The sequence below is a fragment of the Coffea arabica genome, chromosome 8c, assembly GCF_036785885.1.
Source record: "Coffea arabica cultivar ET-39 chromosome 8c, Coffea Arabica ET-39 HiFi, whole genome shotgun sequence".
NCBI classification, from domain to species: Eukaryota; Viridiplantae; Streptophyta; class Magnoliopsida; order Gentianales; family Rubiaceae; genus Coffea; species Coffea arabica.
The window spans coordinates 15,097,835-15,169,923 of record NC_092325.1 but is presented as its reverse complement, the minus strand read 5'-3'; the positions used below and the strand labels follow the sequence as shown (position 1 = coordinate 15,169,923).

Below are 72,089 nucleotides of genomic sequence, written 5' to 3'. Positions count from 1 at the left end.
GAACCCTATTTGTTGTGTGCTGTTTGGGGTAAGTACTTTGTTGTGTACTTTGTTGAGAGATACCATCTATTGAGAGATCGGATATCTCAGGGCTTGGTTCCAACCCGGTTCCAAGGGTAGACGAACTATTCGAGCCAGTCGGGGCTTGGTTGAAGTTAGTTCCATGCTAACCTTGGGATTTAGTTCTTTGTTAAAGCTTTGATGAAAGCTAAGTTTTGTTTCGCTTGAGCTGCTGCGTGCTGTTGACTGGCCAGCGAGGGTTGATAAGCTGAACAGGGAAAGTTAAGTGGAGTCTACGGACCATGAGTACTTTGGTTGACGGAGTGTCAACAGGCGTTCAAACTCGGGGAATTGAACTGGCTTTAGAGCCACCCGTATCCTACCATTGTGATGTTACATTTCTGTGTTGATGTGACATATTTGGATTTATATGTTTATTTGAATGTGCTTTTACATTTAACCCCAATTATTCACTAAGCACATAGCTTACCCCGTTCCATTTGTTTTCCTTAGCAGTGGAGCCGTCACAGGTAGTATCAGAGCATAGGTTTCAGATCTCTGTAGTGTATCCTACGCTTAAAGTTTAGGATGCCAGACTGTGGGATTGGTTTGTAAGTTAAGTGCTCTTTTGGAGCGTAAGTTGTGAATCTTGAAAGTGGTATGCATAAGACATGACTTTGTTGATTTTCGTTTGAGAACGTATGGTCTGAGTCGTGAAGTTTCTTAGTTTGACTTCTTGTAATTGAGTACTCGATACTTTTCCTGAGGAAATGCTCGTGAATTTTAGACGGAACATGATTTAATGTATGATGATATTAATAGAAATTATAATTGAGTTTGAGATAAGTTGTAATGGCACGGGTTAGAGCCCAGAAGATTTTGTCTTATACTCAAGACTTAACTGAATGAGGAGATTGAAATAATGATTTGGACTTGTCCAATAAGTGTTTGGCTTGGGTTTTGATAGATTATGGTGGTGGCCGGAATTATTGAGAAAAATTTTGATTTTGCATCCTTCTTCTAGTCTTCTTGTTTGATTAAGGTTGGCACCACCCGATTTGTAAATGTTGGGATTTGAACTACTTGAACTGCCTAAGACTGACTAGGCTGAGTTCTCTTGAGACTTGAACTTGTTTAGGCGAGTGTGCTCCTACGTACACTTAGTGGATCTGAGTTGATTGAATATATGGTATTTCATTTATGCATGAGCAAGTAGTTTGGTTCGTAAATGACCTATAAGTGGACTTGGATTTTGTGAGTTCTTATTCGTACCTGTGCTCCTTGAACTTAAAGTAATTGGCTCTACTTTTGAACTTATTTGTTTGAACCCTGATTTTGACCCTGCTTTTGAACTTATTCGCACTTGTGTGGTTGTAGACCGGCTACTATTCTTCTGTAGCGGTTGAACTGAACCTCTCTACTGAGGCATCGCCTGTTGTGTTTTTAAGCACCGCCATTCTACTGGTGAGGCATTGCCTGTTGTGTTTTCAAGCACCGCCAGGGATGAACTTCTTGAACTAAGACTCACTGGTGAAGTATAGCCGTTGTGCTAGTTTGTTGTGTTGTCCAGCACCACCAGGGATGATATTTTGAACTAAAACTCTTTGGCAAAGTATAGTTGTTGTGCTAGCTTGTTGTGTTGTCCAGCACTGCCAAGGGTAAAACTTCTGATTTGAGCCTAACCCATGTTGAATTTTCCGAATGTCTGAGGCTTTATTGCCAACTCAGAGCTAGTTGGTTGAACCGAGCCCTTTTGCATGTTCTATTTGGCTACTTGTTTAGCTACCTGGAGGCTCGTTGCTAAGTGATAACTAGGATTGGAGATTCTTAGTACTTGACTACTTTCGACGATTGTTTTGATCTGATTAGTGCAAGTTGGAATGTCGAGGACGGCATTTTTTTAAGGAGGGGAGATTGTGATACCCTAACTTTTAGGATATTATTGTTGTTAGGTTCCAAGAGAATATTACGATCTCTTTATTTAAGACATTGTTTTATTTAAAAAAAATGAGAAAACCCTAAATTCTAGAAACCCTAAAGTCTAAACAAAAACTATAATTTACTTGTGACCAACCGGTTTTCCTAAATCTTTCATTTTGAATCAAAACCCTAATTGTAATCATTGGAATTGTAAAATCCCTCATATTTTCTTAAAATTCCTTTTTATTTGGCATTTATTCCCTTATAATAGATATACTACTCATTTACATCCCCGATGTTTAGAATAAAGAATAAAATTAAGAGTTTTCCCTTTTGCATTCATCGTTAGGGTAAACTAAGATTTTTATGCCTATCCGTAATGTGGCTATCCAGTACGGAAAGTGGATCAAATTTGGTGATTAAGAGTGAGTTTTAGATGATATTAAGTGTGTGTTTGGAAGTGAGAATAATAAGTGAGAGAACTATAAGTGAAAACTCTAGTATGCGCGATTTAAGAAAAATCGGGTTGAACCGACGGGTACCGTTTGTTACCGATTGAGTGCACCACTTGATCACCATTTTCTTACCATAAAATAACCTTGATATTAGTGCAAAATATCAGCCCTTAATCTAGCTTAAGATGGCCAAAAATATTGACCAAGAAAAGGGGAAAAAAAAGGAAAAATTGAGGTTGAATCTTGTGGTGACACTTGGCGGTCATCCACCTAACTTTGACCCAAACCAATTACCATCTTATAAACCTTCTTGAAGCTTCATTTTCTCCTCCATTCCAGCCTCTTGGTAATGATTTTGAGAGAAAAAAAGAGAGGAAGACAAGCTAGCAACTTCACCTTGAATCCAACTTAGTTGAGTGAAAATCCAAAATCGAAACCGATTAAACTTTCATTTTAGTGCTTAGATAGTTGTGTATGGTAAAAGTTTGGGAAGAAAGTGTTTGGTTGCTCACCTACAAGGAGCTTTTGTGAGGTATCATGGCTGCCTATCCCTTTACACTTTATTAATCTTGTTTAAGTTTGGATAGAAGAAACTCATATTCTTGGTCTATGACGGTAAATTTGCTAGTTTGGAATGATATGTGGAATATGGAGCTAGAGTTTACATTTTCAGCCTTGCTTATGGTTATTCATCTAGTAATGGATGTTATAGTGTTATTAATTGTTGGCTTTGATGCTTGAATGCTTACTATATATGAAATTCTAGAGGAAAAGCTCAAATTCCAGGTTTAAGTTTTCATATTCCCCTATTCTGCCCGGTTCTAGTTCACCATACTAGAGACTGAATTAGGCTTAACCTAAAACATAAAAGTTGTATAGAATAATGTTTTATAGTTTCTTACAAAATTTTTAAGCCCAATCAGAGTACTGTAGCTCATAAAAAGACAAAAATACCCCTAAGACTTCCCTAGGTAGAGTCCAACAGACAGTTTTGACACTGCCTCGCGTTGGCTGCATTTTTTCACCTTGATACGTATCAAACCAGTCTTTGGCCAAAACATAAAACTTTTAACCCTATGTCTCAGCTTTCTAACGCCCCAGAGAACGCCTTTATCAAACTTCGGTAGCCTGAGTTATTATCATTTACACATAGTATGGTTAACTAGCCCGAATGTGAGATTCTGGTTCTGTAATTTGAAATTTTGACCTGGATACACTATGAACTGGATTGAGTGGTCTTCATCAAAGTTGTAGGCCATTGTTTTGCTTCGAAACAGTATCTCGTATATCTTAAACTGACAAACATAGCTTCTGTTCTAATTAAAACCGTAAAAGGTGTCAAAACTATGAAATGTCCGTTTGCGCCTTTAGGTGCGGACGTGCGACCGTTTTCATTTTCACGCACAGGTATGTGAATTTCTCAACCGCTTTTGCCATTTTGGACCGTTAGGACTACTTTTCTTATTTTGTTACCATTCCGGCCGTTTCAGCCAATTTCAACATTCTTTTGGCCTTAATGTCGTTTTTGACCATTTTTTATTATTTTTGACCGGTTTCGATCGTTTAACTTATAAACTGCTATTGTATAGCCGTTTCACTTATGTGTGTATATAATCTGTCAATACAGACTATGAGGCTTTTGACAGTGACGGTCAAACTCAGTGAATTGTAGCGTTTTTTGTGCCAAAATTTATCAAGTGAGTAATTGGGTTGTTTATTGATGTGAAATTGTTAAAGTGCTTTGTATATGTTAAATGGGTACTTAGACGAGGGTGTACTTTATCTCACTCGACATAAGCCCATCCTTTGTTTGATTTCATATGTGAGAATACATGCCTTATGTTGCGTATCATCCTTTTGCTGAGTGCTGATGGGGGTGATTACATGACTTGAATTGAACCCCATTTGCTGTGTGCTGTTTGGGGTAAGTACTTTGTTGTGTACTTTGTTGAGAGATATCATCTATTGAGAGATCGGATATCTCAGGGCTTGGTTCTAACCCGATTCCAAGGGTAGACGAACTATTCGAGCTAGTCGGGGCTTGGTTGAAGTTAGTTCCATGCTAACCTTGGGATTTAGTTCTTTGTTAAAACTTTGATGAAAGCTAAGTTTTGTTTCACTCGAACTGCTGTGTGCTGTTGACTGGCCAGCGGGGGTTGATAAGGTGAACGGGGAAAGTTAAGTGGAGTCTACGGACCATAAGTACTTTGGTTGACGGAGTGTCAACAGGCGTTCAAGCTCGAGGAATTGAACTGACTTTGGAGCCACCCATATCCTACCATTATGATGTTACATTTCTGTATTGATGTGAAATATTTGGATTTATATGTTTATTTGAATGTGCTTTTACATTTAATCCCAATTATTCACTAAGCACATAACTTACCCCGTTCCATTTGTTTTCCTTAGCAGTGGAGCCGTCACAAAAATGTCCCCTGAAACCACCACTTTGTGCCTCTCTAACCAAGAGATCACGAATAGATGAATTAGGCACACACAACTTGTCCACGTAGAATAGAAATCCATCATTCAAGAAATACTTTTCATGCGGACTCTTAGTGCAATATGCATATATTTCACCAAAATCAAGATCATGTGCATAGAGTTCTTTGACCATTTCAAAACCTAGCAACTTAGCATCAAGAAAAACAAGCAAACAATGTCTACGAGAAAGTGCATTAGCTACCACATTCGTTTTGCCAGTTTTGTACTTAATGACATAAGAGAAGGTGTCAATGAACCTTACTCATTTGGCATGTCGCTTGCTCAATTTCGGTTGTCCCTTGAGAAACTTCATTGATTCGTGATCAGTGTATATCACGAACTCCCTTGGACGAAGGTAGTGTTGTCAGGTCTTGAAAACTCTCACCAGTGCGTACAACTCCTTGTCATACGTGGGGTAGTTCAAGGCAGCACCTCCCAATTTCCCACTAAAATATGCACAAGGCCTCTTGTCTTGCATGAGAACAGCTCCAATCCCTACACCAGAAGCATCACATTCAATTTCAAAAGTCTTGTTAAAATAAGGTAATGCTAACACAGGTGCATGTATGAGTTTGTCCTTAAGGGTAAAGAACGCTTGTTCTTGGGCTTCTCCCCAATGGAACTTGTCATTTTTCTTTGTCACGGCGGTCAATGGAGCAGCAATATTGCTGAAGTCTTTGACAAAACGCGGTAGAAGCCCGCTAATCCATGGAAACTTCGCATCTCAGGGACGGATTTTGGTGTTGGCCATTGCTTGATGGCCTCAATTTTAGATTTATCTACTTTAATGCCATGTGAACTCACAACATAACCTAAAAATACAAGCTCATTAGTACAAAAACTGCACTTCTTAAGGTTAGCATATAGGCACACCTTTCGAAGTGTATCAAGAACCAATCTCAAATGCTCTATGTGTTCATGCATGTTGCGAATGTAAATCAAAATGTCATCAAAGTAAACAATCACAAACTTCCCAATGAATTGTCTCAAAACATGGTTCATTAGTCTCATGAAAGTACTAGAGGCAATGGTCAGCCCAAAGGCATGACTAACCACTCATAAAGTCCATGTTTTGTTTTGAATGATATTTTCCACTCGTCTTCCTCTTTCATCCTAATTTGATGATAGACACTTCTTAAATCAATTTTACTGAAAATCACAGCACCATCAAGTTTATCAAGCATATCATCTAATCTAGGAATTGGATGACGGTATTTAACAGTTATGGCATTAACAGCTCTACAATCAGTGCACATGTGCCAAATACCATCCTTTTTGGGGACAAGTATCACAGGCACAGCACATGGACTCAAACTTTTCTTTACCCAACCCTTACCTAGTAGGCCATCAACTTGCCTTAGGAGCTTCTTAGTTTCTTCAGGACCCATGCGGTAAGCAAGTTTATTGGGTAGTGGTGCTCTAGGAATCAGGTCTATTTGGTGCTCGATCCCTCGTATGGGTAGTAAGCCATCAGGGACCTCGTCAGGGAACACATCATCGAATTCCTGGAAAAGAGCAACTACACTCGAAGGCAATGCCTTATCGAGCTCATCAACATTTAAGAGCACTTGTTTGCAAATCATGAGTAACACAGACTGATCAAAATTCACAATTTTTCTAACATCCTTAGCCTTAATGATCATGTTTTGCTTCCTAGTGTTGGATTTAATTAATGCATGATCATGTGTGACACTAGGTGTGCTCACTTAACCCTTGGTCGATTGCTGACTTGTAGAAGTGGAGCATTTCCCAGGGTCGGCCGCCTTTTGTTTCCTCTTTTGACGGTCCAAATCACACTCCCTTTGCAATTTAAGTTGGTCCTCATACACTTGTGCAAGTGTGAGCGATGTTAGAACCAGACGTTTACCATTATGCAAAAGAGTGTACTTATTTGCTCTACCATCAAATGTGACATGTTTATCAAATTGCCAAGGTCTTCCTAAGAAGACATGTGTCGCATGTATAGGAACAACATCACACACAATTTCATCAATGTAGTTGCCAATTGAAAAAGGAATACGCACCTGTTTATAGACACGCACCTCACCTTCTTCACTTAGCCATTGGAGGCGGTATGGATGTGGGTGTCTAGTTGTAGGAAGGCCCAAGCTTTCAACCATTAGTAAGCTGACCACATTGGTGCAACTCCCACCATCAATGATGAGGCTACACACCTTATCACTTACTTTACATTGAGTGTAAAATAAGTTCTCCCTTTACAATTGCTCGTCCTCCTTGACCTGGGCGGTTAGCACGTATCGTGCCACCAAACAACCAATTTTCCCTTGAGTAGGAGAGCATTCTTCCTTAGCCGAGTCATTCTCTGAGCAATCACCCTTGATCAATCCAGGCATCTCCTCACAATCGTCGTCATCGGACACAATTTTCCCATTGTGAGTGACTAACATGACCCTTTGGTTTGGACATTGGGACTAAATATGTCCAAACCCTTGGCACTTGAAGCACTTAATTTCTCTACTCCTAGCTTAGGAGTCTCATGAGGGGTCTTAGAAGTGGACCTGGATGCATCAACAAGCTTATTAAGGGTAAAATTGGAATTGCGATTAGAGAAATTACCTGGAGTGCGGCTAGAATGGCTTGGTGTAGCCGCATTGTGAGGACTCGTAAAATTATTATTTTTCGACTCCTATTTTTAGCTCATTTAATTATTTATTTGGATTTTTGCCACGAATAATATTTTCTAGCCTTATTAAACCTAAGTACATGATTTTATAGGTTCTTTATAATTTTAAAGTGTCTCGTTTCAAAAATTATTTTCTTAGAAGCTTGTTTAGTGAAAAAGTGAAAACATGTCTGAAAACTTTAGCCAATTGGGAGTACAATAAGCTCGAAAATTTGGAGTGTAAATTTAGGTTTAAATACTCAAGTGATAGTTAGTGGTACGATCGTTATAAGAATTTCTTGAAGGTTTCACTTTATCGCGCCTAAATTGGAAATACGCGTCTTTACGCGCACGATTAATTGAGGGACTTTGGACCATTATTTTGGGACAATTAAGAGTGAATAATATTTGTATGAATATAAGTGCATTAAAGGTTTAGTGCACTAGTGAAACAAATGCAAGAGGAACCGAGAACAAAACGCGCACGTATGTGCACTATTTGCGGTTGACTTTTGCGCACCTAAACTCTTAGTTCTTAAGCTTTCTTTGTAAGCCAAAAAGTCAGACCAAATATCTCTTTCTCCTAGCTCTCTTGGCCGGCCATCAAGCTGTAAAGAAACAACCAAAGTTCTTCAACTTTTCACTCTAAAATCTTGCTCAAATCACTACCAAATCCTCTCAAATTTTAACACTACTTAGCTTAAGACTTGGAGATCACATCTAGCTAAAAAGGGGGATCTTTTCACCGTTCACTTAGGAGCAAGGAGGGGCCAAAATTTCTGACTTGTTCATCAACCAAAGTAGGTAATGATCCACTCTAAAATTCTTGTCTTGGGGAAGTTAAATTACACTTATGAGCTTGAATTTTCATATGGGTTGTTGTTGTTGTTGGAAAAATTGGAAGGTGAGCTCTATGAACTCTCACCTCTATGTTGATGGCTGATATAATGTTTGATGATGGATTTAATGTTGGATTAGTGTTTAAATTAGTGGTTTATTGGTGGAAAATTGATGGAAACTCATGATGGGTGCAAAGGCCAAATCTGACCATTTTGCCCCTGCTTTGTTCGGCCACTTTAATGCAAAAATTTGAGGATTTAATGGCTTGATTGTGTTGTTTACATGTTGTAGTAGTTGTCTAAAAATTTTCATTGAAAAATACTGAGTTTTGGTTGGTCAAATGAATTTATTTCCCAAAGCTAGCAATCTGGAAACTGTTCCCGTAATGCTCCGACCAGTGTTCGTATTTCGTCCATAACTCTGTACTCCAACGTCAAAATCGAGTACCATCAGTGGCATTTGAAACTAGACATCCACACCTTTCCAACGGTATAAAATGCATGTTTTGGTTCCAAGTGTGTGAGCCAAACCAATCGTTTTAAGAAGGCTGCCCTGTTTCTCTGTTCTGCTGGAACGATTTGATGGTGCTGCAACTTTAGGCTTAATTTCAAGCCAGTTGTATGCTGGATCTTAAAACGATTTCTTCTGTGAAATTATATCCCTATGAATGCGTTTTCCAACACCATAAACCATGCCCAATTCCGAGTTAAATCGAGTGATTTGTGATTGAAATACGGTGACTGCCCTGCTCTTGAAAACCCTGATTCTTGGACAGATTTGATACAAGACTTGGTATAGACTTGTTAACTGAATATTTTGGTGCTAAACACTTACCAAATGTACCATGAATGTTCCTTAGGCTTTGCCTACATTAATGATGTGACACCCCAACTTTTAAGATGCTACTGTTTTACGGTTTCTTTAGTTCATTTTATTTTAAAACATTATTTTGTTTCAAGGAAGATACTAAAGTTATTTCTTTGGGTTTGATTTAAAACTTTATTTTGTTTTAAAAAACTAGAAACGCTAAAATTTTGATCAAAAACCCTAGTTTACCTGTGACTATGTTTAAATCCCTCATATTTGACTCAAAACCCTAATTTTATTCTATGGAATTGTAAAATTCATCACATTTTTCTTAAAATTCCTTTTATTTGAAAATTATTCATTTATTATGGCCCTACTACTCAAGCACCCCACAATAAGTGCAAATGAATCTAGAAAGTAGGGTTTCACTTTTCGTTTCCAAGATTGGAGCAAATTAGGGTTTTTGCTATTTTTTCGCTGAATGATTTTCCGGTATGGAGCGAGGATCAAATTTGGTGCTTAAGAGTGATTTTTAAGTGAGAAATAATATGTGATTAGAAGCAATGATATAAAGTTAGTGAATAGGAAGTAAAAACCCTAGTACATGTGATTTAAGGAAAAACGGTGTGAACCGACATGTACCGTGCACTACCGATTGAACGCACCACTTGATCACCACTTTCTTACCATACAAGCTTATCACTAATTGAGAAAAATATCTTCCCCCTCATGGCTATCTCTTGACCGAAATTTGTGGCTAAAATGCAAGGAAAGAAAGAGAAAATTTGTGTGGTTGTGGTTGAGCCAAGTGTTGGCCAACATGTGGTCTAAATTAATCCTAATCTTCTTGCTTTCTTATCTTCCAAATCTGGCTCATTCTTCCTCATTTTCTTCTTCTTCTGGCTGAGACAAGAGAGAGAGAAAAGGGAGAGCAAGAAACAACCCTTTTCTTCTTGATTTGCACCATCCAAGTGAGAAACAAAAATTCTAAACCGATTAAGTTGTTATCTAGCTCAAGTGCTACCTACCGGTGTAATTTTCTTGAGGAACAAATACCTTGAACACTTGTTTCTAGTTTCCTTGGAAAGGTATACATGCTAGAACCTTGATTCTCCAATTAAATTCGTGATTTGTTGCTAAATATGTCACATATGGTTGAATTATTGATGTATGTGGTGAAATAGAGGCTTGGATCATGATTTTCCATTTTATTTGAATTTTTACAGCTTTCCTATGATTCGTCTAGTGCTTAAAATTTGGGGATTTGATGTTAAATTTTAATATGGGAAGTTAAGATGGTGAAGCAAGCCAAAAATAAAGAAATTAGCATTTGATTTCAAGAATTTCCAGATTTCAGGAACTTGAAAATTCAGTTCTGCCCGGTTTTAGTACTCATAGTTAGAGGCCAAATTAGGCTTGGACTAAAACATAAAAGTTGTATATAATGGTATTTTATAGGTGCCTACAAAATTTCAGCTCAATCGGAGCAACGTAGCTTGTGAAAGGATGAAAATACCCTCACTGTTCTAGGTTACATTCCAGAGTTCCGCGTGGACAGTTTAGTCTATTTGGTTGTGTTTATTCACTACAATCCGTTCGTATTTAGCCTTTTACCAAAACATGAAAGTTTTAGTACTCTATCTTAGCTTTTCAACGCCACCAAGAACACCTTAAACGGACCTTGGTAGCCTGAGATATGACCATTCTAGTACAGTGCAGTTAATTAGCCGTATAGTTGGAAGTTGGCTCTGTAATTTGGGACTTTGACCAGGTTATGCTGGAAATCGGACTAAGTGATCTTCATGAAAATTGTAGTCTTTCGTCTTAGCTTCGAAATGGTATAAGTTTCATTTCAATCCGATAAGCATAGCCTCGGATGTGCCCGTTCCGGAAAAACCCTTCAAAATTGTTTTTGTAAACGTTGTTTCCGCACTTGATATTAGCTTAATTGTTGTTCTCGTATTGTTTTGGAGCCTATGGAATGGCTATTGAAATGGAATTGTGTTATGGATAACTTTGGGTTGGATTGAGTAAAATATTGAAGTCATAAATGGGTGGAAAATGGGTAAACACAAGGGGCATGCCGCCGAATTTTCACGAGAAAGATAAACTAGTCTTCGGAGTCCTAGTTTTATATTTTGCAAATTTAACTTGGATACACTAAAAAATGGATTGAGTTATCTTCATGGAAGTTGTAACCTTTTGTCTAAGGTTCGAGACACTATCTAATACATTTTGATCCGATGACCCTAGCTCCCGTTATGGACAAGATCGTGTAACCGTTTTGATTATTTTGACCGTTTTCAACTGTATTCGATCATTTCAGTTATAAATTGCTGTTGTATGGCCGTTTCACGGAGTACTTGGTTGACGGAGTGTCAACAGGCGTTCAAGTTCGGGGAATTGAACTGGCTTTGGAGCCACCTGTATCCTACACTTGTGATGTTACTTTTTTGTTATTGATGTGAAATATCCTGATTTACTTGTTTAATTATGTGAGTTTTATTTTTCCCCTGATTGCACACTAAGCATATAGTTTACTCCATTCCATTTGTTTTCCTTAGCAGGGGGCCAACGCGGGGATCGCTCGGGCAGGTGTTAGACCTTTGAGCTATAGAATAGTTGAACTTGTACTTGTATAAGTTGACGAGTAAGATGTATATAGTTATCGTGGTGGTTGTTCTTAACACCTTTTCTAGGGATTACTTTCTAGTACTTGTGGTATGTATGACTTGATGAACTAGTTTATGCAACTTTTGAAGCTGTAATAGAGTTAATAGAGCTTTCTTTTGGCGTGGAATCTATTTTTTCCCATTTTAAGTATTGAGTCCCGGTGAGAGTTGGGCAGGCGACCCACCGAACCCTGGGAAACGCCCTAGGGGGAGGTGGGGCCATCACAGATGAGCCATGTTTGAGGAATTTTTCCTTGACCAAATGTTTGGAATAGACAACAAAAGGGTCAAGGCAGTTTTGCCTTGTGATTTTCGAAATTTTGTTTGATTGGTTAACTACCTTCCCAAAGGTATTTTTCCACGAAATTTGATAGAGAGATACCCTTCATATAGGAGTACTACACTGCAAAATTTGGCACCAATCCAAGTCCGTTTCGACACTTAACTAAAGGTCCAAAGTCGGAAACCCACATCTGGAAATTGTTCAACAGTCTTGAATTTTCCCCAACTTTGAGCTACCATATCTTGGTGCTTGAAACTCAAATCCTTGATCCGCTTTTTCTGTTATAAACCTTACTTGCAAATCTAATTGATTTACCAATTTTAGAAGCTAGCTCGCAACGTGTGAATTCTGCCGAATTTCCAAAGTTAGCAAAAAACCAACCCCAGCTCAATCCTGAACATTCTGGAACAGTGATTTCAAGCTCATTTTTGAGTACTTTCCACTTGGATTCATTGAAAAGTGTTTTCTAAGAACTTTTAGTACTTTCAAAGAGGTTTCCAATGGTACCAAGTTTTCCAATTTTTGACATGTAGAATGTGAGATACGATTTTTCAAAATATCATATGAAAACCGAAAATTTTCCGAATTCCAAAAGAAGGGAGTTTTCAAGCACTCTTTATCCCTTCGATATTACTTGAACGTTTTATACTTGATTTTCTAAAATGAAAACTCAATCGCCCTTGTACTTTAAGAAACTCCAGTTGAACCTCGATTTACGAGTAATTAAGGTTCGTTTTCGTGAAATTTCCTTAGATTGTACTAGTGTACAATCTTCCTTGATAATTGGGATATATGAATGATAATACATTATTATTTGCTCAGGCACACACGAGAACCTTCAAGAGGATCCTACCGTGCACACTTGAACTTCCAGAAAATATTTCTTCTTGATTTGCTCGGTGAGTGTCAAGTGTATGACTACTTGAACTCTATGGACTTGATTCATGCTTGGCTTACCTGATTACATGCTTAGCCTACTTGATTTTGAAAAATGGAGTCGAGTGTGTAATCTATCGCACTCGATCTCATTTGAAACAAATGATTCATGCTTAACATGGTTTGTCTGGTTTACATGACCTGAAATACATGCTTGAACCTGTCAAATGCTTGAACACATGACATGGTATGCTATGGCTGCATACGTCATTGGAGTGAATCTCCTCGACACTTACATGATACATGGGGGACGCCCAAACTCATAGGCCGACCTTGGAACTCGAGCTGGCATGGGCTTGGTCGGGAACCTCGGTGAGCCATGAGATTCACATGATAAGCTTGATCTATTGAGAGATTTTGCTTGGCATACTCGTGGAGTATCGCCTTATAAATGTCATGCGGGCCCGAAGCGGTGTATGGTGGACGGATGAGAAGTAAGTGGTGATCTACGGTTTGGAAATATCAACCCGGTTGACGGAGAGTCATCGCGGGAAGATATATGAATAAACGGGCAAAGCAAGTGGAACTTAACTCCTGAGAGCTACCGTATCCTTGAATTGTTTCTGTTTACATTTTGTTGGCATTATTAATTACTTGCAAGTTATCACTTGAACTGTTACTTGGGCTTGTTACCTGAACTATGTGCCTGCATGTGTGTTCTTGGCCTCACGAGTATTTTTGCTCACCCTGTAGATTTGTTTTCCTTAATAGGGTGGAACTCGGAGGTGTACTCGAAAACCTTTCTGATGGGCTTTTGTTTAGGATTTCTATTACTTTTGGCTATGCCTTGGTTTTGGGCTGTACTTCTGGAATTGAAATGTAACTTTTGGGGCTTGATGTATATCTGGGATTCGTGATGTACTTTGAACACCCGACGTGCGGATTAGTTAATGGATGAATATTGTTAAGTTTGAACGCTTCCGCATTTACTGTATTTAAGTTATTTACGTGTGTTGTGTAGTTTGATAATAAGCTTGAATGGAATTATTTGAGTCCTGGTGAGAGCTAGGCAGGCATCGCGCGGATACCCTTTGGTTCGCCTTAGGGAGAAATGGGGCGTCACACGCATGTCCAGTGTCATGTGTAGTTCTCCTTGGTGGATTTCCATTCCATGTACTCGAATAGGAGGGTTGGAAGGTTCGGCTTCCCCTTCTAAGTTTCTTCCCCCTTTCGGCCTTGACGGCCAGCTCAAGAAAGTCGTGCATGTCCAGGTAATGTTGAAGCTCCAAGGCTTCTTGAAGGTCAGGGTTTAGACCTCTGAGGAACCTTGCCATAGTAGCTTCACTATCTTCTTGAATATTTGCCCTCATCATGGCCATCTCGATCTCCTTGTAGTAGTTCTCCACACTCATGTTGTCTTGAGTGAGGGTTTGTAGCTTAGAGTGGAGATCGCGATTGAAGTAGCTTGGAACAAATCGCTTGCGCATTAGTGCCTTGAGTTCACACCAAGTTCGGACTTGTGGTTCACCATTTCTCCATCTATTAGTCCTTACTTGGTCCCACCAAACTAGTGTGTAGTCGGTGAATTCAACGGTGGCAACCTTCACCTTTTGCTCCTCGATATAGTCATAGCAGTCGAAGACCATCTCAATGCGGCCTTACCATTCCAAGTAAGCCTCAGGATCACTTTTGCCTTGGAACGTAGGAACTTGAATTTTAAGTCCCTTGAGCTCGTTCTTAGACGTGTCCCTTTTAGGCCTCTCAGCTCTTTCCTCATCTTCACTAGTCGAGTACTCCTCATAGTTTGCTCCTTTGGTGCCATGGTTACCTCAGTTGCGAGACCTAGACCGAGAGCCTCTGGTGAAGCTCTTTGAGAGCTCGTCAAAGCGGTTGTGCATCTCCTTCATTTGTTGCTCACTAATCCGCTTAAGTTCGTTTTTCATAGCGGTGAACATTAATGAGTAGTCAGTGGTCGGATGAGCTTGCTCCATGGCTCTCTCTTCGTCCTGCAAAAGGTTAGTGAACAAAGAAATAGTACAAATATAAGCTCACTTCACTCCCTTAGTGTTTTCACTCTCCCTCGTTTTTCCACTCGAAAATACTCTAGTGATCTTACCCAAAATTCCTTACCTGTCGGATTGGGTAGTTGAGAAATACCGCAAAGATCCAACAATCATCGCCCAAACTTTCCACAAGAGTAACCCAGAAAATAAGGCACAAAGGGAATGCACAATGGAGCAAGGATGCACGAAATTGAGAGCTTAATAGTGGCGGACAGAAATAGGAAGTAGCGCTGGTGTGAAAGGGATCAAGTGAAACCCTAGCTTCCTAAAATGTAGGAGTGTGTCCAAGTGGAATTAAAGAGTTACCCAAGCCGTCTACTTAGTTTCCTAATTGATTTTGGAAACAAGTTAGTTTTTGGAAACCTTTAGAAAACCTTTTCCTCCTTGAAACAACTTTTAAAACTTCCAAATTCTATTCCAACAAGGAGGTAACAAATCAGAATTTGTTTCTTTCCCAAAAACTCTCACCCAAGTCGGTTGGAAGGCTATTAAAGCCCCTTCCACCCGACTTTTTTTGCAAACAACAAGATCAATTCGGATTTCAGGTCTAGTGTTCAAGGCAGTCTCGGTTTTTTTTTTGTGATTCAAGGTAATGGAAGCTCAAAAAAGTAATGCAAATAACCCTCCTCGGGCCCCCCCAATGGGTTACCCAAGATGTTCTCAAGAAAGAAATAACAACTCCAAGGAAGCCTTCACCACCGCTAGAGAGTACAAGAAGTTGTACACTAGAAGGATGAAACAAGTTTCCAAGGAACAAGATGTTGGAATGTATGCCCTAAAACAATATATTTGTTTTTATTTTATACATTCCTTATTATATGTTTTGTATTTTAATAACTTCTTATTTATCTATTGAATATTAGAGATAACTGATAAAGTCCTTAGAATGTTTACTAATGTGATGGTAGTCACAAGAGTTGAGGACTATGAGATATCAATCGCATTTATAGTAATATTCTTAAAATTTCCTAGTTATAGTACTAATGAAATAGGACATCTTTAGTACGGTAAAACTAGTACACAGTTAGCCTCTAATTAATGTAATTAGTGGTTGTTCTTATCAACTATGGCATGATGATACCTAGGCTAATGTGTAGATGATTTGGAAAGTACAAATGCATTGGATTGATCTATTTAGAGATCCCATTAGGATATCTATCTAGTGCCAATGGTGTATCTCTAGTGAAAATTGTGTAAGTGATCCTACGACTTGAGATCACCATAGTATCTTGAGTGTGAATTGCTACATTTTGACTCTAATTACTTGTTACTCTTCATGAGTGCCTTAAAGTGTAGAAGTTGGATGTAGTGTGAACCATGTAAAGAGAATGGGTGATCGAGATAGGATTTACCACTCTAATAGAAGGAGTTGATATCCGGATGGCCACTAGTGGGAAATTGACCATAAAGTCGACTATTAGGTAAATTGAAGAATGTCTTCAATTTAACCTAATTCAGGGTAAATTTCAGGAACTAGAAAATTTAATTAGTCATCAGGAAATTGGCACTTATTCCTTATTCCTGACTAATTGGATATCTTTGGTGAAAGGATAATAATTACATGGTAATTTTTCACGGAAAGGTTAGGTCAAATTCCCTTGACTAATTCCGAATAATTGGACAATCGCGATGTGTTGCTAGACACCGCTCGTGATTTATAATTATGGATTAATTATTTATTATAAGTTATGATAAAATAAAGTCGTTTATTTTATCTAATTATTAAACCATAACTACTACCAATGCATTCGGGACCTATTGGGTCACACGCAATAGAGATTTAATCCTGGATTGAAACTATGTAAATTATCGGGGTTTAATTTTAAAAGAAAATTAATCCCAGGCCTATTTGAGCAGATAAGAGTAAATGGTTATCTCTTATCTATCAGATAATGATAGATAGAGTCTGGTGTGATGAGAATTCTTATTGTTTTGATTTTGAATCAGACAAGGAGACTCATAATTTTATCTTATCATCTATATATATCTCTCTCTCTCTCTCTCTCCAATTTTGATGGAGGGGAAAAATTGAGTCTGTGAGCGTCACATACGATAGAGAGAAAAAATATACGTTCGAAGAGAGTAAGAAGGCTAGCACCTTTTTCTCTTCAATACATAGTTCGTGAGACGATCCAGGGTTGCTCTAGCGTGGATATCAGTAGAGGCAGGACGACTGGACTGCTTAAGGGCTGACCATCCTCAAATAACGCTGCAGGGAGACGCCGCTTGGATTAAGGTAATCCTAAAACCCTACTCTCAGTACATCATACGTAAAATCTAGGGTGATTCCTGGATGGTTTTAGGGAAAAAATTTTTATTTTTCCGCTGCGTAGTATCCCTAAAACCCAACAGTGGTATCAGAGCCATCCCTAAGAATTTTACGTATGATTTTAGGCAATTTTGGATTCATGGATTAATATTGCTAATTGGATTTAATTAGATATGCGGAATCATGGGAGAATTATGTTTTTTGGTTTTTCAAAAAAAAAAAAAAAGGTTTTCTGACGAAGCTTTTGAAGCTACATACGTCTTCTCTTATGGAAGCTCGGATGGAGCTTTTGTTGGATCATAAACGCTTGGTTTTTTCTTTCCGTGGATTTGCTTCACCTGTGGATTTGAGTTGATCATCTACAAAAGTTGCAGAATGATCATTGAGAAAAAAAAAAAACCGACATAGCAAGTTTGCATTTGCAAACCTGCGGCTGCTGCGATGTTGCGGCTGCAAGGGCTACCGCTAACTGCTGCTGCCATGTGAGGCCATGGTGGCTTTCCTTGGTGGCAGTGGGAGATTGTACGCCTGGTGGTGGTTGCTGGGTAGAAGAGCTATGAGCTCTCTGGGACAAAAGCGCAGCAAATTTGCTGCAGACATCGGCAAGGGCACAACAGCCTCCTCACGGTTGCTGCCCATGACCTCCGGTGGCTGCTACCAGGAGCCGCTGCCACTAGTGGTCAGTGGATACTCCAGTGGTGGTGGCTATAGTGGTGGTAGCTCCGCTATCCAGCAAACAGGCGCGATAACCAAGAGCAGCAGCAATCAGGTGTAGACACCAAATTCTAAAAAAAATTTCTTTTATGCTATTTTTGTTTTAGTAATAATTTTTATCTATTTTTAATTGTTAATTTCATGATTTTAGTTTCAGACTTTTAGTATTTTCTTATTATCTATTATTTTATTTTATTTTAGTTTCGTTTTCGCCCTTTTAGCTGTTTATTTTTTTTATTTTTATTTTTATTTTATTTTAATATTGTAAGACTTTTTAGCATAAAATTTGTCAAAAGAGAAAATTGTTCATAAAAATATGTTTTATTTCCTTTTACTGTTTATTAATCAGAAAAAGAGAAAAACAGAGGAAAAATCATTAATCAAACACAAGAAAAATCTTAGCATTTTGTTGCTAATTTTGTACATTTTATTTAAGTTTTGTTTAAATCGTTATTTTGTATTATTGTTGTTTCATTAAGTGATTAAACAAAAAAGAAAGAAAAAAAAGGGGAAAAATCCACGTTTTGGTTTCGGCTGCAGTAGAAAGGATTTGCAGCTGCATTTCTCGGCTATTTAGGTTTTGGCTCCGTTCAATGGTCATAGTACAGACCACCTGGCTTAATCCAGAAATCTCAATGGTTGAGCATCAAGAACCATCAGATGGTTCCCCAAAATGCAGCCGACTTCATCCAAACCATCGTTGAGAGGGTTTAGTTTTCTAGGGCCATATAAAAGGAAAGAGGGACGGCAAGAAAAGGGGGATCTGGGAGGTGGACGGCTAGAAAAAGAAACCAAGAAAGCTGGGTGGCGGCTGAGAGGTTGAGAGAATAGACAAAAACTGGAGGTTATGGAGGGATTGGAGGAGAATAGGGAAGAATTGAGGGTTTCAGAAAATAGCTAGAGAGAAAACTGAAAGAGAGTTGAGAAGAGAAAGGAGTGAACGAGAGGGAGTGGGTGTGTGTCGGAGCCAATAGAAAATAGCGAAAGAAGAAAGCGAAGGAGAAAGCAGAAGAGTAAAGGAGGAAGACGGAATCTGGTGTTGTTTCCTCGGTGAGCCCAGAAATTATTGCAGCTGCTGACCTCCTCAGAAGCGGTCATCATTCACCACGCCATTTTCAGTCCGGATCTTCAACAAAAGAGAGGCCACTGTAAGCTATTTTCACTTTTAAACCCTGCTTTTCTTCAGATGCTAATTTTTTAAGTTTTCCAAGCATGTATGTGTGTGGTTGGAACTTTATGAACCTAGATTCGATAGTTCGGTTCCCCTTGTGTTTGCATTTAGCATTAAAGCTGTCGTCTTTTTGCTGTTACCTTGCACGTTCAGTGTGGAAGAGTTTGAGGTCCATTTGGTGTTTGTTCATAGGTTGCAATTTAATATCAAGATGCTAGCTTTGAAAGGGGAGGGTATTTACAGGGTTTGTCTGTTCCGAAATTTTGGATAGATTATGAAGAAAAATGGTTTGCGCTGTTTTCACTTTGAATCTGTCTGTATTCGTTCGAATGTTGGATTGAAATCTGGGATTTTAATTTCTTCCCTCTGTTGTAGTTGCTGCAAGAATAAAAGAGCCACGCCTGTGAAACTTGCATGAAAACTCTTACAAGAACTGCATTGAAGTTGTTTTAAAATTTTGCATGAATTATGCTTACCGCAAGTTCGCTTTCTTCTTTGCTGCATTTTTTGTCCATTGGCTTTGTTTGAACCTTCAAGGCAGTTTATGCTTGGGTGGTATTTGATGATAATGGGGGGTGAATTCCTTGCATTTGGTCTTTGGATGACATATTGGTAGAGCTTGTTTGAGTGTTTGCAAGCAAATATATTTAAGCTAAGATAAAAAGAAGTAAAGATTTCGGTAAAGAATGGCATTTTTGGGTTCGAAATTTGCATGTTTGAGTCTTGGATGCTGTGTTTCCTTGCTTATGATCGAAGTTTGATGTTTGATAGAATGGTAGTTGTGTTGGGATGGTTTTTTCCCATTGGATTAAACCCAGCCATGGTAAAGAACCGAACCTGAAAAATTGCAGCAAAACTTGGGAACAAAAGGCAGCAGGCTTCTTTCTTCTGGTTTGCCGAAGCTTGTTCGTTGTTTCTGCATGGTTTTACATGCAAAATAACTTCCAAAAAATTGCATTTTGCTCCCCTTAGCTTTCATTGATGCCACAAAGGCCCAATCACGTTCTAATTTCTTGCAAATGGGTCCTAAAGTAATTGAAATTTGAACCATCACCTGACCCTTTCATTATTTATGGACCTTTTAAGTCCCCAAAACTCTTTAATTGAATTTGAATGATTGGTCATTATTTGCTTTTGGATCCTTAATAGTTTTCCTATTTTAGAAATCTGATCAATAATTTACTTTTTCTTGGAAATTATGCATTGTTTGATTTCATTTAAGTTACGATTGGGAGGGATTTGGTGATTTTGTTTATACTTTACTATTTAATTGGTGTCTTGACCCTTTTATTGTTTTGAAACTATTTTTCCTTCATTTGATTACCATTGCAAGGGAGGTACACTCTATCCCTTATTTTCACTTTACTTGACCCTATGTGTCTACGTGATTTATATGCTTAATTGCATGCCTTTTGAATGTTTCCATTTTATTTATTTATCCACTTTATTTGTTTTAGTTTTGTATAGTTATTTTCAATTTCGATTATTTGAAAGGCACTTGAATGCCAAAGTTGTAATAGCTAGGTTATTATTTTATTTATTTTATTCCATTTCCCCTCTTAGATTGTAGTAGGCTTCCCCCCGAATGTAATAATTCGGGCCATATTTGCCTTATGTGTTTTGCATGCCTAGGTGCTATGTGTTTAATCCTTTTCTTAGGTTTTGGCATCTAGATATACATGCTTATGTGTTATGTGAATTACGTGCTTATATGTCTACTTGCTTTAATTATGCACATTACTTATATATGTGTACGATGGATGCAAACGCACGTAACCGTGGCTAGTCCAACGCTAGTCATGGTTGTCCCCTCGAGCTCTTGCAAGTCCAATGCTTGTGAGAGAGCGTAGATGTGGGCTAGTCCAACGCTAGACCCTTAGGAGCCCTTTGAGCGTTAGATCATGGTTGTGTGATAGAATCATTTCACCTCATGCACATTTTCATTTCTTTAGGGTCTTTCATCATTTTTTGCTTGACCTCCCTCCTTATACGTATATTCCCTTCCCATATTTTCCTTTATATGTACATTACTTACCCCCTTGCATGAGACATGACATTAGACTTGCATTTCATTTAAGAAATAAAAACTAGGTTAGATCATTTGCGTGCTAGATTAGGAAAACCCCTCGAATATGGGATATGGACGAGTTTGGCTTTTCTAGCCTTAGCACGCTCGTATTCCCTCTATTAAAGGGAACATCGAAAGTCACGAGTATAGGTCCCCCGCACCCATTATGATGCATTCCTTTAGGTCATACACATTTATATATTATTATTTTCTTTACTTTACTTTTTCTTTCTTTTGAGTCTCATGATTTGCATTATTCGTGACCTCTCCAGAGAGTCATTATTAGGCGTCACAATTAATGTGATTGGTACCATTCGAGCTTTGAAGAGAAATTTTGCCCCCCCGATGCCCTCCTAGGTCTAGGGTACGCATTCATATAGTACATCCAAATGCGATAAATTTTAAGGTTAAAACAAGAAAATTTTTTACTAAATCACGCAACTAGCCTTGGCTAGGTCGAAAGGGGTGCCTTGGATTTTTATCCTTGCCTTCCCCTTCGTCAAATGTGACCCCCGAACCTTTTTCGTTAGTTTACGTAGACTAGGAGTCGTTTAAAAAGGGTTTTCTTTCTACCTTTTCCTTTTAAAAATTCATTTTTAGGTGACTTGGTACACCTTAACTATATACCAAGTGACGACTCCATTTTACATTCAAAAAATCCTTTTTAAACTATATTTTGGGTCAAATCGTCGCATTTTCAAGTCCCATTTAGACCCATGTTTTTTTTAAATCAAAAATTCATTTTTCAATCAAAAATTAAATCAAAAGCCATTTTCTTAAACCAATTTATTTTTCTTATTAAAAAAAATGGGGTGCGATAGTTGGCGACTCCACTGGGGACTTAGAGGGTCCGAGCATCCGATTTAGTCGACCTTTTCTACTTTTAACCTTCATATATATCACATTTGGAGTAGTAGGTTGCATTTTTCTTTTCCTTTTTTCTCTTTTTTCTCTTTATTAGGGTTTTTGCATCTATCACGCGTACAATCGCTTCTCGCGCACTATGTATGTAATGAATGGATGATTTATTTGTATCGCTCTTGCATTATTGGGTGGGGAGTAGTCACCCTAGAACCTTCGACCGCATATAGTGGTACAATCCCTCCCCTCAATAAGAAAGCACCTCATACGTGCATGCATAGTCTTATTTACCCCATTTTTTTTTCTTTTTTCGTGGGCGTTTCCCACACCTCCTTGTAGGATTAGGATCGATTGCCTTGGGTAGGCGGATGGTGTGCTCTGCGCCCATAGCACTACCTAAGGGATCACTCGAGCCACCGACTGAAGGCCCTGGGAGTGATGACCCTTCGCCTTTAGGTCTGAAGGCTTAGGAGCCGAAACCTTATCGAGTCTAGATACATTAGTGAACTAAACCTCATGCATCCATATTAGAATTGCCTAGGGTAGAGTCGACCTTACCCTATTAAGGACACTAGGCACAAGGGGAGGGATTCTACCCCTTTTTCCTTATTTATCTTTATTGCTTTTTATGTCATCTAATTGTCCAATGTGTTGTGTGATTATGTGTTGAGCTAACTTTCCTTGTTTCTTGCCTTTGCATTCACAAACATTAAGAGATAAAAGGTCTGGCATGACCTTCTTTTAGGACCTACCCTTGTAGATAGGCTATCTCACGTTTAAAAAATTGTGGTATATTTCGTTCATAAATTAATAATGCTATACCATTTTAGGTCTACCCGGGCAAATAAAGGGTTCCTTAGGTCACGTTTCATTTCGAATTGCATATTTTACTGCTTTAATAAACTGGCATCACGCATAAGCCATAGAAAGGGAATGCCACATAGGTGATCCCGTGTTTAGGAATAAGCCGCCACATGTCTCGGATATTTAATCCAATGGGACTTACACGTTTACTATTTCTGTATTACCTAAGGGGTAAAATCTTGAGGTAAGGTACTAAAGTGAATTTCCTCCCAGATGGCTCCGTGTAGAATGCTCAATCAGATACCTCGTGAGCTGGTAGATTGGAAGAACAATATGGCACATGAAGTGAATAGACTTTTCCAGCATATAGGACATTTACCCAGTCTCCTGAACATAACCTCGAATGTAGCTATTGTCCAAGCTTTGCTCGAGTTCTGGGATCCGGACGGCTTTGTTTTCTGATTTGGAGAATGTGAATTAACACCAACCCTGGAGGAAATAGAAGGATTGTTCCAAATGCCTGGGAAAGGTCACCCTATGGTATACCCAATGAATGGCACCCGAGAACAATTTTGTAGGTTCTTGGGGTTGAAACAATTTAGCATGAACCAACACCCGGACGCGAGGTCATGCCCGCTGGAATTCTTATACAAGCGATTTGGGGAAAAGGAAGCCTATGATCATCACCACGAGGACTTCTTCATTAGTAGAGAGCAGTGGGAAGAGAAACGAGTATAAGCTTTTGGGATAACCCTGATTAATCTACTCCTGTTTCCGCAAAAGCATGGAAAAGTTATTTTCTCAACGATCAACATGGTTCAGAGTATGTTCGTGGGAATTAAAGGAAAAACTCCCACCCTAGTACCCGTTATTATTGCTGACATCTTCGCCGCTGTTACTGAATGCCGAAAGAAGAGAGGATTTTTCTATGCATCCAACCTGGTACTTCAAATGTGGGCGATGGAGCATCTGTCAAAAAGAACACTAAATCCCTTGGGATCATGCCTTCCAACAGCAAATTGGGTTGAGTCGCACAGAGAAAGGGTTAGAAAATACTATCAAATAGAGTCTCCAAGCTTGTTTATTCAGGAATTCAATGCTTTAACTTCGGATAAGATACAATGGGTTCTTGATTGGACGAAAGTAAGGGATCCAGCTTTCAAGACAACACAACTTGGCTTTATCCCGTTAGCAAGCACCAGTGGATTGATTGTGTATGTGCCACAACGAGTTATGAGACAGTTTGGGTATCCGCAGCAAGTGCCGACCATACAAGGGATGGGGAGCATCGAACTCAATACAGTCACTGAGTGCGGGACTATGGTGCTGGAAGCTTGGGGGAATCTGTGTAGTTTGGACAACCTGCATTTGGACCAAGTGAATAAGGTAGAGCCTAAGGTCGTCTTGGAGTACAACGAATGGATCAAATCAATGATGGAACAAGGAAGAGAAAGGGCACCGTTGGTCTCCATTAGCCTCGAGGAGCAGAATGAGAAATTGAGGAAAGAATTGGAGGATCATCAGTTGCAGATCATGGTGGCCGATCAAGCATTGGAAGACGCCCGCTCACAATTGAAGAAAGAGGCAAGGAAGACCGAGAAATTAGAAAAGGCATTGGGTGCATTTGATAAAATCCAGGATGAGATTCGGAAACTTAGTATCGGGAGTTCTAAGGAATCCCAACACACTAAACTAGGCATGAAGATTTGTGTGAATGGTCAGTCGAACCATCAATGACGTTGTAAAGAAGGATTGAGTTTATCCATATTTTAACGAGAATTCCTGCATTTATATTCACTTACAGGTTTGAAACTGGGATTTTACCCCGAAGGTATCGCATCATATTAGGCCTACCCTTGGCACAAAAAAGGTCCCCCAATAGGACATGCATCCGAATTTTTTGGATATTTACTAACTCTTGTCTTTTTCTTTTTTCTTTATTTTATTTTTTCTGAAAAGCTAAGCCAGGGCTAAGATCTAAAGGCAAGTCATTTCATATTTTCAGGTAATATTTAAACATAGCTTCTCGTCGAAACCCCATCATAACACGATCCCGTAGTCGAGCCCAGAGGAGTCGTGTAAACATGAGTTCACAATCGGATAGGTCTGCTACTACCGCCCAACCCGAGACCGTGAGTTTAGGGGTTCAGCTAACCGAAATGCTTACTAAGTTTGGTGAGATGGCCACCGAGATGGCAGCCCAAAGGAAATTGATTGACGAGCTAATTAGCAGCGGAGTCCAACCCGAGCCCGTACCCGTCAGGCAGCCTGAGCAAGAGCCATTTGTCATACTTTCGGCTCAAGCCACCGTTAATCCATCATTCCCTATTCCACCCGAAGAAACTTTCACCTATCCCACCACAAATTTACCATACACTTACCCTCATAATCCTTCATTTTTTCCTACTCACATGCGAGGTCCACAACCCCAAGTCACTACAAATATATCACCTGAGCCACACACCTTTTATCACACTGCTGCTGAGCCTTTCTTACCAGATCATACTGTTCAAACCAAGCCAGAAATGGGGGAATCTTCTGCTCCTGTTGATATGAAGCTGCTCAAGCGCTTAGACCGTTTCGATGAGTTTATGAGGAAAAGTCAGGGGTTGAACAAACAAGGAGTTCTGGATTACGATGAGCTTTGCCTTTTTCTGAATGTACAGTTGCCTGAGGGATTCAAAACTCCTAAATTTAACAAGTATGACGAGACGGGTAATCCCCAAACACACTTCCGACTGTTTGCTAACAAGTTGGGAAAGCCCGTAGACGACGAGAATTTTCCTTTAAGGTTGTTCCCCAAAAGTCTGGAAGGGGATGCACTTGACTGGTACTCCAATCTGAAGCCCGAAGAAGTAAAAACCTGGATTGACTTATCCAGTGCTTTTGTAAGGCAGTACGAGTATAACTACGAGCTGGCTCCGACACGAACCACGTTGGAAGGAACAAAAAGAAAGCCCTCTGAGGATCACAAGACTTATGCCAAGAGATGGAGGAAAATAGCTGCAAAAGTCGACCCACCAATGACTGATGACGAAATCATACGCACTTTCATTAAAGCACATGATCCGCCGTACTTTGAAGAAATTTTCCGCATGACTGGATACTCGTTCGCCGCCATTGTCAATAAGCTTGAAGAGTACGATGACTTTGTAAGAGTTGGAAAGATAGTTAATGTCTCCGTCCTCAAATCGCAGTTGGATGCTTTACAAGGACAAGGGAGTAGTGGAAAAAAGCTGCAATTTAAAAAGAAAGAGGGGGAAGCTGCCTTCATCTGGGATCAAAACCCTACGCCAAGACCCCGATTTCAACATCAACCAACATATTCACCGTATCCCTACTATCCAAGACCTTACCCTGTCTACAGTACCAATATCTCGCACCCCCGACCTCGTCCAAACTACGCCAACCCGCCTACGGCCCCTTTCCAAATATCCCAACCTAGCTTTCAACAAACTCGTCCTCGACCCCCTTACCATCAAAGAGCTCCCCCACTGAGCAGACCCACCTATAACTATCCCCAACCTACTGAAGCCTACAATCAAAATCACACCCGAACATTCACCAACTTTGGCAGGCCTTTGGATCAGTTGTATGAATAAATAAAGGCTGCCGGTAAAATAGGCGTGATTCCCTCTCCAACTTACCCGTATGGCATGCCAGTTGGGTATAATCCACAGGCTACTTGTGCTTATCATTCCGGAGCACCCGGTCACTCCACGGCCAATTGTCGACTCCTTAAACATAAGGTTCAAGACATGTTGGAAGCAGGGGAAATCGTGGTTAGGAAGAGAGAAGAGCAAGGACCGAATGTGAGCAAGAACCCCTTGCCGGAGCGCACTGATACTGTGGGAGTTATTATGGATGATGAGGAATTTGAGAAGCTTGTCCGAAGCGTGTCAAATAAGACAGAAGTATTTGGGATAATGGACCAACCATTTGTGATAGAGGAGGCATCGTATGAGGAAGACAAAAAGCCCTTCATTTTAGACCTAACCCCATCTAAAAGTGCGGCTTTAGAACCTGTAGTAATTGAATTCCCAGAACAAGCGCCAGTTTTAAGCCTACGACAAGTGCCGTGGAATTATAGTGAGCCCATTTTGCAAATCGGAGGAAAACCAGTTTTGAAGAAAGAAGTGTCTATTGTTATGAGGTCAGGGAGGATTACCAGTCCATCCGCCGCTAGTGCCCCAGTCCAAGGAAGCAATTGTGAACCGACTACCAAACCTGCAGTGACCGAAAGAGAAGCGTGGGATTTTCTCAAGAGGCTTAAGAGAAGCGAATACAATGTGGTTGAGCAATTGAACAAAATGCCTGCCCAAATTTCTATCCTAGACTTGCTTTTCACCTCAGACTTGCATAGGGATGTATTACTTGAAGTGTTGACTAAGGCTCGTATTCCCAAGGATATTTCGGTTGACAATTTCTCGCACATAGTTGGGAATGTACTGACTTCCAAACAAATCACCTTTTCTGATGAAGAGCTGCCTGCGGAAGGAACTGGTCATAACAAGGCCTTGTATGTAGCTGTGAGATGCAATGGAAGAATGTTGCCTAAGGTACTGATCGACAATGGGTCTGCCCTTAATATTTGTCCTTGGAGCACGTTGGTGAAATTAGGGCTGCAAGATGTCAAACTAAAACCCTCAGAGACCGTAGTTCGAGGATTTGACGGAGCCCAAAGAGAGTCCCTAGGAGAAGTAAATTTGGTGGTCGAAATGGGGCCCGCTCAATTTCAATAGCTTGCCAAGTTATGCATTTTCCTAGTGTCTATAATGTTTTGCTTGGACGGCCGTGGATCCATAGCTCGGGCACTGTACCCTCTTCCCTGCATCAAGTGCTGAAATTTGTGGTGAACGACCAGCTGGTAACCATTTTTTCTGAAGAAAATTGCATTGTAATCGCTGATTCCAAGCCCGAGGAGGATGGTAACCGAAATGCTTCAGTGTCTTCTTATCGTACAGCTGATATTGTCTCTGTGAGTTGGATAACGAGCGAGGAGTCAAAAGACAAAAGGGTTTTGCCAGCGGCCAGTGTTATGATGGCCAAGGAAGTGATTCGTGGAAGATATGAATTTGATAAGGGATTGGGACGCAATCTGCAAGGCATTCTGAAGCCCGTGGAACTCATCGAAAAGAAAGACCAATTTGGGTTGGGATTCCGTCCGACTGCCAGAGATATACAAGAGATGAAAGCGCGCAAAAGGGTAGAAAAGGAAGGCAAGTTAGGTGCGCTAGACATTCCGCCATTATGCTATACCTTTCCAAAGCCAGCTGAAGTCATTACATCTGAGTTTAGCCCAATTGACGAAGTGGAGAGAAGCTTGACTCATTTGTTTGTGGGAGCAATATCTGAAAATGGCCCATCAGATGATGCCGAATTCCCAGACATTCCCGAAGGAGCTATACACAACTGGACCGCCGAGTACTTTCCCATGCAAAAGGAGTTTCGGTAAATCTACAGGGGGTTGTCATTTGCTAAAGTTCATGAAAACTTTTTCTTGCATATGTAAATAGTTCAATGAAAGCATCTTTTGCACTTCTGTTTTAGCTTGTTTCCACTTTGATTTGAAGTTTTATGAAAGTGCATAGTTTGTTTTATCATGCCGTTCATTCATGTGTCTATTTGCTTATTGTCTCGAATTTCTTAATTCTTTCAGATGGCCAAAAATAAAATTATTTGACCCTATGGATATCACTGTTCTGTAATCCAATGATGACAATCTCTATATCACTCACGACTTGGAAGTTATGCAATCTCAATTACAAGACGAGAGTGATAGTGAGGAAGTGTTTGATTCTTTTTCAAAAGATCTTGAACAATATGAGGAGAAACCTAAACTGAACCTAGAAGAAACATAAATTGTCAATGTTGGCACTGAGACTGAGGTTAAAGAGATACAAATCAGCATTCATTTGAACAAAAAACAGAAAGAGGAGATGATTGAATTTTTGTCTATGTTTCAAGATGTGTTCGCATGGTCTTATGATGATATGACTGGCATTTCGACGGATGTAGTGGTGCACAAATTACCTACAAACCCAGTTTTTCCACCAGTAAAACAAAGGCCCCGTAAATTCAAATCAGACATGAGCCTCAAAATAAAAGAGCAAATTGAAAAGCAGCTTAAGACTAACATTATCATTGTATCCCATTACCCTGTTTGGCTCTCAAACCCAGTTCCTGTTCCAAAGAAAAATGGAGAAGTACGAGTTTGTGTTGATTATAGGGATCTTAGCAAAGCCAGTCCAAAAGATGATTTTCTTTTGCCCAATATCCACATCATTCTAGACAACACTGCCGGACGCGAAATTGAATCTTTCTGTGATTGTTTTGTTGGATACCATCAGATCTTAATGGCTGAAGAGGATAGAGAAAAGACTGCATTTATCACCCCTTGGGGCACCTTTTGCTATCGAGTAATGCCATTTGGTTTAAAGAATGCCGGAGCTACTTATCAAAGGACTATGACTACTTTGTTTCATGATATGATCCACCAGGAGATGGAGGTCTACGTGGATGACATTATAATCAAATCCAAGAAAGTCGAGGACCATTTGATTGATTTAAGAAAGTTGTTTGAAAGGTTACGAAAGTACAATTTGAAGTTAAATCCGGCAAAATGCGCCTTTGGAGCACCAGCTGGTAAACTGTTGGGATTCATCGTCAGTAAAAAGGGCATAGAGATAAACCCGGTAAAGATCAAGGCAATTCGAGACATGCCAGTGCCGAAAACGCAGAAAGATGTGAAAAGTTTCTTAGGAAAAATTAATTTCATTGGAAGATTCATTACCCAATTAACCGCGACGTGTGAGCCATTATTCAAGTTGCTAAAAAAGAATGTGCCATTGCATTGGAATGAGGAGTGCCAACAGGCTTTTGACAAGATTAAAGATTATTTGCTGCACCCTCCGGTCCTAGTGCCACCCAAACCAGGCCGGCCTTTGATCATGTATTTATCTGTACTCGACGGAGCAGTGGGTTGTGTTCTGGGACAACACGATGATTCTGGAAAGAACGAATAGGCCATCTACTATCTTAGCAAGAAATTCACCCAGTATGAGGCTCATTATTCATTTATTGAGAAAAGCTGTTGTGCATTGGCCTGGACGGCTCAAAAGTTGAGACACTACCTACTAAGTCATACCACTTATCTCATATCCCGTTCCGATCCTTTGAAATACCTCTTGGAAAAGCCGATGCCAACTGGGCGTCTAGCCAAATGGCAGATGGTTCTTTCAGAGTTTGATATTGTTTTCACTTCGCAAAAGGCCGTCAAGGGGCAAGTTATAGCCGATCATTTGGCAGAAAATCCAAGGGACGATGAGTATCAACCGCTTCATACCTATTTCCCTGATGAAAAGGTTTTATTTGTTGGTGTCATAGAAGATATGAGAGAGCGGTGCCCTGAATGGAGGTTGTTTTTTTATGGTGCCGTTAATTCTTTCGGAGCTGGAATCGGAGCAGTTCTTGTATCTCCAGAAGGAAAGCATTACCCTGGAGCTGCTAAATTGCAATTCGCCTGTACAAACAATATGGCCGAGTATGAAGCCTGTATTTTTGGTCTTAAAATGGCTTTGGAAATGGAAGTTAAAGAGTTGATAGCCTTCAGTGATTCGGATTTACTTGTGCACCAAACGCTGAAACAATGGATAACCAAAGATTCCAAGATCTTGCCATACCATTGTATTTTGCTCGATCTGGCTAGACAATTTCAAAGTTTGGAATTCAGACATCTCCCACGTGCCCGAAATGCAGTTGCAGATGCCTTGGCCACCTTATCTTCTATGATACAATATCCAGATGAATTGGGAATCGAGCCTATCCGGATTCAACTCCAAGATAAGCCTGCTCATTGTTGGGTCATAGACAATTCTTCCGGCAAAAGCCCTTGGTACAATGATATTAAGGAATTCATCAAAACAGGGGCTTAACCTCCGGGAGCTAATGTAAATGACAAGGGTTTCCTGTGTAGAATGGCCTCGAAGTTTTTCTTAAGCGGAGAGGTATTATACAAAAGGACCTCAGATTTGAACCTCTTAAGGTGCATCGATGAAGATGAAACTCAATACATGATGAAAGAGGTGCATAGCGGCGTCTGCGGACCTCACATGAATGGACATTTGTTAGCAAAGAAGATTATGAGAACCGGGTATTTTTGGCTTACAATGGAACGCGACTGCATAGATTTTGTCTGGAGATGTATTAAATGTCAAGTGCATGGCGACGATATACGTGCTCCTCCCATCGAATTGCATAGCATGATTGCTCCGTGGCCCTGCTCAATGTGGGGTATGGATGTGATTGGTACAATTGACCCTCCTGCTTCAAATGGGCATCGGTTTATATTGGTGGCAATTGAGTATTTCACCAAATGGGTCGAAACTGAATCATTCAAGCATGTGACTAAGAAGGTGGTGGTGAATTTTTTAAGGGATCACATCATATGCCGATTTGGGGTACCAGAAACGTTGATTACAGACAATGCCAAGAATCTCAACAATGATATGGTGGATGGGCTATGCGAACAGTTTAAAATCAGACATCGCAACTCTGCCATCTATAGACCACAGATGAATGGAGCCGTGGAAGCTGCAAACAAGAATTTGAAGAAGATCATTCGCAAGATGATTGAAAAGCATCGTGACTGGCATAGAAAGCTCCCTTACGTACTAATAGCGTATCGCACTTCTATCCGAACATCAACTGGGGCAACACCCTACTCGCTCATGTATGGAATGGAAGCTGTGCTACCTGCCGAGGTCGAAATCCCTTCATTGCGGGTTTTAATGGAGACCAAGTTGAAAGAGGCTGATTGGATAAAACAGCGTTTTGAACAACTGTCCTTGATTGATGAAAAGCGTCTTAATGCTATTTGTCATGGGCAATGTTACCAAAAACGCATGGCCCGGGCCTACAACAAGAAAGTCCATTTGCGAATATTTGAGGAAGGCGACAAAGTGCTGAAGCAGATTTTGCCAGTGCAGGATGAGGCCAAAGGCAAATTTGCTCCAAATTGGCAAGAGCCATTCATTGTTCAAAAGGTATTACCTGGCGGAGCACTCATTTTGGCAGAGATGGATGGACAGACATTCTCTCAACCTATCAACTCAGACATATGTAAGAAATTCTTTATTTGATTATGCAAATTTCTTTTAGGAGATCGCGGAAGAGACGAGGCAAAAGTTAGGCCCTCTTCCTTTCCAATCAAAACATTTCATCTCTAGTCATCCCCTTTGAGCTATCAGAACCATAATTTTTGTTTGGCAGCCCCTGAAAATTGCAAACCCCACACTGGGGCAAGTTCATTTTGAAAAGAGATTATCATAAGGAAAAAAAACCCACACTGGGGCAAATTTAGTTTTTTGAAGAAAAATGCAAAAGTGAGGAAAATGCAATGAAAAATACAAAGAGAGAGAATTCAATCAAACTGGGGCAAATTTTCCTCAGTTTCGTTCGAAATTGGAGATGATTTCAAATGATGCAATCTCAGGTTATTTCACCTTTCATAAGAACGAATTGCTTTCAAGCCTTAACTTTTCTTGAAACATCCCACTTGACCTCATTACAAAAGCCCAAAAGTCCTGGCTTTCGTCACTTGCTGTATTTCTATTAGGAAATTCGCTAATCAACTGGCAAGTGATGTCCATAATGCCTTCACCTAAACTTATAAGGGAAGCGCATTTTACTGATGCCAGCAATCTTCAACTCATATTCCTGAGTCGATCATGGTCGAACTTTTCCATTGTTCCTTAGGTGAAAACCCGAAAGGGCACCTCAAAAAAAAAACAAAAAAAGAAAAAAAGAAGAAAAAAGAAAAAAAAACAAAACAAAAACAAGAAGCAAAAAGAGTGGGGGCAACCTTGGTGAAAATCCGAAAGGGCACCAAGGTAGGGTTCTGCAATGAGCGAGCACGAGGAGGAACAGCCGGTGACTTGATTCATTTGGATTTCTTTTCATTTTGTACCACTTTTGTCAATATTGAATTCTGGAACAAGGATATCCAGAGATTCGAATATGGCGTCTGTTAGCCACAAACTGTCTCACTTTGAATAGATATTCTTTTGCAAATACATTCCTATGAAGTTCATTTTTTCTCAAATATTTGTATTCATGACATTTTCATGGGTTTAGGCATGATTGTTCGCATCCTTTTGCATATTCATCCTGGCATGACATGTGATTTTGTCATACATCATTTCTTCTAATCAGTGAGCTTTAATAAATGACAATCCCCATGGTTTGTGCAAAGCATACGTTCGGATGCAGTCATCATTGGAAATGGTAGTGATTCAACGGGGCCCGTTACACAGATCTCATAATATGGCTGAAGGCATTCCCGATCAGTTTGAGAAGAATCAGAGAGTTTTTGAAGTGATAAATCCAGCTAAATCAGATACTACAGCCGAAGTTGACAAAGGTATCAAAAGACTTATGTTTACACGATTCTCAAAGGGAACCGGGTCAAATGATGGTGGCAATTTCCTTATTCTTTCTCTTCTGCAGGAAAATTTCATGCATAGAGGAAAACAATAACATCCCGCACTCAAGTCAGTATCGAAAATTTTCCAACAGACAAAGGCAGATCGGACAAGTTGCAAGCAGGTTTGATCCAAGGCACAACAAAACGATGATGTAGAATCAACCTTTAGCTCAGAAGCAAAAACGTAACCTCGAAAATGAAATTTTGAATTGAGGCTATTTTCAGGTAAGCATACTGGAATTCCTCCTTTTAAATTTCTGCTGGGGTCAGTCCCCTCGGATCAGTCCCGATTTTAAATTTCTGTTGGGGTCAGTTCTCTCGAGTCAGTCCCGAATTTAAATTTCATGTTGGGGTCAGTCCCCTCGGATCAGTCCCGATTTTAAATTTCTGTTGGCGTCAGTCCCCTCGGATCAGTCCCGAATTTAAATTTCTGTTGGGATCAGTCCCCTTGGGTCAGTCCCGAATTTAAATTTCATGTTAGGGTTAGTCCCCTCAGGTCAGTCCCATTTTAAATTTCTGTTTGGGGTCAGTCCCCTTTTAAATTGCCTGTTCGGGTCAGTCCCATGATTTTTAAATTTCTGTTGGGGTCAGTCCCCTCGGGTCAGTCCCGAATTTAAATTTCATGTTGGGGTTAGTCCCCTCGGGTCAGTCCCGTTTTAAATTTCTGTTTGGGGTCAGTCCCCTTTTAAATTGCCTGTTCGGGTCAGTCCCATGGTTTTAAATTTCTTGCTAGGGTCAGTCCCATTTTACAATTTTGGTTAAAAGAGGTCAGTCCTCATTTTCAAAAACTACAGTCGTTCGAATAGTAGCTGCAGCCGAATAACACAGGTAAGTATTTGGTGTCTACTTTTTTGTCTCAAGTTTTTTCAAAACTCAGACAAAGAGGGGCAAACTGTAGACACCAAATTCTAAAAAAAATTTCTTTTATGCTATTTTGTTTTATTTTTGTTTTAGTAATAATTTTTATCTATTTTTATTTGTTAATTTCATGATTTTAGTTTCAGACTTTTAGTATTTTCTTATTATCTATTATTTTATTTTATTTTTGTTTCATTTTTGCCCTTTTAGCTGTTTATTTTTTTTATTTTTATTTTATTTTATTTTAATATTGTAAGACTTTATTAGCATAAAATTTGTCAAAAGAGAAAATTGTTCATAAAAATATGTTTTATTTCCTTTTACTGTTTATTAATCGGAAAAAGAGAAAAAGAGAGGAAAAATCATTAATCAAACACAGGAAAAATCTTAGCATTTTGTTGCTAATTTTGTACATTTTATTTAAGTTTTGTTTAAATCGTTATTTTGTATTATTGTTCTTTAATTAAGTGATTAAAAAAAGAAAGAAAAAAAAGGGGAAAAATCCACGTTTTGGTTTCGGCAGCAGTAGAAAGGATTTGCAGCTGCATTTCTCGGCTATTTAGGTTTTGGCTCCGTTCGATGGTCATAGTACAGACCACCTAGCTTAATCCAGAAATCTCAATGGTTGAGCATCAAGAACCATCAGATGGTTCCCCAACATGCAGCCGACTTCATCCAAACCATCGTTGAGAGGGTTTAGTTTTCTAGGGCCATATAAAAGGAAAGAGGGACGGCAAGAAAAGGGGGATCTGGGAGGTGGACGGCTACAAAAAGAAACCAGGGAAGCTGGGTGGCGGTTGAGAGGTTGAGAGAATAGACAAAAAACTGGAGGTTACGAAGGGGCTGGAGGAGAAAAGGGAAGAACTGAGGGTTTCAGAAAATAGCTAGAGAGAAAACCGAAAGAGAGTTGAGAAGAGAAAGGAGTGAATGAGAGGGAGTGGGTGTGTGTCGGAGCCAATAGAAAATAGCGAAAGAAGAAAGCGAAGGAGAAAGCAGAAGAGTAAAGGAGGAAGACGGAATCTGGTGTTGATTCCTCGGCGAGCCCAGAAATTATTGCAGCTGCTGACCTCCTCAGAAGCGGTCATCATTCACCACGCCATTTTCAGTCCGGATCTTCAACAAAAAAGAGGCCACTGTAAGCTATTTTCACTTTTAAACCCAAGTTTTCTTCAGATGCTAATTTTTTAAGTTTTCCAAGCATGTATGTGTGTGGTTGGAACTTTATGAACCTAGATCCGATAGTTCGGTTCCCCTTGTGTTTGCATTTAGCATTAAAGCTGTCGTCTTTTTGTTGTTACCTTGCACGTTCAGTGTGGAAGAGTTTGAGGTCCATTTGGTGTTTGTTCATAGGTTGCAATTTAATATCAAGATGCTAGCTTTGAAAGGGGAGGGTATTTACAGGGTTTGTCTGTTCCGAAATTTTGGATAGATTGTGAAGAAAAATGGTTTGCGCTGTTTTCACTTTGAATCTGTCTGTATTCGTTCGAATGTTGGATTGAAATCTGGGATTTTGGTTTCTTCCCTCTGTTGTAGTTGCTGCAAGAATAAAAGAGCCACGCCTGTGAAACTTGCATGAAAACTCTTACAAGAACTGCATCGAAGTTGTTTTAAAATTTTGCATGAATTATGCTTACCGCAAGTTCGCTTTCTTCTTTGCTGCATTTTTTGTCCATTGGCTTTGTTTAAACCTTCAAGGCAGTTTATGCTTGGGTGGTATTTGATGATAATGGGGGTGAATTCCTTGCATTTGGTCTTTGGATGACATATTGGTAGAGCTTGTTTGAGTGTTTGCATGCAATATATTTAAGCTAAGATAAAAAGAAGTAAAGATTTCGGTAAAGAATGGCATTTCTAGGTTCGAAATTTGCATGTTTGAGTATTGGATGCTGTGTTTCCTTGCTTATGATCGAAGTTTGATGTCTGATAGAATGGTAGTTGTGTTGGGATGGTTTTTTCCCATTGGATTAAACCCAGCCATGGTAAAGAACCAAACCTGAAAAATTGCAGCAAAACTTGGGAACAAAAGGCAGCGGGCTTCTTTCTTCTGGTTTGCCGAAGCTTGTTCGTTGTTTCTGCATGGTTTTACATGCAAAATAACTTCCAAAAAATTGCATTTTGCTCCCCTTAGCTTTCATTGATGCCACAAAGGCCCAATCACGTTCTAATTTCTTGCAAATGGGTCCTAAAGTAATTGAAATTTGAACCATCACCTGACCCTTTCATTATTTATGGACCTTTTAAGTCCCCAAAACTCTTTAATTGAATTTGAATGATTGGTCATTATTTGCTTTTGGATCCTTAATAGTTTTCCTATTTTAGAAATCTGATCAATAATTTACTTTTTCTTGGAAATTATGCATTGTTTGATTTCATTTAAGTTGCGATTGGGAGGGATTTGGTGATTTTGTTTATACTTTACTATTTAATTGGTGCCTTGACCCTTTTATTGTTTTGAAGCTATTTTTCCTTCATTTGATTACCATTGCAAGGGAGGTACACTCTATCCCTTATTTTCACTTTACTTGACCCTATGTGTCTACGTGATTTATGTGCTTAATTGCATGCCTTTTGAATGTTTCCATTTTATTTATTTATCCACTTTATTTGTTTTAGTTTTGTATAGTTATTTTCAATTTCGATCATTTGAAAGGCACTTGAATGCCAAAGTTGTAATAGGTAGGTTATTATTTTATTTATTTTATTCCGTTTCCCCTCTTAGATTGTAGTAGGCTTCCCCCCGAATGTAATAGTTCGAGCCTTATTTGTCTTATGTGTTTTGCATACCTAGGTGCTATGTGTTTAATCCCTTTCTTAGGTTTTGGCATCTAGATATGCATGCTTATGTGTTATGTGAATTACGTGCTTACATGTCTACTTGCTTTAATTATGCACATTACTTATATATGTGTACGATGGATGCAAACGCACGTAACCGTGGCTAGTCCAATGCTAGTCATGATTGTCCCCTCGAGCTCTTGTAAGTCCAATGCTTGTGAGAGAGCATAGATGTGGGCTAGTCCAACGCTAGACCCTTAGGAGCCCCTTGAGCGTTAGATCATGGTTGTGTGATAGAATCATTTCACCTCATGCACATTTTCATTTTTTTAGGGTCTTTCATCATTTTTTGCTTGACCTCCCTCCTTATACGTATATTCCCTTCCCATATTTTCCTTTATATGTACATTACTTACCCCCTTGCATGAGACATGACATTAGACTTGCATTTCATTTAAGAAATAGAAACTAGGTTAGATCATTTGCGTGCTAGATTAGGAAAACCCCTCGAATATAGGATATGGACGAGTTTGGCTTTTCTAGCCTTAGCACGCTCGTATTCCCTCTATTAAAGGGAACATCGAAAGTCACGAGTATAGGTCCCCCGCACCCATTATGATGCATTCCTTTAGGTCATACACATTTGTATATTATTATTTTCTTTACTTTACTTTTTCTTTCTTTTGAGTCTCATGATTTGCATTATTCGTGACCTCTCCAGAGAATCATTATTGGGCGTCACAATTAATGTGATTGGTACTATTCGAGCTTTGAAGAGAAATTTTGCCCCCCCGATGCCCTCCTAGGTCTGGGGTATGCATTCATATAGTACATCCAAATGCGATAAATTTTAAGGTTAAAACAAGAAAATCTTTGACTAAATCACGCAACTAGCCTTGGCTAGGTCGAAAGGGGTGCCTTGGATTTTTATCCTTGCCTTCCCCTTCGTCAAATGTGCCCGAACCTTTTTCGTTGGTTTACGTTGACTAGGTGTCGTTTAAAAAGGGTTTTCTTTCTACCTTTTCCTTTTAAAAATTCATTTTAGGTGACTTGGTACACCTTAACTATATACCAAGTGGCGACTCCATTTTACATTCAAAAAATCATTTTTAAACTATATTTTGGGTCAAATCGTCGCATTTTCAAGTCCCATTTAGACCCATGTTTTTTTTAAATCAAAAATTATTTTTCAATCAAAGATTAAATCAAAAGCCATTTTCTTAAACCAATTTATTTTTCTTATTAAAAAAAATGGGGCGCGACATCAGGCACGGGAAAACTATGTACCTTGGTGTTGCAGCCGATTGATCGCTGCCAGCGATCTTCCAAGGGCTACCGCTTGCTGCCGCTGCTATGTGAGGCCATGGGAGGCTTCCATGGTGGTGGTGGAAAGTTGCTATAGCTCTTGGTGGTTGCTGGGTAAGCAAACCAAAAGTTGTTAATGCATGAGAATGCATCAAAACTGCTGCAAATAGCAACAGCAACCTATGCGAGAAAAAGTTTCAGCAGGTTGCTGCTGTAGCTGAGCTCCATTGTTGCGACCACCTAAGAGCTACTGCTGGGAGCCGTTGCCACTGGTGATAAGTGCAGAACCCAGTGGTGGTGACAGTAGAAATGGTGGCCAGTGGTGATCACCAGTGATGCTAGAAAACGATTGCAAGAGTGGTTTAGGAAACTAAAATTTTTTTTTCCTAAAACTTGAAGTTTTGAACTTTTGGCAATCTTCTGAATTAAATCCCATTTTAATTGTTAAAATGTGTTATGGAATCATTTATTTCATATATTATTAGGTTGGGAATTAATTTAGAACTAATTTGATTAATTTGAATTATTTTCCCATTCTTTCCTCAAATTAGTTGAGGATAAAGTTGACCTAATAAAATTTAATTTTACCAATATTTCTTGCGTATGCATGGACCCAAAATTTGTTTGGGACCTTAGGAATTAAATCCAATTAATCCATGAATTGAGATTGCTTATTTTACGTGTTTTTCTTTTATTTAAAGTTGTTTAAATTATGAGAATGCATGGTGGATGGTTGTGGATATAGTATGCAATATGATTGTGGTATTTTGGAAGGTTACAATCATTCTAGGTTTGAATGGTTGTAATTAATTTTAAAATAGGGCCTGCGTGTCCTGCCTTTCTTATTTTCTAATTGTAATTTCTTTTCTCATCTAAATTCCCCCCGAATGTAACTCGGGGTTTCTTCTATACTATTTGTAATGTACAATAGATAGGAATAGATGATAGGAATTTATATAACTTATATAGAAATTGTAACTTTGAAAAGAAGAAAGGAGGCATACTACAACGAAGGGGTTCGTCTCGGTATTAAAGATTTTAGTCTCATGCTAATTTTCCTAATGGCCGGGGAAATTAGTTTAGGAATATCCACAACCATCCACGATTTAAATTCATGTTTATAAGTTTGATATGGTTATATGCATGTTTATTGATGAGACCAAATGAGCAATTTTTTCAAAAATTTTAATTATAAATTATTTTTGGAAAAAGAGACAAATCCCTCAACTATAATATTAAATCAATAAAATGCCTTCCATCATTATAGTATAAAACTAGAGTAGTTATTAAGTGCTAGCTTGTTGGGATTCACCCAAGGCTGCCTTACTTACTACGTGTTTTTGCTATGAGAAATGTTCTCAAGAATAATGGGTGTGATTTAGCTAAAATTATGATTTGTTGGGATTCACTCAAAATCATTAATTTTAGAGGCAAGTGTTGGGTTGATTCATAAAGATTTAAAGTCAAGAGTTGACACCCAACTGATCTAGGAATTACAATAAGTTGTAATTGGTAAAAGTACCTACCTTTCATAATTATTTTCGATTTGTTGGGACACACTCAAGGTCGAAATAAATTAAGATAGGATCCTAGCCACTATGGAATTTTAGAAATTCCCGATTCAATTTTAGAGGGTAATTGATTTGAAAAAAATAGTGGAAATAAAATCATAATTTTGAAGTTTTTATGATTTTATTAAACAAAAAATTTTTCTAACAAATTCTATCTTTCATTTTGTTGTAGAATGAGTAACAATTTGAGCCTTCGTACTATTCTTACTGATTGCAAACTCAACGACACGAACTTTCTTGATTGGCATCGTAATGTCCTTATCGTTCTCACTCATGAGAAAATTGAGTATGTACTTGATGGTTCAATGCCTCAAGAGCCTGAACCTACTGCACCTGCTGCTGTTAGAAATGCTTATAAGAAACATAAGGATGACAATAGGGAAGCTTCATGTATCATGATAGCTTCCATGACTCCTCAGCTTCAGCAGCAGCACATGAACATGGGGGCGTATGATATTGTACAACACCTGAGAGAGTTGTTTGAACAACAATCAAGGACGGTTAGATATGATACCTCTAAAGAATTGTTCAGGTGCAAGATGGCAGAGGGAGCACCTGTTGCTCCGCATGTCTTAAAAATAATTGGGCTAATTGAAAAACTGGCCGAATTAGGCTTTAAGATGGATCAGGAGCTGAATGTTGATTTAGTGCTCCAATCTCTACTAGATTCTTTCCCACAGTTTGTTATGAACTATCAGATGAATAATCTGCAGCACACTTTGCCTCAATTGTTGAATGTGCTGAAAACTGCTGAGAAAGAAATCAAAAAGGGAAAAGGCTCTACTGGTGTGCTTGTCGTTACTTCCTCTAAGAAGAGGAAGAGGCAAGAAAAAGGATTTAAGAAATCCAAAAACAAGCCCACCCAAAAGCCCAAAAAGGCAAAGGCGGACCAGTCCAAAGCAACCTGCTTCCATTGTAATCAAACTGGACATTGGAAAAGGAACTGCAAGTCATACTTGGAAGGCCTGAAGCAAAAGAAGCTTGCTGAAGCTTCATCATCAGGTATATACATGATTGAGATTAATGTGTCTACTTCCAAATCAGACTCTTGGGTATTAGATACCGGATGTGGTTCTCACATTTGCACATCTATGCAGGGTCTAAGGGATAGTAGAAAGCTGGGAAAAGGAGAAGTCACCCTACGTGTGGGCAATGGAGCAAAAGTTGCTGCTTTAGCTGTAGGGACTTATTATATCACCTTACCTAGTGGATTGATTTTAGAATTATTAAATTGTTATTGTGTTCCAGCACTTACTACAAACATCATTTCTATTTCCTGTTTGGATTTAAATGGGTTTCGGATAACCCGGGAGAATAAATGTTGTTCTTTTTCTAAAAATGGCGTGTTTTATGGTTCTGGAAGTTGGAATAACGGTTTATATATTCTAGATCTTGATCATCAAATTCTCAATGTGAGTGGAAAAAGAATGAGAACAGATAAACTAAATAAAACCTACCTCTGGCACTGTAGGCTTGGTCATGTAAATGAAAAACGCATCTCCAAGTTATACCAACATGGATACTTGGATTCATTTGATTATGAATCATATGATACATGCGAAGCTTGTTTACTTGGTAAAATGTCCAAAATGCCCTTCACTAGAAAAGGGGAACGAGCCAGTGATTTGCTTGGGCTAGTACATACTAATGTATGCGGCCCAATGTCGATCACTGCTAGAGGTGGTTTTTCATACTTCATCACCTTCACAGATGACCATTCGAGATATGGTTACGTGTATTTAATGAAATACAAATCTAAATCCTTTGAAAAGTTTAAGGAATTCAAGAATGAAGTAGAAAAACAAACCAATAAAAGTATTAAGACACTACGATCTGATCATGGTGGAGAATACTTAAATGACGAGTTTGGAGTTTATTTAAAGGATAATGGAATAGTTCCACAATGGACTCCTCCAGGTACACCACAGTTAAATGGTGTATCTGAAAGGAGAAACCGAACCTTATTGGATATGGTTCGTTCTATGATGAGCCACTCAAGTGCCTTAAAATCGTTTTGGGGATTTGCATTAGATGCAGCCTCTTATACTCTTAATAGAGTACCCACTAAAGTTGTCGACTCCACACCATATGAGATATGGAAAGGAAAGAAACCAAATATTTCTTATATGAAGGTTTGGGGCTGCCCAGCTTATGTGAAGAGGGCAGAGTCAGACAAGCTTGAAGCTAGATCTGACAAATGTTTGTTTGTAGGGTATCCAAGAGAGTCTATAGGATACTATTTCTACAATCCAATTGAGCAAAAGGTGTTTGTCTCAAAACATGCTATTTTTCTAGAGAAAGAATACATTCTAGAAAGAAGTAGTGGGAGTAGAATAGATCTTGAAGAAATTCAGGATCATCCAACAAACATTGAACGATCTAATGAAGAACAGCTTCAACCACATAATGATGGGGCAGATACTGAAGCTGTTGATACACAAGGGCTTCGTTGGTCAGTAAGAACACGCTCAACTCCCAAGAGATACCAATTTCTTGTGAGCCATAGTAATGATGTTCTAGTCATTCAAGATGACGAACCTACTACCTACCAAGAGGCAATAAGTAATCCAAACTCCTCTAAATGGTTAGAAGCCATGAATTTCGAAATAAATTCCATGTATGACAATAAGGTGTGGACCTTAGTTGATCCACCTGAAAGGATAAAACCTGTAGGGTGTAAATGGATCTTCAAGAAGAAGACTGACATGGATGGTAATGTGGTTACCTATAAAAGCTAGACTGGTAGCCAAAGGCTACAAGCAGAAAGAGGGAATCGATTACGATGAAACTTTCTCACCAGTAGCTATGCTTAAATCCATTTGGATATTGCTTGCCATAGTAGCATATCATGACTATGAGATTTGGCAGATGGATGTAAAAACCGCGTTCCTTAACGGGACATTGCATGAGGATGTGTATATGACACAACCTGAAGGCTTTACATCTACAAATCCTAGTCAAATATGTAAGCTACAAAAGTCTATTTATGGACTTAAGCAAGCATCTAGGAGTTGGAACATCCGATTCGATGAGACGATCAAAGAGTTTGGATTTCTCAAGAATCCGGATGAACCTTGTGTGTATAAGAAAGTTAGTGGGAGTTCGATTGTTTTCCTTATTTTATATGTAAATGACATATTAATAATGGGAAACAATATACCGATGTTACAATCGGTAAAGGGTTGGTTGTCGAAGAACTTTTACATGAAAGATTTAGGAGAAGCGTCCTATATATTAGGCATTAAGATCTATAGGGATAGATCTAATAGGCTACTAGGTCTTTCACAATCTACATACATTGATAAAGTGCTAAAGAGGTTTAGCATGGATCAGTCTAAGAGGGGTAATTTACCTATGACTCATGGTATAAGCCTTTCTAAAAACATGTGTCCAAAGACACAAGTTGAGACTGATAAGATGCACAATGTTCCATATGCTTCGGCAATTGGATCAATTATGTATGCTATGTTATGTACAAGACCTGATGTCTCCTATGCTCTGAGTGTCACAAGCAGATTTCAGGCGAATCCAGGTGAGGGTCATTGGATAGCCGTTAAGAACATTCTTAAGTACTTAAGAAGGACCAAAGATTTGTTCTTAATTTATGGAAAGGGTGAGTTAGAACTCAAAGGCTATACTGATGCAAGTTTTCAATCAGATAAGGATGATTGTAAATCGCAGTCGGGTTTCATTTTTACTCTTAATGGAGGTGCCGTTTGTTGGAAGAGTTCCAAATAAGACACCACGGCAGATTCTACAACAGAGGCTGAGTATATCGCGGCCGCGGAAACAGCTAAGGAAGCAGTTTGGATCAAAAAGTTCATAACTGAACTTGGTGTGGTTCCAACCATTGTTGATCCGGTCACTTTGTATTGTGATAACAATGGGGCTATAGCTCAAGCCAAGGAACCTAGGTCTCATCAGCGATCCAAACATGTGCTTAGAAGATTTCACTTGATTAGAGAAATCGTTGCTAGGAATGATGTAAAGATAGAGAGAGTCTCCACAGAGGATAACATAGCTGATCCTCTTACTAAAGTTCTTTCTCAAAAGAAGCATGATAGTCATGTATTATCTTATGGGATGAAAAACATAGACAATGTGTTTTAGTGCAAGTGGGAGATTGTTGGAATGTATGCCCTAAAACAATATATTTGTTTTTATTTTATACATTCCTTATTATATGTTTTGTATTTTAATAACTTCTTATTTTTCTGTTGAATATTAGAGATAACTGATAAAGTCCTTAGAATGTTTACTAAAGTGATGGTAGTCACAAGAGTTGATGACTATAAGATGTCAATCGCATTTATAGTAATATTCTTAAAATTCCCTAGTTATAGTACTAATGAAATAGGACATCTTTAGTACGGTAAAACTAGTACACGGTTAGCCTCTAATTAATGTAATTAGTGGTTGTTCTCATCAACTATGGCATGATGATACCTAGGCTAATGTGTAGATGATTTGGAAAGTACAAATGCATTGGATTAATCCGTTTAGAGATCCCATTAGGATATCTATCTAGTGCCAATGGTGTATCTCTAGTGAAAATTGTGTAAGTGATCCTACGACTTGAGATCACCATAGTATCTTGAGTGTGAATCGCTACATTTTGACTCTAATTACTTGTTACTCTTCGTGAGTGCCTTAAAGTGTAGAAGTTGGATGTAGTGTGAAGCATGTAAAGAAAATGGGTGATCGAGATTGGATTTACCACTCTGATAGAAAGAGTTGATATGGGGATGGCCACTAGTGGGAAATTGACCCTAAAGTCTACTATTAGGTAAATTGAAGAATGTCTTCAATTTAACCTAATTCAGGGTAAATTTCGGGAACTAGAAAATTTAATTAGTCATCAGGGAATTGGCACTTATTCCTTATTCCTTACTAATTGGATATCTTTGGTGAAAGGATAATAATTACACGGTAATTTTTCACGGAAAGGTTAGGTCAAATTCCCTTGACTAATTCCGAATAATTGGGCAATCGCGATGTGTTGCTAGACACCACTCGTGATTTATAATTATGGATTAATTATTTATTATAAGTTATGATAAAATAAAGTCGTTTATTTTATCTAATTATTAAACCATAATTATTACCAATGCATTCGGGACCTATTGGGTCACACGCAATAGAGATTTAATCCTGGATTGAAACTATGTAAATTATCGGGGTTTAATTTTAAAAGAAAATTAATCCCAGGCCTATTTGAGCAGATAAGAGTAAATGGTTATCTCTTATCTATCAGATAATGATAGATAGAGTCTGGTGTGATGAGAATTCTTATTATTTTGATTTTGAATCAGACATGGAGACTCATCATTTTATCTTATCATATATATCTCTCTCTCTCCAATTTTGATGGAGGGGAAAAATTGAGTCTGTGAGCGTCACATACGATAGAGAGAAAAAATATACGTTCGAAGAAAGTAAGAAGGCTAGCACCTTTTTCTCTTCAATACATAGTTCGTGAGACGATCCAGGGTTGCTCTAGCGTGGATATCAGTAGAGGCAGGATGACTGGACTGCTTAAGGGCTGACCATCCTCAAACAACGCTGCAAGGAGACGCCGCTTGGATTAAGGTAATCCTAAAACCCTACTCTTAGTACATCATACGTAAAATCTAGGGTGATTCCTGGATGGTTTTAGGGAAAATTTTTTATTTTTCCGCTGCATAGTATCCCTAAAACCCAACACAAGATATTCAAGAACTTCAAGAAGTGGTGGATCAAAACTTTTGAATCTTTTCCTTTGTCTTATTTTTCTTTTCGGCTTGGAAACAAGATGTATTTGAGACTGATTTGGCAATAAAAGTCCAAGCTCTTTTTCTTGTTTTTGTTTTCTTGCCCACCCGAATACTCTCTCTTTCCTTGCTTTACGATTCTTTTTTTTTTTTTTACTTAAACGGACAACACAAACACAACTTGGCCGAATGGAATTAAATTTCCAGATTTGGTTCAGCCAAACAACACACAAGCAACGATCAAGATTCCCCAAGAACTTCTAAGTAAGTTATCAAGAACTTCAAGATTGTGATCAAGAAATTCAAGAAACCCTAGATTCTTGTAGGTTCTCTTCAAGATTCACAAATACCACAAGTTTTACCAAAAATCAGATTTTGAAAACAAGTAAAACAAGTTGGGTATCTCACGAACAAACTTGGACAGATTGGACACACGAAACCCTAGCGAAGAAAGGAAACCCTATCCGCCGCCCAAGTTGGTTTTCTTGTTGCTCAAGGGATGACTAACGAACAAGATAGATTTGGGAACTTCAACCAGAATTTTTTGGACACCACAAAGGCATACAAACCACGGACAGATTTGACACTAAACAAAGGAACAAGACTGCGGACAGATTTGATGAACAACTAACAACTCAATAACAAGAACAAGTTGCGGACAGATTTGTCAACAACAACAACGCACGAACGGACAGCTTTTAAGATGCAACACGTGAAGACTAAACGGACAGCATTCAAGACACAAACACACGAACAGGTTAAATGACAATGAAGCAACAAGGTTTCAGACAGAATTTTTTTTTGACACAATGCAGCGGAATTAGCAAACCCTAGATGACTAGACGACACAAGACACGGATAAACGAATTGTTACCTTGACCTACTTTGAAGCCAACTAATACGCTCCTCGGTCAACACGTTCCGAGACACGTAGCACATTTGCCCAAGGATCTAGCGAGACTTCCAATCATTTGGATTGCGACTCCTAGAATCAAGAAGGACGACACGACTTGATTCAAGGAGGTAGAACGGTGACTCCAATTGAGGTGGTTACTCAAGTAGATAGGTTGAGGTGGTTACTCAAGTAGATAGGCCGGTTGAACAATCAAGAACAATCGTGAGATTGCTCAAGAACCCTTGCCAAGCAAGTAAAGGGAATTGTACTCTCCAATTGTAAGAGAAAACAAAACAGAATTTTTATTTCAAAGTATGTTACCCTTCAACCGCACAACTTGTGCCTTTTTATAGGCTAAAAGAACTAATGAAAACCTAGGGTTAGGGAATGGGGAGGGTTCGGCCATCCTTAGGGTTAGGTGGGCTGAGCCTTTAATTAAAGAATTGAAAAAAGACTAGCTAATGGACTAAAGCCAAACTAACAACCATCACTTAGCTCCTCATGGGCTTGGATCAATGTGTAGACATCTCGATAATCAACTTCTAGGCCTTCAATGTTCCTATGGACCCCTTGTTGGTCTTGAACATTTCGAACAAGGGTTTAGAGAGACTCTTTGAAGCGCTTGGCCCATGCACGTGTAAGGGGGCCCCATGGTACTCGCACTTGGTCTTCACCATCTCCATTCATGCACACATCACTTATTCTCGAACTACACCACCAAAGAAAGAGGACAAAGGGACGAGTAGTTCCACCCCCTCAAGACCAAGGCCGGATGTGACTAAGTGGGAGTATAAGGCAACACCAAGAATTGCCATTGGTCAAGCGTGGGACGAAATCGAGACACCAAGTGTTTCAAGTACCAAGGCCGAGGGCACATCGCTAATCAATGCCCGAACCAATGCACAATGATCATTTTGCCAAATGGAGAGTTTCTCACTGATGATGAGGATGAGAAAGAGGAAATGCCATCACTCAATGAAGAAGAGGAAGAAGAGAAAGCTTTGCTCGTCAATGAGTGAGTTGGACTCGTTGTTAGACGAGCCTTAACAACCCAAGTAAAGGCCGCCAATCATTCACAAAGGGAGAATATTTTCTACACTCGTTGCTACATCAAAGGCAAAGTGTGTAGCTTGATCATAGATGGAGGTAGTTGTGCTAATGTCGCTAGTACCTTGATGGTGGAGAAACTAGCACTACCAACTCTACGACATCCAGCACCTTATCGTTTGTAATGGTTGAATGATAGTGGGGATGTTCGTGTCACGAAGCAAGTCCAAGTACGTTTCTGAATTGAAAAGTATGAGGACGTGGTGCTATGCGACGTGGTTCCAATGCAAGCATGCCACATATTATTGGAAAAATCGTGGCAATTTGACAAGGGAGTTATATTCGATGGCATTACAAACAAATACTCCTTCAAGCAAGGCGAGAAAAGGATTGTTCTTGTACCACTAACTCCTAGCCAAGTTCGTGAAGATCAAGAAAGCTTGATAAAGGAGAGTGAACTCGAGAATGAGAAAAAAAAGAAAGAAAAGCCGAGAGCTTGAAAGAAAGTGAAAGGACCGAGAAAATTGAGAGGAAAAAGGAAAATGGTAAGCCGGCTAAAGAGGAAAAAAAATGCAAAACGTACTGTTAAAAGCCAATTTAGTGAGAAAAAGTTTGAGTATTAATACACCTGTCTTTGTGCTTTTGTGCAAAGAGGTGTTGGCTATTACAAGTGATCTTACTAACACTTTACCATCAAGTATTGTCTCTCTCTTGTAGGAATATGATGATGTTTCCCCCAATGAGATTCCCAATGGACTACCACCAATTAGGGAAATTAAACATCAAATCGATTTGGTTCTAGGTGCTTCACTCCCTAACAAACCAGCCTACAAAATGGGATCAGATGAAACCAAGGAGCTACAATGCCAAATCGATGAACTTTTAACAAAAGGATGGGCACTAGAAAGCTTGAGTCCGTGCGCGATTCCCGTCATCTTGGTGCCTGAAAAGGATGAAAGTTGGCGAATGTGCACTGACTGTAGGGCCGTCAATGCAATAATGGTAAAATATCATCGCCCTATTCCTAGATTTGATGATATGTTAGATGAGCTATATGGTGCTGTAATTTTTGCAAATATTGATTTAAAGAGTGGAAACCAAACATTGCTTGTATGAGTGATTAGTTATGCCATTCGGCCTGACTAATGCACCTAGTACATTCATGAGATTGATCAACCATGTACTTCATCCATTTCTAGGGAAATTTGTAGTTGTGTATTTTGATGACATCTTGATTTATAGTAGGAGTCTAGATGAACATGTTGAGCATGTAAAGCTTGTTCTTGATGTACTTCGAAGGGAAAAACTCTACGCTAACCTTAAGAAGTGCTCCTTTTGTACTGAGCAGCTTGTCTTCCTAGGCTTTGTTGTGAGTAAGCAAGGAATCAAGGTGGACAAGGAGAAAGTCAAAGCCATTCGAGAATGGCCGACTCCAAGCACAGTGGGTGAGGCACGCAGCTTTCATGGTCTCGCCAACTTTTATAGACTGTTTGTTAAAGATTTTAGTACCATTGCTGCACCTTTAACTGCCGTAATTAAGAAAAATGAGAAATTTGTGTGGGGTGATGCTCAAGAACGTGCATTTCAAATGCTTAAACACCAACTCACACACGCACCACTACTTGCGTTACCATATTTTGATAAGATGTTTGAAATAAAGTGTGATGCATCTGGGGTGGGTATTGGAGCTGTTTTAATGCAAGAGGGCAAACCAATTGCATACTTTAGTGAAAAACTCAATGTGGCAGCCTTGAATTATTCTACTTATGATAAAGAGTTGTACTCTTTAATTCGTGCCTTAGAGACTTGGCAGCACTACTTGAGACCAAGGGAATTTATTATACACACTGATCATGAATTGTTTAAGCACATTAAGTCACAACACAAGTTAAATAAGCGTCATGTTAGGTGGATTGCATTTATTGAAACGTTTCCTTATGTGATTAAATATAAAGTTGGGAAAACAAATGTTGTTGCTGATGCATTGTCACGTCGCCACTCTTTGCTTACTCAACTCGATGCAAAGATTTAAGGTTTGAGTTAGTTAAAGATTACACTCCAATTACCTGGATTTCTCAGATATTTATGCTTCTTGTGGGTCCGCAACTCAAGGTAAATTCTACATCCTTGATGATTTTCTCTTCTATCTCAATCGACTGTGTATACCTAACTGTTCTATTCGTTCTTTACTTGTTAGGGAAACATACGGATGGGACATTTCGGCGTGGCTAAAACATTAGCTATCCTTCAAGAACACTTCCATTGGCCACGGATGAAGCGAGATGTGGAGCGAATGGTGGCTAAGTGCATCACTTAGCCACAAAGTTAAGTCTAAACTTCAACGTTATGGTCTCTATAGTCCTTTACCTATACCTAAGGAATCTTGGACCGATATTTTCATGGATTTTATTTTGGGGTTACCTAGGTCAAAGAGGGGTAATGATAGCATCTTTGTTATTATTGATAGATTTTAAAAAATGGCACATTTTATACCATGTCACAAAACAGATGATGCATCTAACATTGCTAATTTGTTTTTCAAAGAAATCATTAGATTGCATGGCATGCCTAGACCAATTGTCTCTGATAGGGATGTCAAATTTTTGAGTTACTTTTGGAAAACTTTGTGGGAAAAATTGGGTACTAAATTGCTCTATTCTACTACTAGTCCCCCACAAACTGATGGCCAGATTTAGGTCGTCAATCACACCTTGTTTACATTCTTACGTGCCATCATTAGGAAAAATATTAGAACTTAGGAAGAGTGCTTACCCCATGTTGAGTTTGCATACAACCGCATGGTGCATAGTTCTACTCGTTTTTCATCATTTGAAATAGTCTATAGTTTTAACCCTTTAACACTATTAGGCTTATCACCCTTACCTTCTTCTGAGCGAGTTAACCTAGACGGTGCTAAATGGATGAATTTTGTGAAGAAATTGCATAAGCAGGTCCGCTTAAACATTGAGCGAATGATGGATCAAGTGGTTCAACGGGTTAACAAGGGATGCCAACGCGTGGTATTTGAGCCTGGTGATTGGGTGTGATTGCATTGTGCAAAGAGAGATTCCCTGTCCAAATGCGCAATACACTACTCCTACGAGGAGATGGGCCATTTCAAGTCATCAAATGCATTAATGACAATGCTTATAAGCTGGACCTTCCCGGTGAGTACAATGTGAGCGCTGCTACATGCAATGTCTCTGATCTATCTCCTTTTCTTGCAGACGATGACGCTGATTTGAGGACAAATTATTTTCAAGAGGAGGGGGATTATACGAACCAAGAGACACCATTGAGTAAAGTTCAAGTTTCTCTAGGACCCGTGACGCGAGCTCGAGCCAAGAAGATGATGTGTGCACGGATGATCCAATGAGAGTTTCACTTGGCCCGGTTACACATGCAAGGGCAAAGCGATTCAAGGAGTCACTTCAAACACTTGTTCCAAGTGCTCAAGATCAACAAGGAGTCTATAGAAACATTAACGGTTTGAAAGGTGTTAATCAAGTTGTCTACACGTTGATTCAAGCCAATGAACCTTCATGTTCTGGCCACACAAGTTCTTAGTCGTTTAGCCGTTTATTATTAGATATTCTAGTTGTTTGGTTTGGTAGTTATTTCTTGGTCATTTATGTTTGCAAATCAGCCCACAAGTGTGGCCCGAATATATGTCTTAGATTAGGTAGAGTTAGTGGTCCATCAATCCTTACCCCAAACGGATTTGCCCTTAGTTTTCTAGCCTATAAAAAGGCACCTTATGCACGAGTAAAGGGTTACTAATTTTTGAGAATAAAGTTACTTTCGTTGTCTCCAAACCGTGGGCAATTCTTCTTACTTGCATGGCAAGGGTTCCTTGATCAATCTCACGTATTGTCTTTGATTGTTCAAACCAGCCTATCTACTTGAGTAACCACCTCAATTAGAGTCGCTGTTCTACTATCTTTTATCAAGTTGAGTCGTCCTTCTTGATTCTTGGTTCCACCAATACAACAATTGATAATCCATCTAGATCCTTGGGCGAATCATGCTGCGGGTCTCGGAACAAGTTGACCAAGGAACGTATCAATTGGCTTCAGAGCTGGTTGAGGTATCAAATCGTTATATCCACTTTCTTGTTTTGTTTAGTACGTTTCTAGGGTTTTATCACTTTCCGTCGAATCATTGGTTGTTGTTGTCCGAAGCTTAGTTTCCTCGTTGTGTTAAAATTCTGTCCGTGCTTGTGTCTCTTCGTGCATCTTCAATTTCTATCTGTGGTTGTCGTTGGCTTACAATCCTATCCGCAGTTGCCTTGAAATTCTATCTTAGTGTTCCATCGTCTGTCTAAAAGTGCTATCTGAAGTTTACTTGTTGCTTGTTGTCCGAAATTTCAATCTCATTATCCTTGTGTTATCCTACTTGTTAACTTGTTTTCAAATCTAAATTTTGCAAAACTTGTTAGTGTCGTGTGAATCTAGAAAAAACCTACAAGAAATCTTGAGTTTCTTGAATTTCTTGACCACAATCTTGGAGTTCTTGAAATTCTTGACAACCTTCTTGGAAATATTTGGGGTTCCAAACACTTCGAGACTTCCAATCTTGGGGTTCTTGAAATCTTGAAATTTTCCTTGAAAAATCTTGACGTTCTTGAAAGGATCTTGACCGTGTGCATTGGCCAAAGTACAAATCTGGAAATTCTTACATTCGGCCAAGTGTTGTGTTGTACTTGTCCATGATAGTCAAAAAAAAAAAAAAAGAATCGGTTGGCAAAAACAAAACAAAGAGAAAAAAAAAAAAGAAACAAAGAAGGGCAACTGAGTTGCATTAGTTTTGTTGGAAGAAGTCGGATCCTAGTGCTCTCTTGAGAAACCAATTGAATTGCAGATTCTTATTTGGTTTGGAACTTTCTAAAAGTTGTTTACAAGAAGGAAAAAAAGGGTTTTTTTCAAAGGTTTCCAAAACCTACTTGATTTGAAATTCAATTAGAAAACTAGTGGACAGTTTGGATAACTCTCCTATTCTCACTTGATTAAGTCCATTAGAATTAGGAAACCGGTGGCCGCTTGTTTTCTTTTCCTATTCTCGGTCTTTGAGTCCATCCGCATTAGGAAACACCTAAAATCCACCTGCAAATCGTGATCCAATTCGTGTCCAAAGTGTCTTCGTCCTTGGATTACTCTTGTGCGAAAGGTTGGTGAATAATTTTTGGAGTTGTGCGGCATTGCTCAAGTTACTCGATCCGGCAAAGTAAGAGCTTGGTAAGACTATTAGAGTGACTTTGAGTGAAATAAGAGTGCAAGCGAAACACTTAGGGAGTGAAGTAAGGCTATATTTGTATTGTTTTCTTGCTTGCTAACTCTTGGCAGGAGCAAAAGAAGTCAAATAGAGCAAGCTAACATGGCCGCCGACTATGCAATGATATTCAATGCCATGAAATCCGAACTCAAGAGGATTAGTGAACAACAAATGGAGGAAATGCATAACTGGTTCGACGAGCTATCCAAGAGCTTTACTAAAGGCTCTAGGTCCAGGTCTCATAACCGAAATCACGGCAGTTCCAAGGGGTTGAATTATGAAGACTACTCGGCGAGTAATGATAAAGAGAGAACCGAGAGGCCTGAGAAGGACAATACCAAGGACGTGCTAAGGGGACTTAAAATTAAAGTCCCTACATTCCAAGGTAAGAGTGATCCTGAGTCTTATTTGGAATGGGAAGGCCGAATAGAAATGGTCTTCAATTGCTATAATTACAGCGAGGAGCAAAAGGTAAAGGTTGCTACTATTGAGTTCACCGATTACGTCTTAATTTGGTGGGATCAAGTAAGGACTGGGAAGAGAAGGAATGGTGAGCCACAAGTTCGGACTTGGCGTGAACTCAAGGCCATGATGCGCAAGAAATTTGTTCCCAGCTACTACAATCGAGACCTCCACTCGAAGCTGCAAACTCTCACTCAAGGCAATGTGAGACCTCCACTCGAAGTTGCAAACTCTCACTCAAGGCAATATGAATGTTGAGGATTACTATAAGGAGATCGAAATGGCAATGATGAGGGCTAATATCCAAGAAGATAGTGAAGCTACAATGGCAAGGTTTCTTAGAGGTTTAAACCCTGAACTTCAAGAGGCCTTAGAACTACAACGTTACTTGGATATGGGGCGAACTACTTGAACTAGCCATCAAGGCCAAGCGGGGGAGGAAACAAAAGAGAGGTGGCCGTTCACATGCCACCCCGAATCTAAGTACTTGGAAAGGAAGCCAGCCGAGGTGATCTACCCCTGAAGCTAGAAATCCGGTTACATCATCCGCATATAGCCGAACCCAAGGTAACTTTCCTAACTGAAATTTCCATTCTACCCCTAACAAGATTGTCGATCCAGCTAAGTCCACTTCAAAGCCTACTCAAGAAGCTCCTAAGCTTAGGAGTAGGGATATTAAGTGTTACAAATGTCAAGGTTTCAGACATACTCAATCTAAATGTCCGAGTCAAAGGGTTATGCTTATCACTCACAATGGGGACGTCGTGTCGGATGATGACGATTGTGAGAAGATGTCGGGTTTGACCAAGGAGGAAGGTGAACTTGACTCGGCCGACGAGGAATGTTCACCAACCCAAGGTGAAATTGGTTGCTAGGTAGCGAGAAGAGTGCTCACTGCACGAGTTAAGGAAGATGAACAATTACAACGGGAGAACTTGTTTTACACACGATATAAAGTAAGTGACAAAGTGTGAAGTCTTATCATCAATGGCAGGAGTTGCACTAATGTCACAAGTTTGTTAATGGTGAAGAGCTTAAGACTGCCTACAACCAAACATCCATATCCCTATAGACTTCAATGGTTAAGTGAAGATGGAGAGGTCTGCGTCTACAAGCAGGTACGTCTTCCTTTCTCAATTGAAAAGTATTGTGATGAAGTCATATGCTATGTTGTCCCTATGCATGCTACTCATGTGATACTAAGAAGACCATGGCAATTTGATAAGTGCGACGCCCCCACTTCTCCCCAGGAGTGAACCCAAGGGTATCGGCGAGACGCCTGCCCAACTCTCGCCAGGACTCGGTACAATCCATATACTCAAAATTCGAAATACTTTAAACAACTTCAATACATAATTAAAGTACTCCAAAATATCTCACACTTACATTAAGTTAACTTTCAAGCTTAAATACAACTCAACGAAATATGTACTACAGCCATCCGCTATAATACAACTTAAGATCTTCAAAAGAAAGCAATCTAGTACTATTCTCTGGCACTCTTGGTCTCGAACCCTGTAAAAGAAATCCACAACGTGGAATGAGCTACACAGCCCAGTGAGGTTCCAAGACACTCTAGCAGTTCTATTAAATCAAGTAAAGGGAGCATACTACATGTATGGTTCAGGGTTGCATGTTGACATAAGAACATGAGACAATTATCATTCTACGAGTAATTTGAGCACCTCACAGGTATAGCACATTTGCATGAAACGGTTATCATTATGTAAAAATAAACACGCATTGAAGGATACGGTGTTCCATTGGAACCATGTCGGTCATCTGCACCTTATAACTTCCGGATCCCCTCGGTTTGTCTGGCCATCACCTTATCCCTTCAGTGGTAGTACTCGAGTATACCGAAACGGTGGCCCAGGGTTCCAACCTACCCTACCGAACCCAGTCCTGGCTCGAGTAGGTCAGTAACCAAGGGCAGGGCCCAAGTTCAGCTTAGAGCTTACAACATGCACAAGTAATCAAGTAAATCGATGAATGGTAAAATTTTATCATTTGATTAGGTTGAGCGAGATAAAGTACACACTCGCCTTAAAATGGTGGACAATTTCATATGAGCAATTACTAGCAACAATTAACACATAAACACATAAGCAATATTTGATAATTTCATGTGAACATGTAATTTATGGTAATTAAGTAATCAAGTAAGCAAGTAGTCAAATAAATTAGAAAACGGTAAGTAAACACAGTTAACGGTTAACGGTAAATGATAAACGGTTAACAGTAGTAATTACGGTTAATTGGTAGACATGTATCATTTTAATAGGCCGCCTTTGGCCATGTCCCACTATTACCATGTAAGAGTCGAGAAGATTCACTCCAATCGACTTATGCTTCCATAGCATAACTAATCATTTAAACACATCACGTAAATATGTTTTTTAAGCATTTTTTTCTTATCGAGTAATTCAAGTAGTCATGTAAATATGCCCTTCAAGCATTTCATGTCAAGTAATTGAAATATATGCATTTCAAGTAATTCATGTTGAGTAATTCAAGTATACCTTACTTAAATATGCATGAGTATGGTAAATACTTAACATGTAGCACTTAACACTTAATAATCATGGGATAAGCATGTCATGAACTTTTCAAATTATATACTCCTATATGGAACACCCACCTATTCCAACAAGTGAGTACGTGCTCGAACAAGTGTTTAGGCGTCTGCTACGAGTTCCTCTTGAAGGTCCCCTTGAGCGCCTGAGCAAATAACCATTAACTATTATACACTATCACTTAGAATTCCCTACTTATCGAGAAGATTGTATTAGTGTTCACTCTAAGGAGAATTCATAAATTGAGCCTTAGTCATTCATAATCAAGGCTCGGAAGTGGCATTCAAAAACACAAGAGAAATCTGATTTTCGCCTTTGAAATCAAGTGTAAAACGGTCTAGCAATATCGGAGGAAAATAGAGAGTTTGAAACCCTCAATTTCCTTTAAGTTCGGAAATTTCAGATTCGACAAGCAAACTTTGAAAAATCAGATCTCACTCTCTATAAGTCCAAAATTGGAAGACTTGGTACCGTTGGAAACTACCTCCAAAGTGCTAAAAGTTTCTAGAAGACATTTTTCCATGATTCCAAATGGATGACATTCAAAAGTTGACTCAAAGTTACTGCTTTAGAATACCAAGACAGTTTCAAGGTTGGTTTTTGGGCAACTTTGGAAATTCGGTAAAATTCACATGTTGCAAACCAGCCTCCAAAATTTGTAACTCAAATACAGTTACAATCAAAGTTTAAAACAAAATAATCAGAACAAGAATCGGAGTTTTGAGCACCAAGATATGGTAGCTCAAAGTTAGTGAAAATGTGAAACTGTTAAGTAAATTCCAGGTTTAATTCACAATTTTGGGACTTTGATTGAACATCGAAATGGACTCGGAATAGCACAAAATTTGGTATTATTATCCTACCATATAAAGGCTATTCCTCTACCAAATTTCGTAGGAAAATTCATTCGGAAAGTTTGTTAACGAAATCACTAAAGTCCCAAGAAATTCCTCGGCAAATCTGCCTTGGACTTCCATTTTTCCGTTTTCAAAACGTTTGGCCAATAAAACACCTCAAACATGGTTCATTTCAGTAGATAATGTCTAAGATATGTCCAAGGTACATTTGATAGGTGATTAACACCAAAAAATTTGGATAACAAACCCCAACTAAGATTAGTTAAGGATCAGTCCAAAATGAAGAATTTCATAACTGAGTCAGTTTCAAACTTTGGCCACAAATCACTCAATTCAACTCCGAATTGAGTGTGGTTGGTGGCGTTAGAAAAAAAATTCATAAATCTACAATTTCTCAGAAGAAACCATTTTTGAAATCTGTCCACAACTAGCCCCAATTTGAGCATCAAGTTGTAGTTTCTGTTCTGCCTTCCAGTGAACCCGAGAAACAGAACAGTCAAGTTCAAATGAGTGGTACGGTTTGCTTGGGTGGAACAAGGATGCGTATTTTATACCGTTGGAAAACTGGGGATGTCTAGTTTCCATTGCCACAAATGGTACTCAATTCCAACATCGGAGTAAAAAGATATAGCCGAAACAAAATGACTGCCTGGGCAATCCGGGAAAATTTTCCAGATTTGGTGAACTTTGGAATTCAACACATTTGACCAACCAAATCATGTTATTTTTTAATGAAACTTTTTACACAACCAATATAACATGTAAACAACATAATCAAGCATTAGAACCTCGAAAATTTGCACCAAAGTGCTCGAATATAGCAGGGGCAAAATGGTCACTTTCGGTTCAAGTACTCCTTTTGATTTTCTACCAACAATAAAACATTAATCCACTAATTTAAGCACTAAACCACCATTAATTTCATCATCAATCATCAAATCAGTCCTTCCATCAAAAGTGGGAGTTCATAGATCTCACACAACAAAATTCAACATAAATAAAGCTACCCACATGAAATTATGAACTTATAAGTGCTAGATTACTTCCATAAACAAAGGTTTAAGAGGTTGATCGTTCATTACCTGTCTTGATGACTAGATCAGAATTTTTTGTCACTTTGAAGCTCAAGAAAACCATGGAAATGAAGCCCCTTTTCTAGTTTAAGATGATCACCAAGTGTTTAGCAAAGTGTAGTTAAAATTTGAGGTGATTTGGTGGAGATTTGAAGCAAGAATCGATGAAGGAAAAATGAAGAACTTGGTCTTGTTTTTCCTTGGAGTTGCACGGCTGGAATGAAGAAGGAAAAGAAAGAGTTGCATGGCTGTTTGAGGTGATAAAGTGGAGGGTTTTGATCTGGTGTGATGCTCTCATGAGAAGCCTAAGAATGTGTGGCCCAAAATGCTCCAAAAGTCAACTAAGGAGAGTGCGCGTAAGCGCGCGTTTCGCGCTCGTTTCCCCTCGGGTTTGTTTCACGTGTGCACTAAACCTCTAATGCACTTGTTTTCATGTTAATATTATTCACTCTTAATAGTCTAGAATAATTTCTCAAATCTCCAATTTACCGTTCTGCCTCGATATACGTGAACTTTCAATTTTCATGCGGTACGACGAAATCTCCAAGAATTCTTATAACGATAACTTCACTAACTAATACTAGAATATTTAAATATAAAAATATCTATTTTAATACTAATGTACGTATCTCTAAATTTTTTTTTCCCAAGCTCAGTGTATCCTCAAATCGGTTATCGTTCCAAACGCACGTGCACTATTTTCACTTAACGGCTTCCAAAATTTAATTTTTGAAATGAGACACTTTAAAAATATAACAAACCTATAGATTTATGAAATTAGATCTAAAAAGGTTAGAAAATAATATTCGAAGAAAACGGGAGGGCAAATAATTAATTAAGCCATAAAAATAGAATTATAAGTGAGAAAAATTCGGGTCCTCACAATAAGCATATTACTTTTGATGGTAGGTCTAATAAGTATACTCTTCTGCACAATGGAAAAAAATGATTTTAACACCTCTCACACCCACACAAGTGTACAAGGACCAACTTAAGTTGCAAAGAGAATGTGACATAGACCGTCAAAAGGGAAAGCAAAGGGAGGCCGAACCTGGACACTGTTCAAACTCGAAATTAGTGCAATCGACCAAGGGGAAGCACGTTGTGTCTAGTGTTACAAATGATCAAACCTTAGTTAAGTCAAACACTAGAAAATAAAGCATGGTAATAAAGGCTAAAAACATTAGGAAAGTTGTGCATTCCAATCAGCCTTTACTACTTGTGATATGTAAACATGTGCTCTTGAATGTTGATGAACTCGATAAGGCATTGCTTTCGAGTGTAGTTGCTTTGTTGCAGGAATTTGATGATGTATTTCCTGACGAGATCCTTAATGGATTACCACCCATTCGAGGGATTGAGCATTAAATAGACCTTATTCCTGGAGCACCCCTACCCAACAAACGAGCCTACCGAGTGGGTCCGAAAGAAACTAAAGAACTCCAAAGGCAAGATGATGGCCTACTAGGTAAGGGTTGGGTTAAGAAAAGTTTGAGCCCATGTGCCGTCCCTATTATTCTTGTCCCTAAAAAAGATGAAACTTGGCGCATGTGTACTGATTGTAGGACTGTAAATGTTATAACTGTTAAATACCGTCATCCCATTGTCGCGTCCCATTTTTGAAAATAAAGAAAAATAAAAACGAGTTTAGGAAAAATGATTTTTGATTCGATTTTTGATTGGAAAATGAATTTTTGATTATGGAAAAGCATGGGTCTAAATGGGACTTGAAAATGTGACGATTTGATCCAAAATATAGTTTAAAAAGGGTTTTTGAATGAAAAATGAAGTCGCCACTTGGTATAGAGTTAAGGTGTACCAAGTCACCTAAAAATGAATTTTTTAAGAAAAAAGTAGAAAAACCCTTTTTAAACGACTCTAAGTCTACGAAAATCAGAGAAAAAGATTCGGGAGTCACATTTGAAGAAAGGGAAGGCAAAGATAAGAATCCAAGGCACCTTTTCAACCTAGCCAAGGCTAGTTGCGCGATCTAGTCAAAGATTTTCTTATTTTAACCTTAAGATTTATTACATTTGGATGTACTATATGAATGCATACCCTAGACCTAGGAGGGTGTCGGGGGGTCGAAATGTATCTTCAAAGCTTACTTGGTACCAATCACATTAATTGTGACGCCCAATAAAGACTCTTCGAATAAGTCACGAATAATGCAAGTCATGAGATTCGAAAGAAAGGAAAAGTAAAGAAACTAATAATATACAAATGTGTATGACCTAAAGGAATGCATCATGTCGGGTGCGGGGGACTAATGTTCGTGACTCAATTTTCCCTTTAATAGAGGGAATACGAGCGTGCTAAGGCTAGAAAAACCAAACTCGTCCATATCTCATATCCAAGGGGTATTTCCCTATCTAATCAAGCAAATGATCTAACCTAATTTCTAATTTCCTAAATGAAATGCAATCTAATGCCATGTCTCACGCATAGGATTATATAAAATAGGAGACATGGATATAAGAGGGAATATGGGATAGGGGATATATATAAGGGGGGCATGCAAAAAATGATAAAAAAAACCCTAGAAAGTGAAAAATATGCATGAAATGAAGTGATTTTATCACACAATCATGATCTAACGCTCGAAGGGCTCCTAAGGGTCTAGCGTTGGACTAGCCCATAACTAACGTTCTCTCACAAGCATTGGACTTGTAAAAGCTCGAAGGGAAAACCATGACTAGCATTGGACTAGCCACGACAATGTACATTCCATCCACATAATCAGATATAATATTAAAAGTGAATAGGCATGCAAACACAAAGTTTCACATAGCACGTAACACATAAGCATGCTTGTCTAGATGCAGACCCTAAGAAAGCGGTAACACGTAGCACATAGACATGCAAAACACACATAAGGCAAATAAAGCAAATAAACCCCTAACTATTACATTCGGGGAAGCCTACTACAATCTAAGAGGGGAAACGGAATAAAATAAAATAATAACCTAACTATTACAACTTTGGCATTCAAGTGCCTTTCAAATGATCGAAATTGAAAATAACTATACAAAACTAAAACAAATAAAGTAGATAAATAAATAAATGAAACATTCAAAAGGCATGCAATTAAGCACATGAATCACATAGACACATAGGGTCAAGTAAAGTGAAAATAAGGGATAGAGTGTACCTCCCTTGCAATGGTAATCAAATGAAGGAAAAATAGCTTCAAAACAATAAAAAGGTCAAGGCACCAATTAAATAGTAAAATATAAACAAAATCACCAAATCCCTCCCAATTGCAACTTAAATGAAATCAAATAATGCATAATTTCCAAGAGAGTAAATTATTGATCAGATTTCTAAAATAGAAAAAACTACCAAGGACCCAATTGCAAATATTAACCAAGCACTCAAACCCAATTAAAACATTTTAGGAACTTCCAGGGTCCAAGAACAAAGAAGGGGTCAAGTAATGATTGAAATTGCAATTACTTTAGGACCTAATTGCAAGAAATTAGAACATGATTAGGCCATAGTAGAACAAAAGGGACTTGGGGGGTTAAGAGGCAATTTTTGAAAGTTGTTTTTGCATGCAAATGCATGCAAAGCCACGAAACATTGACTGCAACAAAACATTTCTACTGAAAGCTTTCTGCAACTAAACAAAATACAACCGCTACTTCCATTTTTTTTGCATGCGGATTTCAACTTTAAACACCACTTTGATCGAAAAATTTTTAACCAAACATTAAAGCCTGAATCTAAAACTAGATAAACAGCAACATTCAGCGTTCAACCATACAAAAACTTAAATTGAGATCATACAAAAAATGCAAATTTTCCTCAAAAGCTGTTTTCTTTGTTATTGATTCTTTACCGCAACTTAGCAGCTTTTTATCCCTATCAATAATTTATAAACCAGCCAAGCACTTGCCAACTTATCACCACAAGAGGTAAGGCAATCAGGTCAAGACCCATTCAAAAACCCCTAGCAAAAATGTCCAAAGTGTTTAACAAAAATTCGTAACTCAACTGGAAGACAGTTTCTTGAACAACCAGTGAATTATGGAGAAAGAAAATGAAGAAACGAAGATGCAATGAAAATCTCAAACAAGCTTAGCCAAAAGGGCCAAAATCTAGTCAAATTTCACGTACTATCTTCCCATTTACAACAAAAAACAGATTGAATGTAGCAAGTTATAGCCATAAGCATTCAACAAACAGGAAAATGCAGCAGTGTTACAGCTTTACTTTCTTATTTGCTGGTTTCCTTTCTCTACGACTTTTCATACTGCTACTTCCCATAACTTCCGTAGCTCAACAACCAAAAGCTCATACAAAACAATTCCAAACAAAACAAGATCCTGAACTCAGGCACTTTTATTTAGCACTAAAGAGACACAAAACAAACAGCAACCAGGGAAACATCAAGAAGCAAAACATGGTCAAAATCATGAAGCCAAACCAGCAGCAAAGATAGCCCAAGATTCATGTTCCACAGACTTGGATTCTCATGAAAAATCCCGCCAAAGCAACAAGGAGAGAAACTACCGTTACCTCAGAATCCTAGCGGAATGAAATGAACGTGGAAATCGCCCCAAAGGTCATGCTGATTCCGGAGACGCTGTCGAGAACTTCCGTCGCAGAACTTTCAGCATGGGAGAACCCGCGACTTGGAGCACCAATCTGGCCGGGTTGGAGGTGTTTTTAAGGAATGGTCACTGAACATAAGTTGTTGCCTGACGTCCACAGAAAGTGCAGAAAAATATTACTCGCTCCAAAAGATAAGGAATTGCTCGGAAATTGCCACGAAACGAGGCTGATTCGTCCGCCCGGTGATGAATTTTCAGCAAGTTCCCTCCTTTTTCAACTTTCTCCCTCACCGCTGCCTTTGTTGTCCTCTCTCTTTTCTGAAGCCTTTCCTGATCTCTTAGATCTTCCCCAGGTTTCTCAGTAGCTCTCAAAGCCTCCCGTAGTCTTCTTGCTCTTCTCTAGTTTCCTCCGTTTCTTGCCCATAGCTCGTCTCCGCCACCCGCTCTCTTTTCACTCTCGGTTCCCGTAGCTTTTTCTTCCTTTTCCTTCCTCAGCCTAAGCTCTCTCTCTCTCTCTCTCTCTCTCTCTCTCACTCTATCTCTTTTCCAGCCGCCACAAAGCTGCGTTATTTTTCTTCTAAAACCCTAGTCGCTCCTCTCTCTCAGCCGCCCACTCTCATTTTTTCCTGTTTTCACTCTTCACCCGCCGTTAACTTGGATTCTCCCTCTTCCTCCTCTCTTTTTTTCTTTTGTGGCCTTCTCCTATCCCTTTTATATGGGAAGCTAAACCCCCAAACCCTCAAACCTAAGGTTAGGATGATAGTTGGATTTTTATCAAGATTTTAGAGCCCTTAGATTTATATGGATGATATCTTTGAGTGAAGAGCTAAATTTTGCACCAAGAGTACTTAAAAGAAAGAAATAAATAAATAAATAAAATTTAAAAAAAATAGAAGAAATGGCCGGCTGCAAAAATTTCTTCTGTATAATCCGAAAGCTTCACCATTTTCTTTTTTTCTTTTTCCTTTTTTTCCTTTTTTCCTAAAATTTAGAGTAATAAAATCAATTAAAATAAGATAAGAGATACGAAACACGAATAAAATAAAATAAAAAAACTAAAATTGAAACAAATAAATTTAAAATTAAATTAATTAAATAAACAAAGTTTAAAACCAAAAATTTGGTGTCTACACCCATCCCTAGGTTAGATGATATGCTAGATGAACTTGAAGGTGCTGTCATCTTCATAAAAATTGATCTAAGGAGTGGCTATCATCAAATTAGGATGAAAGAGAGAGATGAGTGGAAAACGGCCTTTACAACAAAGCATTGTCTTTATGAATAGTTAGTCATGCCTTTTGGGTTGACTAACGCACCTAGCACTTTCATGAGACTAATGAACCATGTTTTAAGGCACTTTTTAGGAAAATTTGTCATTGTTTACTTTAATGATATTTTGATCTATAGTCAAAACATGCATGAACACATGGAGCATTTGAGATTGGTATTAGACACACTTCGAAAGGCGAGCCTCTATGCTAACCTTAAGAAGTGCACTTTTTGTACTAATGAACTTGTGTTTCTAGGTTATGTTGTTAGTTCATAGGGCATCAAGGTAGACGAATCGAAGATCAAAGCCATCAAGCAATGGCCAATACCCAAAACAGTCGCAGACATGCAAAGCTTCCATGGCCTGGCTGGCTTTTACCGGCGTTTTGTCAAAAACTTCAATACCATTGCTGCACCATTGACCGCGGTGATGAAGAAGCATGACAAGTTCCACTGGGGGGAAGCACAGGAAAACTCTTTCCTTACTCTAAAGGACAAACTCACACACGCACCTGTTTTAGTATTATCTAATTTCAATAAGACTTTTGAAATCGAATGTGATGCTTCTGGTGTAGGGATTGGACCCGTGTTAATGTAAGACAAGAAGTCGTGTGCATTCTTTAGTGAGAAGCTGGGAGGTGCAGCCTTGAATTACCCCACTTATGACAAGAAATTGTATGTACTTGTGAGAGCATTGGAAACATGGTAGCATTATCTACATCCAAGGGAGTTTGTGATCCATACTGACCACAAATCCTTGAAATTCCTCAAAGGACAGCCAAAATTAGGCAAAAGGCACGCCAAGTGGGTAAGTTTCATTGACACCTTCTTCTATGTCATTTAGTATAAGATTGGCAAAATGAATGTTGTAGCCGATGCCTTGTCTCGTAGACATTCCTTACTAGTTTGTTTTGATGCTAAACTACTTGGCTTTGAGATGTTAAAGGAACTTTATGCAAATGATGTTGATTTCAGTGAAGTGTATAAAATATGTGTTAGGAATCCGCATGAAAATACTTCTTGAATGAGGGATTTTTGTTCTATGTTGATAAGTTGTGTGTGCCTAACTCCTCCATCCGGGACTTATGGTATGAGAGGCACATAGTAATGGTCTAATGGGATATTTTGGTATTGTTAAGACTCTAGTTATGTTGCAAGAACACTTTTATTGGCCACACATACGTAGGGATATTGAACGCATGGTTGGTAGATGTGCTACTTGCCATAAAGTTAAGTCTAAAACAAATCCATATGGCTTGTAGACACCATTGCCAATTCCAGAGCATCCATGGGTAGAATTGTCTATGGACCTTATGTTGGGACTGCCTAGATGATATGCTCCTCGATCAACTTATTCCAAGACACGTAGCACGTTTGCCCAAAGATCTAAAAGTACGACCAACCATTTGGATTTGCGAAACCTAGAATCAAGAGGGATGACGCAACTTGGTGGAAAGTGGTAGAACAGCGACTCCAATTGAGATGATTACTCAAGTAGATAGGCCGAATAAACAATCAAGAACGTCCCGTGAGATTGCTCAAAAAACCCTTGCCAAGCAAGTATGAAAGTAACTCTCGAAAGTGCAAGAGAAACAATGCAAATTTTATTGTCAACGTTTGTAACCCTTCAACCGTACAACTTGTGTCTTTTAATAGGCTAATGGCTAATGAAATTCTATAAGGAAAAGGATCGCAACTTACCTAAGCTAGGAAGGGGAATTCAGCCACCCTTGGACTTAAATGGGCCGTGCCCTTGACTTTAATAAGTAATAAGCTAACGTACTGCTTAACCCCCGGCTAACAAAGACTCAAAAACCAAACTAACAACTCATCAGCTAACATTCGATCCAAGACGCATTAAGGGCATGCATGGCCGAAACTTAAGGCTTCATTGGTTTCGATCAATGTGTAGACAATTCGTGTAGCAACTTCCAAACCTTCTATGTTCCTATGGACCCCTTGTTAGTCTTGAACATTTCGATCAAGGGCTTGAAGAGACTCTTTGTGATACGATCTTCGATCAACACGTTTCGAGACGCGTAGCACATTTGTCCAAGGATCTAGCGAGGTTGTCAATGCTTGGGTTGCGGAACCTAAAACCAACACGGACGACACAAATTGGTAGAAGGTGGTAGAACGACGACTCTAAGAGAGGTGATTACTCTAGTGGATAGGTCGGTAGAACAATTTTGGACAAGCACGAGATTGCTCAAACACCCTTGTCAAAGCAAGTAAAGGAACGAATTTCTCACAAGAAGAAATTCGAAAAGAACAATTTGAATAATCAATCAAGTCTGCCCACATGCTTACAAAGCAAGCCTTTATAGAGGCGAGACTAATCAAACCCTAATATCGAAAAGCTAGATGGTTAGCCAATCCTAAGACAAGGTGGGCCGATCCATGGACTCAATAAAAAGGCCTAGTAGTTTGGCCATCCTTAGACAAAAGGTGAGCCGAATCCATGGCTAACAAAAGGACTAATCTAAACTTAAGACTCCTAACACTAAGGCCTAATCGGCCATGGCCCACTTGGCTCTTCACGGGCTCTCTTCACGAGTTTGGATCATCGTGTAGACAACTTCAAACCTTTAATGTCTCTATGAAAGCCTTGAGTTAGGGCCGCCATCCATCTCACCATCCGTGCACACATCAGTCCCCTCCTCTTGAGAAGGATTTGTCCTCAAATTTGGATGGAGATGAATGATACTAACAAAAGTTAGTAGTATGACACCTGAAATCGACAGTGCGCTTGGAGGTCAGCCATGTTGGGAACAAATGAAAGGTCACGAGCCAAGTTAAATCCTGTTTGGTCAGCTTCATGAGACTCTCAAACAAGAACATGCACCAAGATAGGAAAGAGCTTGTGTAAGACTCATGAAAATTTCAGGTAGCAATCCAAAGCTCTCTAATCAGCTGTCGGCCATGGATTGTCATATTGGTACCTACACAATAAATCATATAGTTAGTAGTCACAGGTATAAAACTATGCAATAACTTACCAGTCACATGCACAAGATAATGTTCTTCATAATGATGCTCATTGAAGCTAGAGAAACCCTGAATTGGGTTGTACAAGGTGGTATAGTTCGGCCCTTCTTCGCAACATGCAGCTGGAACAAGCATGAAATCGGGTTGCAACTCTTTGGTCAAAGCTGAAAATTTTCAGACTGCTTTACTACCTACAAAAATGAAATAAATTTCAGCTTGTTTCAAACCAGAAATTGGATAAAGAAGCAATGGGACATCATTAGCTAAATGGTAAGAGGTATAGAACAAGATTTAAATGTGAAAACTCCCTTTGACACTTCAATATGCCTTCTACCACTTGATTTAACTTGAGAATCTAGTGCGGGTTCTCTATACTTTTCATCAAAATCTACATAGGAACGACGCGATTTAGGACAAGTAACATGCTCAAAATAAGCCAAAAATGATGAATGAACCATAGGTAGAGAACAAGAAGTAGAATCTGGAATTTCCCTTTTACGATGAGCTCGAATGAATCCTCCAATGGCGCGGACAGGTTTGAATGGACACTGCTCCATGAATTGATACCAGAGAGATTTAACTCCTAGGAGACAAACTCCATGGAAACTCGCAAAGTGTCCAAGTGACTTCGGAATGGAACATGCCATGACCAGCTCTACTTGACTTTGTGTAATATGCACAAAAGAAGAGATATTGAACAAAGCAAAGGTGAGTTCGTTAGGAAAATAATAGGCCCTCATAGTTTTGCTCAAAATCAGCTCACTTTCTCCCTTCTCTTCCTTTTTACCACCCATCTCATCAGATTTTTTCATCTTTTTTTCTAGTTCAACAGCTGCCCCTTTTATCTCATTGCTTTCAACTCCCTCGGATTTTACCGCTTCAGGCTCAATTCCCTCATCTAGCTTTCTCTCCATTCTATAATGTTCAAGCTCACTTTTCATGTATGCTAGATCAATACAAAGTTGGTTATAAATAAGTGATACAAGTACAAAACAATGACCATTAAATACGAAGGAATACTTATTAGTATATCCGTCATATTTAACTCCTGGCCTCGACATCCATGCCTTGCCCAACAACACATGTGTCACTTGAATTGGGACTACATCACACAACACTTCATCCACATATTTGCCGATTTGAGTAGGTACAAGTGTGTGTTTAGTAACCCAAACATCACCATGAGTACTCATCAACTTGTACGGTTGAAGATGATCAATGGTTGGAAGATTTAATCTCTTAATCATGATAGCACTTGCAAGGTTGACTTCACAACTCCCATCAATGGCCAAGCTACAGATTTTATCTTTGACACCACAACGAGTATAAAACCAACCAAGCAACTGGGATTTGACAATGTCTAATTGCTCATCTATGCCATGTAACGCCATTGCTTTGACTCCATTAGGATCAGGAAGGCAATGTTGTGAGTTAATTTTTATGCGTCTTGTACTCGCCATGATGTATGAGGGAACCTGCAAAAAGTTAGCAACAAAAAGGAATTCCCCCCACGCACAAGCTCACGCATGTACACTCTACTCTCGTGTATCACTCATCCTCGTATGTTCATTCAAAGCACTCTAATGATCTTACCAAAATTCCTTTACCTGTCGAATTGGGTAGTTGAGAAATGCCGCACAAAGATCCAACAATTGTCACTAAACTTTTCCACAAGAGTAATCAAGAACAAGGACCAATTTGGAAACAATTTGGACACGATGGTGTAGGGTTTTAGCAATTTCCTAAGGCGGACAGATTTGGAATATGCGAGAATGAAAAAAGGAAATAAGAAAACCCCTAGTTTCCTAATTCGAATGGACTTAGTAAAGTGGAAAAAGGGGAGTTATCGAAACTGTCCACTAGTTTCCTAAATGAATTTGGAAACAAGTTAGTTTTTGGAAACCTTTTAGAAATCCTTTTCTTCTTGAAACAACTTTTAGAAAGTTCCAAATTCCCTCCAAGAAGGATTGCGCAAATCTGATTGGTTTAGGAAACCTTTTGGAAAAATCCCTTTCCTTCTTGTAACAACCTTTAGAAACTTCCAAATTCTAATCCCATAAGGATTGTGCAAATCTGATTGGTTTAGGAAACCTTGTGGAAAAATCCCTTTCCTTCTTGTAACAACCTTTAGAAGGTTCCGAATTCTACTCCTACAAGAATTACAAATCAGCTCCGGTTCCACACTTCCTTCACGCAAATCAGATTTTATCTCCCTCAAGTTCACACACAAGTCGGTTGTAGAGTATTCTATTTAAGTTCTACCACACAACCTTCCTCTTGCACACACAAAATCAAGTCAGCCGCAAATCAGTTTAGGCCAAGGAGAAAAATCCGTTTCGGTCAAGACGCAAATAATGGAGAATCAACAAGGAAATTCAAGCAACGCTCTTCGGCCTCCCCAAGATATTCCCAAGAAATTCACACCAAGGCCAAGAAAGCCCTTCACCAACGCTAGAGAGTACAAGAAGTTGTTCAAGCGAAAGGTGAAACAAGTTCCTAAGAACCAAGAACTTCAAGAAGAGGTGGGCCAAAACTTTTGACTTCCTTTTCTTTTTGTTTAAATTTTCTGTTTGGGATAGGACACAATGTAAAAAACTGATTTGGCAATAAAGATTCACTTCCCTCTATCTTATGGCTTTGTTTTCTTGCCACCCGAATGTCTTTTTTCTTTTCCTTTTCGTTTCTGTCCTTTTTTTTTGACTTAGCAACATAACAACACTTGGCCAAATGGTTCAAAACCAGATTCTGGTCAGCCCCTAATTTAACCACAACCAACAGTCCAAAAACTCCAAGATCTTGCAAGAACTTACCAAGAAGTTATCAAGAACTTCAAGAGCTTCAAGATTAATTTCAAGAAACTCAAGAAACCTTCGATTCTAGTAGGTTTCCTTCAAGATTCACAAACACCAACAAGTTTAACCAACAATCAATTTAGAAAATTAAGAAAGCAACTTGGACGACTCAAGAATCAACTTGGACAGATTTGGAAACAAGAAACTCTAGCGCAAGTGAAACCCTAGCCGCCACTACTATAATTTTCGTTGTTCCCTTGTTGACACGGACAGGTTGGCACTAACAACAACAATGCACGACTTTGGATAGAAGTTGGACACAAAATACGGTCAGATTGTCAAGGCAACAAACGACGCATGCATGGACATATTTGATTTCACCACGACGCCTCAACAACACAAGTAAGTTCGAGCAAAATCTTAGTGAGTGATTTTGCAAAACAACATGGAAACAACGTTGGCCAGATTTGACACAACTAATGGACAGAAATTTGGTGAAGAACGACAACACTCAATGGACAGAATTACTTCAAACAACAAGACACAAACACAAAAAAGATAACACACCAACAGATTTTGTGTTCGAATGAATAGTAACGTGAACAGTGTCGGTGAACAGTAACGATGAACAGTGACGTTTTTTTTTTAAAACAAGGCAACGGACAAAACACAAAAGTCCTACAACACAACTACGAAAAACAAGGACATAACGAAAGATACCTCCACCTAAGCTCTGAAGCCAACTGATACGGTCCTCGATCAGCATGTTTCGAGACATGTGACACGTTTGCCCAAGGATCTAGCAAGGTTGTCCAATGTTTGGGTTGTAGAACCTAAAACCAACACGAACGACACGAATTGGTAGAAGGTGGTAGAATGACGACTCCAAGAGAGATGATTACTCTAGTGGATAAGTCGGTAGAACAATCTTGGACAAGCACGAGATTGCTCAAACACCCTTACCAAAGCAAGTAAAGGAACGAAATTCTCACAAGAAGAAATTCGAAAAGAACAATTTGAATAATCAATTGAGTCTACCCACATGCTTACAAAGCAAGCCTTTATATAGGCGAGACTAATGAAACCCTAATATTCGAACCCTAATATAGAAAAGCTAGATGGTCGGCCACTCTTTGGACAAGGTGAGCTGATCCATGGACTCAATAAAAAGGCCTAGTGGTTCGGCCATTCTTAGACACAAGGTGGGCCGAATCCATTGCTAACAAAAGGACTAATCTAAATTTAAGACTCCTAACACTAAGGCCTAATCGGCCATGGCCCACTTGGCTCTTCACGGGTTTGGATTATCATGTAGACAATTTCAAGCCTTCAATATCTCTATGAAAGTCTTGAGTCAGGGCCGGCATCCATCTCGCTATCCATGCACACATCACTTTGAAATGCTTGGCCCGTGCACATGTAACTGGGCCCAATGCCACTCGCATTTGTTCATCACCATCACTCATCGTGCACACATCAGTCCCCTCCACTAGAGAAGGATTTGTCCTTAAATCTGGATCCTCCTCGTCAATGGATGGGTTTAAGTCCGCGACATTGAAAGTCGCGCTAACATTGTACTCCCCAGGCAGCTCCAACTTGTAGGCATTGTCATTGATTCGTTGAAGCACTCTGAATGGTCCATCGCCCCTTGGAGACAACTTGCTTTGGCGCTACTTAGGAAATCGCTCCTTTCATAAGTGTTGTAGCCAGACCCAATCTCCAGGTTCGAAAATCATCTTGCAACGATGCTTGTTAGCTTGCTGGATGTATTACTGAGTACGCTTCTCAATGTTGGCGTAAGTAGCTTCATGTAACCTGCGCACAAATTCAGCTTTCTTTTTCCCATCTAAACTTGTGTGCTCAAAGGAAGGTATCGGTGCCAAGTCAAGAGGGGTCAGGGGATTAAAGCCATAAACAACCTCAAATGGTGAGTAGTATATTGCACTATGAACAGTTCTATTATAAGCAAATTCAACATGTGGCAAACACTCTTCCCAAGATTTAAGGTTCTTCTAGATCAAAGCCCTTAACAAAGTCCCAAGTGTGCGATTGACAACTTCAATTTGTCCATCGCTTTGGGGATGACTAGTGGTCGAAAATAACAGTTTAGTGCCAAGTTTGGACCACAAAGTCTTCCAAAAATAACTCAAAAACTTCACATCCCTATCACTAATTATTGTTTGAGGCATACCGTGTAAGTGCATAATTTTTTTGAAAAATAAATTAGCAATATGAGATGCATCATCAGTTTTATGGCACGGGATAAAATGAGCCATCTTTGAAAATCTATCAACTACCAGATAGATGGAGTCATTACTCCTTTGTGACCTAGGTAGTCCCAACACGAAGTCCATGGACAAGTCTACCCAAGGATATTTTGGAATTGGTAATAGGGTGTACAAGCCATATGAGTTTGTTTTAGACTTGACTTTGTGGCAAGTAGCATATCTACCAACCATACATTCAACATCTCTACGCATGTGAGACCAATAGAAGTAATAGAAGTGTTCTTGTAACATTGCTAAAGTCTTAGCAATGCCAAAATGCCCCATGAGACCACCGCTATGTGCCTCTCTAACCAATAGATCACGAATGGAAGAGTAACACACAACTTATCAACATAAAATAAGAATCCATTATGCAAAAAGTAT

The 72,089-nt window shown here is 39.1% G+C and overlaps 2 protein-coding genes and 1 long non-coding RNA gene across 3 annotated transcripts in view; 2 read left to right on the top strand and 1 right to left on the bottom strand.

Moving 5' to 3' along the window:
• Positions 1–30,109: 30,109 nt before the first annotated feature.
• LOC140013400 (uncharacterized) lies at positions 30,110–30,844 on the top strand. Its single transcript, XM_072062672.1, has one exon. The coding sequence runs from the start codon at positions 30,110–30,112 to the stop codon at positions 30,842–30,844; it is 735 nt and encodes a 244-aa protein (XP_071918773.1).
• A 42-nt stretch (positions 30,845–30,886) lies between these two features.
• On the top strand, positions 30,887–33,433 carry LOC140013399 (uncharacterized). Its single transcript, XM_072062671.1, has 4 exons — positions 30,887–31,202; positions 31,392–31,954; positions 33,180–33,330; positions 33,417–33,433. The coding sequence occupies exons 1-4, from the start codon at positions 30,887–30,889 to the stop codon at positions 33,431–33,433; spliced, it is 1,047 nt and encodes a 348-aa protein (XP_071918772.1).
• Positions 33,434–70,536: 37,103 nt separating this feature from the next.
• LOC140013286 (uncharacterized) overlaps positions 70,537–72,089 on the bottom strand; it is an 8,513-nt gene continuing 6,960 nt past the window's right edge. Inside the window, exon 3 of the long non-coding RNA XR_011820360.1 lies at positions 70,537–71,253. This is a non-coding gene — a long non-coding RNA (uncharacterized lncRNA). The remainder of the gene's footprint in view (positions 71,254–72,089) is intronic.

What these genes read in the sequence shown, in the direction of transcription:
- LOC140013400 (XM_072062672.1), top strand. Translation starts at nt 30,110, where the DNA reads ATGCCAACTGGGCGTCTAGCCAAATGGCAGATGGTTCTTTCAGAGTTT.
- LOC140013399 (XM_072062671.1), top strand. Translation starts at nt 30,887, where the DNA reads ATGGCCTCGAAGTTTTTCTTAAGCGGAGAGGTATTATACAAAAGGACC. An exon ending in GTGGCCCTGCTCAATGTGGG is followed by an intron (nt 31,203 to 31,391) that starts GTATGGATGTGA and finishes CGTTGATTACAG; the next exon opens with ACAATGCCAAGAATCTCAAC. An exon ending in AGCCATTCATTGTTCAAAAG is followed by an intron (nt 31,955 to 33,179) that starts GTATTACCTGGC and finishes GTTCGGATGCAG; the next exon opens with TCATCATTGGAAATGGTAGT.